The 71,107-nt window shown below is 49.7% G+C and overlaps 2 protein-coding genes and 1 long non-coding RNA gene across 4 annotated transcripts in view; all 3 read right to left on the minus strand.

The window, feature by feature from the left end:
- Positions 1-25,007: 25,007 nt before the first annotated feature.
- Positions 25,008-26,014, minus strand: LOC116968930. The gene is made up of 3 exons (XR_004410555.1): positions 25,638-26,014; positions 25,125-25,134; positions 25,008-25,047 (listed from the first exon to the last, which is right to left on the minus strand). It is a non-coding gene; the product is annotated as an uncharacterized LOC116968930 (long non-coding RNA).
- A 5,228-nt stretch (positions 26,015-31,242) lies between these two features.
- Positions 31,243-47,788, minus strand: LOC116968929 (induced myeloid leukemia cell differentiation protein Mcl-1 homolog). Its single transcript, XM_033015924.1, has 3 exons — positions 47,326-47,788; positions 37,256-37,503; positions 31,243-33,456 (listed from the first exon to the last, which is right to left on the minus strand). The coding sequence occupies exons 1-3, from the start codon at positions 47,720-47,722 to the stop codon at positions 33,340-33,342; spliced, it is 762 nt and encodes a 253-aa protein (XP_032871815.1). The 5' UTR covers positions 47,723-47,788; the 3' UTR covers positions 31,243-33,339.
- An 18,749-nt stretch (positions 47,789-66,537) lies between these two features.
- The window catches only part of ensa (endosulfine alpha), a 7,614-nt gene continuing 3,044 nt past the window's right edge, over positions 66,538-71,107 (minus strand). Inside the window, exons 2-4 of one of the 2 annotated variants that reach the window (XM_033015889.1) lie at positions 68,744-68,869; positions 67,124-67,306; positions 66,538-66,909 (exon numbers count right to left, since the gene is read on the minus strand). In XM_033015889.1, coding sequence (XP_032871780.1) covers positions 67,139-67,306; positions 68,744-68,869 — 294 coding nt within the window. In that variant the 3' untranslated portion in view covers positions 66,538-66,909; positions 67,124-67,138. Of the gene's footprint in view, positions 66,910-67,123; positions 67,310-68,743; positions 68,870-71,107 lie in introns of both variants that reach the window. The other variant, XM_033015888.1, reaches the window with a different exon arrangement.

Raw genomic sequence — 71,107 nt, forward strand, 5'->3', positions numbered from 1 at the left:
TCTGAGGAAAGACATTCTTGCCATAGAGGGAGTACAGAGAAGGTTCACCAGACTGATTCCTGGGATGGCAGGACTTTCATATGAAGAAAGACTGGATAGACTCGGCTTGTACACGCTAGAATTTAGAAGATTGAGGGGGGATCTTATAGAAACTTACAACATTCTTAAGGGGTTGGACAGGCTAGATGCAGGAAGATTGTTCCCGATGTTGGGGAAGTCCAGAACAAGGGGTCACAGTTTAAGGATAAGGGGGAAATCTTTTAGGACCGAGATGAGGAAAACATTTTTCACACAGAGAGTGGTGAATCTCTGGAATTCTCTGCCACAGAAGGTAGTTGAGGCCACAGTTCGTTGGCTATATTTAAGAGGGAGATAGATGTGGCCCTTGTGGCAAAAGGGATCAGTGGGTATGGAGAGAAGTTGGATGATCAGCCATGATTATATTGAATGGCAGTGCAGGCTCGAAGGGCTGAATGGCCTACTCCTGCACCTATTTTCTATGTTTCTATGTGAGATTATCCACTTTGGCGGCAAAACAAGGGGGCAGATTATTATCTCAATGGGGTTAGGTTAGGTAAGGGGGAGGTGCAGCGAGACCTGGGTGTCCTTGTACACCGGTCACTGAAAGTTGCCTTGCAGGTACAGCAGGCAGTGAAGAAAGCTAATGGAATGTTGGCCTTCATAACAAGAGGATTTCAGTATAGAGGTTCTTCTGCAGTTGTACAGGGCTCTGGTGAGACCACATCTGGAGTATTGTGTACAGTTTGTCTCCTAATTTGAGGTCGGACATCCTTGTGATTGAGGCAGTGCAGCGTAGGTTCACGAGATTGATCCCTGGGATGGCGGGACTGTCATATGAAAAGACTAGGCTTGTATTCACTGGAGTTTAGAAGGATGAGTTGAGTTCTCCAGTGATGCTGCCCCCCCCCCCCCCCCTGAGTTACTCCAGCACTTTGTGTCTTTGGTTTGAGGAACTGCAGGTGCATGGCTTTCGGGAAAAAATTGAATTGAATTGAATTTCCTTTATTGTCATTCAGACCTTTCAGTCTGAACGAAATTTCGTGCCTGCAGTCATACATACAATAATACAATAATAGACAACAGAACAGACAGTAAACACAAATTAACATCCACCACAGTGAGTCCACCAGGCACCTCCTCACTGTGATGGAGGCAAAAATCTTAGGGCTGCTGTCTCTTCCCTCCTCTTCTCCCTCTGCGCTGAGGCGATTCCCCACCGGGCGATGGTAAATCAGTCCCGCGGCTCACCGAGCTCCGCGAATGGGCCGGTTCAAACACCGCGGCCCGGGGTGGTCGAAGCTGCCGCCCTCCAGTCCAGCGGACGCAGCTGTTGACGAGGTCGTCCACTGGCCCGCGGCCGAACCCCGGACTCAGGCCGCCGCCGCCAGAACGCCGTCTCAGCCACCGGAGCACCGTTCCAGCCCCGAGCCGGGTCGCCCTCACGTGAGCGTCTCAGCCCCGTGCCAGGCCGCCCTCACGGGAGCGCCGTTACCCTCGAGAAGGGCCACCCCGACTGGAGCGCCGTTACCCTCGAGCTGGGCCGCCCCAACGGGAGCGCCGTTCCACGCGCGAGCTGGGCCGCCCCAACGGGAGCGCTGTTCCACGCTCGAGCTGGGCCGCCCCGACGGGAGCGCCGTTACCCTCGAGCTGGGCCGCCCCAACGGGAGCGCCGTTCCACGCGCGAGCTGGGCCACCCCGACTGGAGCGCCGTTACCCTCGAGCTGGGCCGCCCCAACGGGAGCGCCGTTCCACGCGCGAGCTGGGCCGCCCCAACGGGAGCGCTGTTCCACGCTCGAGCTGGGCCGCCCCGACGGGAGCGCCGTTCCACCCTCGAGCTGGGCCACCCCAACGGGAGCGCCGTTCCACCCCGACGAGCTGGGCCGCCCCAACGGGAGCGCCGTTCCACCCCGACGAGCTGGGCCACCTCGACGGTTATAGAAACATATAAAATTATAAAAGGACTGGACAAGCTAGATGCAGGAAAAATGGTCCCAATGTTGGGCGAGTCCAGAACCAGGGGCCACACACAGTCTTAGAATAAAGGGGAGGTCATTTAAGACTGAGGTGAGAAAAAACCTTTTACACCCAGAGAGTTGTGAATTTGTGGGATTCCCTGCCACAGAGGGCAGTGGAGGCCAAGTCACTGGATGGATTTAAGAGAGAGTTAGATAGAGCTCTAGGGGCTAGTGGAGTCAAGGGATATGGGGAGAAGGCAGGCACGGGTTATTGATTGGGGATGATCAGCCATGATCACAATGAATGGCGGTGCTGGCTCGAAGGGCCGAATGGCCTCCTCCTGCACCTATTGTCTATGTTTCTATGTAGTTCCAGAGACAAAGTCACATGTCCTCAATGGGGCGGAGCAGCTGCCTCACAGCGCCAGAGTCCCAGGTTCAATCCCGATTACGAGTGCTGTCTGTGCGGAGTTTGCACGTTCGACCCCGTGACCCCCGAAAGGTGGGTCAGCCGTAACCGAATGGCGGAGTGGACTCGATGGGCCAAATGGCCTCATTCTCCCACGATGACGAATGAACCTTTGCCTCTCACGTACGTTTTACGAGCGGCCTGGGAGGAACTCTGAACTGAACGGAGAAGATTTCAGGTGATGCGTGGAATGCGTACAAATACCTCGCCTGGAATGCTTTAGGAATGATCAGCATTCACCTTGTGTCCGTATCGAGACTCGATCAACTGGTCTGTGTGAAGTGAGGGTGGAATGTGCCAGGTGGCAAAAAATAACACTGGCGATAGTCACGCACGACAAAATGGCGTCCAACATGGCCGTGTTTCTGTCTTCGTGCCGTTGATCTTCATCCTATCGTCGCCCTTCCTGGACAGCTCCGACTTATCCAGGGTACAAACCTTGCCTCACCTTGGCCCCTTCACCCCTCTCTGTAGCCCCCTCCCCCTCTCACCATCGTAGCAGCGAGATGAGAGCGTGGCCAGGGTGGTGTGGGTCTCTGACGATGCTGGCTGCCTATAAGACTCCTGTAGATCCCTTCGATGGTGGGGAGGTCGATAGACAATAGACAATAGGTGCAGGAGTAGAGGCCAATCGTCCTTTCGAGCCAGCACCGCCATTCAATGTGATCATCCCCAATCAGTACCCCGTTCCTGCCTTCTCCCCATATCCCCTGACTCCTCAATCTTTAAGAGCCCTATCTAGCTCTCTCTTGAAAGTATCCAGAGAACCCGCCTGAGGCAGAGAATTCCACTGACTCACCACTCTCTGTGAGAAAAAGTGTTTCCTCGTCTCCGTTCTAAATGGCTTACTCCTTATTCTTAAACTGTGTGTGTGGCCCCTGGTTCTGGACTCCCCCAACATCGGGAACATGTTTCCTGCCTCTAGCGTGTCCAAACCCTTAACAATCTTATATGTTTCAATGAGATCGCCTCTCATCCTTCTAAACTCCAGAGTGTACAAGCCCAGCTGCTCCATTCTCTCAGCATATGACAGTCCCGGGAATTAACCTTGTAAACCTACGCTGCACTCCCTCAATAGCAAGACTGTCCTTCCTCTAATTAGGGGACCAAAACTGCACACAATACTCCAGGTGTGGTCTCACTAGGGCTCTGTACAACTGCAGAAGGACCTCCTATATTTAATTCCTTTTGTTATAAAGGCCAACATGCCATTTGTTTCTTCACTGCCGCATGTTTACTTTCATAGACTGATGTACAAGGACCCCCAGATCCCACTGTACTTCCCCTTTTCCCAACTTGACGCCATTTAGATAGTAATCTGCCTTCCTGTTTTTGCTACCAAAGTGGATAACCTCACATTTATCCGCATTAATCAGGGGTTGACCACTTTCTTGTTTAGTTTAGTTTATTGTCACGTGTACCGAGGTACAGTGAAAAGCTTTTTGTTGTGTGCTATCCAGTCAGCGGAAAGACAATACATGATTACAATCGAGCCGTCCACAGTGTACAGATATATGATAAGGGAATAACGTTTAGTGCAAGGTAAAGCCAGCAAAGTCCGATCAAGGATAGTCCGAGGGTCACCAATGAGGTAGATAGTAGTTCAGGACCGCTCTCTGGTTGTGGGAGGATGGTTCAGTTGCCTGATAACAGCCGGGAAGAAACTGTCCCTGAATCTGGAGGTGTGTGTGTGCGTTCGTTTTCACACTTCGGTGCCTTTTGCCCGATGGGAGAGGGGAGAAGAGGGAGTGACCGGGGGGTGAGACTGGTCATAGAAACATAGAAAATAGTTGCAGGAGTAAGCCATTCGGCCCTTCGAGCCTGCACCGCCATTCAATATGATCATGGCTGATCATCCAACTCAGTATCCTGTACCTGCCTTCTCTCCATACCCCCTGATCCCTTTAGCTACATCTAACTCCTTCTTAAATATAGCCAATGAACTGGCCTCAACTACCTTCTGTGGCAGAGAGTTCCAGAGATTCACCACTGTCTGTATGAGAAATGTTTTTCTCATCTCGGTCCTAAAGGATTTCCCCTTTATCCTTAAACTGTGACCCCTTGTCCTGGACTTCCCCAACATCGGAAACAATTTTCCTGCATCTAGCCTGTCCAATCCCTTAAGAATTTTGTAAGTTTCTATAAGATCCCCCCTCAATCTTCTAAATTCTAGCGCGTACAAGCCAAGTCTATCCAGTCTATCTTCATATGAAAGTCCTGACATCCCAGGAATCAGTCTGGCGAACCTTCTCTGTACTCCCTCTATGGCAAGAATGTCTTTCCTCAGATCTGGAGACCAAAACTGTACGCAATACTCCAGGTATGGTCTCACCAAGACCCTGTACAACTGCATCCTTGATTATGCTGCTGGCCTTGCCAAGGCAGTGTGTAGTGTAGATGGAGTCGATGGAAGGGAGGTTGGTTTGTGCGATGTTCTGGGCTGCGTCTGCAATTCGCTGCGATTTCTGAATGGGGCTGCTCTCAAACCGAGCTGCGATGCATGCCGATAAAATGCTTGGTCGAAGTTGGTGAGAGTCGCAGGGGAACATGCCGAACTTCCTTGCTAAGGAACCTGCTAAGGAAGTTGAAGGCCCCAAAACCCTCATTGAAACCGTCGCATCAGATTGGAATTTAGACGACAAGGGCGTGGATTATACAAATATTTACCTCCCGCAGAGCAATGAGCAGTCGCAGGAAATCAATGTTTGGCTGCCGTTGCTAGGGCCGTTGCTAGGTGAGGCCTAACTCAGGCTTTTAGTACATTCCGTCCCCGTTGACTAACTGCGAAAAGAATCTTGTTTTTTTTTTCTCTCTCTGACGAATCCTAGCAACAGAAAGAAATTTGGCAAGTCGAAACATGTTGCCCTGGGAAGGGCAAGTTGGAGATTATTCAATCATTTATGGCTTTGCCAAAGGTGTTGAAGGCCTTCGTTTGAGGGAGCACAGAGAAGGTTCACCAGACTGATTCCTGGAATGTCAGGACTTTCATATGAAGAAAAACTGGATAGACTCGGCTTGTACTCGCTAGAATTTAGAAGATTGAGGGGGGATCTTATAGAAACTTACAAAATTGTTAAGGGGTTGGACAGGCTAGATGCAGGAAGATTATTCCTGATGTTGGGGAAGTCCAGAACTAGGGGTCACAGTTTAAGGATAAGAGGGAAGTCTTTTAGGATCGAGATGAGAAAATCATTTTTTACACAGAGAGTGGTGAATCTGTGGAATTCTCTGCCACAGAAGGTAGTTGAGGCCACAGTTCATTGGCTATATTTAAGAGGGAGTTAGATGTGGCCCTTGTGGCTAAAGGGATTAGGGGGTATGGAGAGAAGGCAGGTACAGGATACTGAGTTGGATGATCAGCCATGATCATATCGAATGGCGGTGCAGGCTCGAAGGGCCGAATGGCCTACTCCTGCACCTATTTTCTATGTTTCTATCTGTAAACTTCTCCGGCCCCTGCGCCCCTCCCCCGTCTCTGTAACCCCCCCTCTTTCCATGCTGTGGGACACCCTTCTGGAAATAAGGTTAGGTGTCGAACCTTCCCAAATTGCAGTAGGATTTTCTATGTAAACACGTCACGGTGCAGTTCTGACCTCCCGCCAGCGGTGGGGCCGCACATGCGGTGCAGCAATCCCCAACCTTCTCTCTCGCGCTGAGACACAACGAACCAAAGATCCTATAGCGAGCAAGATAGATGCAACTAAATTTAAAGTAGCTCTTTCTTCCCAATAACCCTTTTTGGCTTAAGCCCTCCCTTCACCACCTCCAGTTTAAATTCCATTTGGAATATTTTGGAGGACCAAGAAACCAAGACCACTCGACGAAAAAGACGTAGTACGGTCATGGGCAGATTCGTGGGTAATTTTCGGCCCCATTTCCGTAACCGGCTTCCGTCTCCGCACCAAAGATCCCGTAGGATACTAGTGCGGAGACGGAAGCCGGTTACGGAAACATCCTCGTAATAATCAAAGTTCTTTGGTAAAAATCTTCTCATTTTCAGAATTTTAATTTATTAACACAAACTGTTCCCCCGCAACGTTGATTACACTGCGAAGGTACACAAAATTGCTGGAGAAACTCAGCGGGTGCAGCAGCATCTATGGAGCGAAGGAAATAGGCGACGTTTCGGGCCGAAACCCTTCTTCAGACTGATGGGGGGTGGGTGGGAGAAGGAAGGAAAAGGGGAGGAGGAGGAGGAGCCCGAGGGCGGGCGGATGGGAGGGTGGGAGGAGACAGCTCGAGGGTTAAGGAAGGGGAGGAGACAGCAAGGGCTAGCAAAATTGGGAGAATTCAATGTTAATGCCATCCGGACGCAAGGTCCCCAGACGGAATATAAGGTGCTGTTCCTCCAATTTCCACTGTTGCTCACTCTGGCAATGGAGGAGACCCAGGACAGAGAGGTCGGATTGGGAATGGGAGGGGGAGTTGAAGTGCTGAGCCACCGGGAGTTCAGGTAGGTTATTGCGGACTGAGCGGAGGTGTTCGGCGAAACGATCGCCCAACCTCCGCTTAGTCTCACCGATGTAAATCAGCTGACATCTAGAGCAGCGGATGCAGTAGATGAGGTTGGAGGAGATACAGGTGAACCTTTGTCGCACCTGGAACGACTGCTTGGGTCCTTGAATGGAGTCGAGGGGGGAGGTGAAGGGACAGGTGTTGCATTTCTTGCGGTTGCAACGGAAAGTGCCCGGGGAGGGGGTGGTGCGGGAGGGAAGGGAAGGATTGACGAGGGAGTTGCGGAGGGAGCGGTCTTTGCGGAAGGCAGACATGGGGGGAGATGGGAAGATGTAGCGAGTGGTGGGGTCACGTTGGAGGTGGCGGAATGGCGGAGGATTATGTGTTGTATTTGCCGGCTGGTGGGGTGAAAGGTGAGGACCAGAGGGACTCTGCCCTTGTTGCGAGTGCGGGGATGGGGAGAGAGAGCAGTGTTACGAGGTATGGATGAGACCCTGGTGTGAGCTTCATCTATGGTGGCGTAGGGGAATCCTCGTTCCCTGAAGAACGAGGACATTTCCGATGCCCTAGTATGGAATGTCTCATCCTGGGAACAGATGCGGCATAGGCGGAGGAATTGGGAGTAGGGGATGGAGTCTTTACAGGGGGCAGGGTGGGAAGACGTGTAGTCCAGATAGCCATGTGAGTCAGTGGGTTTGTAATGTATGTCGGTCAGGAGTCTGTCCCCTGCGATGGAGATGGTGAGGTCAAGGAATGGTAGGGAAGTGTCGGAAATGGTCCAGGTGTATTGGAGTGCCGGATGGAAGTTGGTGGTGAAGTGGATGAAGTCAGTCAGTTGTGTGTAGGTGCAGGAGGTGGCCCCAAAGCAGCCGTCAATGTAACGGAGATAGAGGTCGGGGATGGGGCCCTGGTACGTCTCGAACAAGGATTGTTCAACGTACCCGACAAAGAGGCAGGCGTAGCTGGGGCCCATGCGTGTGCCCATAGCTACGCCTTGTGTTTGGAGGAAATGGGAGGAGTCAAATGTAAAGTTGTTGAGGGTGAGGACCAACTCCGCTAAGCGGAGGAGAGTGTCAGTGGCTGGGTATAGGTTGCTCCTCTGGTCGAGGAAGAACCGGAGGGCTCCGAGGCCATCCTGGTGGGGGATGGAGGTGTAGAGTGACCGGACATCCATGGTGAAGATGAGGGGGTGAGGGCCCAGAGAGTGGAATGCGTGGAGGCGGCGGAGAGTGTCTGACGTGTCTAGAACATAGGTGGGAAGGGATTTGACCAAGGGGGATAGGATGGAATCAAGGTATGTGAAGATGAGTTCGGTGGGGCACGAACACGCAGAGACAATGGGTCTGCCGGGAGAGCCGGGTTTGTGGATTTTGGGGAGAAGGTAAAAACGGGCCGTGCGGGGCTGGGGAACGATGAGGTTGGAAGCTTGGTCGGGCAGGGCGTGGGAATTGATGAAGTCGGTGATGGTGCTAGAAATGGTGGCCTGGTGCTCGTCAGTGGGGTCATGGTCCAAGGGTAAGTAGGAGGAGGTGTCCGAGAGTTGGCGCGTGGCCTCAGCTTTGTAGAGATCGACGCGCCAGACTACCACGGCACCTCCCTTGTCGGCTGGTTTGATGACCCAATCTGGGTTTTTGCGGAGTGATTCAATGGCAGTGCGTTCAGAGGGGGAAAGATTAGAGTGAGACAGGGGAGTGGAGAAGTTGAGGCGGTTGACGTCGCGGCGGCAGTTCTGGATAAAGAGTTCCAGAGCCGGGACTTTACGAGAGGGGTTCCACGAGGAGGGGGTGCGTTGGAGACGGGAAAAAGGGTCATCATTGGGGGGCGAGGACTCCTTCCCATGGAAGTGCGCTGTGAGGCGGAGACGACGGTAGAAGCGCTCCAAGTCATGGTGGGCGCGGAACTCATTGAGATGGGGACGGAGGGGGACAAAGGTAAGACCTCTGCTGAGGACAGACCGTTGGGTGTGGGAGAGGGGGAGGTCGGGGGGGATGGTGAACACCCGGCAGGGGTGGGAGTTGGGGCCAGAGGAAGGCAGGTGGGTGGAATGGGGACGGGGCGATGTGTGGAGTCAGGTTACTGAAATGGCCGACATTCCGCTCCGTTACGTACTACACGTCAGCCCATTTAGCAGGAGTGGTCTATCTTGCTCCGCAATAGGATCTTTGCCAGGAACGGCAGATGCTGGTTTAAGGGGAAAATAAGTCACAAAGTGCTGGAGTAACTCAGGCGGCATCTCTTCCAGATGTTGCCGAGAATGGAGTCCACAAAAACAGGGACAGGGTTTAGATGTTTAGCTGAGGGGCGGGGACAGGTCGGCAAGGTGGCGCAGCGGGTAGAGTTGCTGCCTCACGGCGCCAGAGACCCGGGTTCGATCCTGACCACGGGTGCTGTCTGTACGGAGTTTGTGTAAGTTCTCCCCGTGACCTGCGTGGGTTTTCTCCGGGTGCTCCGGTTTCCTCCCACACTCCAACGATGTACAGGTTTGTAGGTTAATTGGCTTTGGTAAAATAGGTTAGTGTGCGGGGTGATCGCTGGTCGGCACAGACTCAGTGGGCTGAAGGGCCTGTTTCCACGCTGTATCTCTAAACTCTAGTTTAGTTACGTGCCACATGTACTGAGGTACCGTGAAAAGCTTTTTGTCACATGCTATTCAGCAGAAAGACTGTACATGACTACAATCGGGCCGTCCACATTGTCCCAGGGTCTCCAATCAGGTCGATAGTAGCTCAGGACCGCTCTCTGGTTGTTGGTAGGATAACAACTGGGAAGAAACTGTCCCTGATTCCTCCGCCTGTTCCACTGTTGAGGTCTTGGTTGGATTGCTCTTTGTCAGAGACCTCCCCCTCGACCTTACCGCCATGGGTGGCCCTACCAGGAGCATAGATAGCTCCAGACGGCATCGCTCTCAGGATCTCAGGTCCACACAAGCTTCTCCACCACGACAAGGTGACAATCCACGGAGAAGATCTGCTCTGCTCCAAGTTCGAAGCCTCATATCTTAACGTGACAATTATGTAAGATCTTAATCTTCTTAATTACTATTATGAGTGATGTAAGAAAGATGTCTGGCTTTTTTTTAAGTTGTCTCTTTACACTAATTAAAATGTTATTTGTATTTTAAGGCTGTTCCCTCCTCAACGCCCCTCCCTCCCTTGTCCACGCAGTGTGAGAGGTTGCAGAGAAGGTTCACCAGACTGATTCCTGGGATGGCAGGACTTTCATATGAAGAAAGACTGGATAGACTCGACTTGTACACGCTAGAATTTAGAAGATTGAGGGGGGGGATCTTATAGAAACTTACCAAATTCTTAAGGGGTTGGACAGGCTAGATGCAGGAAGATTGTTCACGATGTTGGGGAAGTCCAGAACAAGGGGTCACAGTTTAAGGGTAGAAACATAGAAAATAGGTGCACGAGTAGGCCATTCGGCCCTTCGAGCCTGCACCGCCATTCAATACGATCACGGCTGATCATCCAAGAGGGAAGTCTTTTAGGACCGAGATGAGAAAAACATTTTTTACACAGAGAGTGGTGAATCTGTGGAATTCTCTGCCACAGATGGTAGTTGAGGCCAGTTCATTGGCTATATTTAAGAAGGAGTTAGATGTGGCCCTTGTGGCTAAAGGGATCAGGGGGTATGGAGAGAATACAGGCATGGGATACTGAGTTGGATGATCAGCCATGATCATATTGAATGGCGGTGCAGGCTCGAAGGGTCGAATGGCCTCTACTCCTGCACCTATTTTCTATGTTTCTATGTTTTTATGAAAGGAAGGCCGCTCCTCAAGTATTAGCGACATTTTAGCTCCACGACCTGATATATGGGCACCCGGTACACAGAGGGGGGGAGGGGATCTCCCTGTCGGTCTGCTCCTGGGCCCGGGACAAGATGGCCGTACGCAGGCGCTCGATGGCCTCACCAGGGTCGGCTGCCCACCCCCTTTTCCGGGCCTTCGTCCGTGCCTGGAGAGGGAACACACACACGGTGTCCACGGGGACTCTGGACGCCTTCCGTGGACGCTGGTCGCCACGGGAGGTCCAGACGTGTTGTTGATAAAAGTTGGCGATATATGGTCCCCTCGTTTGGTCCCCTAATTAGAGGAAGGACAGTCTTGCTATTGAGGGAGTGCAGCGTAGGTTCACAAGGTTAATCCCCGGGATGGCGGGACTGTCATATGCTGAGAGAATGGAGCGGCTGGGCTTGTACACTCTGGAGTTTAGAAGGATGAGAGGATATCTTATTGAAACATATAAGATTGTTAATGGTTTGGAGGCAGGAAACATGTTCCCGATGTTGGGGTAGTCCAGAACCAGGGACCACACACAGTTTAAGAATAAGGAGTAAGCCATTTAGAACGGAGACGAGGAAACACTTTTTCTCACAGAGAGTTGTGAGTCTGTGGAATTCTCTGCCTCAGAGGGTGGTGGAGGCCGGTTCTCTGGATGCTTTCAAGAGAGAGCTAGATAGGGCTCTTAAAGATAACGGAGTCAGGGGATGTGGGGAGAAGGCAGGTACTGATTGTGGATGATCAGCCATGATCACATTGAATGATCACATCCAGAACAAGGGGTCACAGGGGTCACAGTTTAAGGATAAGGGGGAAATCTTTTAGGACTGAGATGAGGAAAACATTTTTCACACAGAGTAGTGAATCTGTGGAATTCTCTGCCACAGAAGGTAGTTGAGGCCAGTTCATTGGCTATATTTAAGAGGGAGTTAGATGTGGCCCTTGTGGCTAAAGGGATCAGGGGGTATGGAGAGAAGGCAGGTACAGGATACTGAGTTGGATGATCAGCCATGATCATATTGAATGGCGGTGCTGGCTCGAAGGGCCGAATGGCCTACTCCTGCACCTATTGTCTATTGTCTATTGAAGGGCGGTGCTGGCTCGAAGGGCCGAATGGCCTACTCCTGCACCTATTGTCTATTGTTTGTAAACGGCCAATATAGACAGCCTTTGATAATCAGTTAATAATCTGTAATGTTTATTTTAATTTTCTGAATAAAAGTATTTGCATAATTTAAAAAAAACAACACGATACGCCCTCTCACCGCACCCCCCCCCCCCCCCCCACCCCCACAGGTGGCGCCCCCTCCTCTGCACCCCCCTTCCCCCCTCCCCCCCCCCCCAACAGCATTCCTATGGAAGTAAGGATCGGATATAGTCAGGATTTGCGGGAAGAATGCATGGATTGTCGCTAATACAGGCAGACGTTTGGACGGGAGCCAAGAGGCCCCACATGACTTCTGGGAATCGCTCTCTGTTCTGTGGAAACGAAATGCATACGTCAGTCGCATTTCTTGCCGCCTGTTGCTACACATTTGCATCGCCAATCAGCGCCGCGTCTCCGAAAGCCTCGGCTCAAGGTTTCTTTTTTGAAAAAAAACAACAAAATATTTTTCAGATCAGTTATTGAACAAAAATGGTTTTTACAATACAAGCCCACCTCCACCGTACAAAATCACCCAGATATTAGAGACAATAGACAATAGGTGCAGGAGTAGGCCATTCGGCCCTTCGAGCCAGCACCAGCACTGCTATTCAATGTGATCATCCCCAATCAGTACCCCGTTCCTGCCTTCTCCCCCATATCCCCTGACTCTGCTATCTTTAAGAGCCCTATCTAGCTCTCTCTTGAAAGCATCCAGAGAACCGGCCTCCACCGCCCTCTGAGGCAGAGAATTCCACAGACTCACAACTCTCCGTGTGAAAAAGTGTTTCCTCGTCTCCGCTCTAAATGGCTTACCCCTTATTCTTAAACTGTGTGTGTGGCCCCTGGTTCTGGACTCCCCCAACATCGGGAACATGTTTCCTGCCTCTAGCGTGTCCAAACCCTTAATTTGTTTCAATAAGATACTCTCTCGTCCTTCTAAACTCCAGAGTATACAAGCCCAGCCGCTCCATTCTCTCAGCATATGACAGTCCCGCCATCCCGGGAATTAACCTTGTAAACCTACGCTGCACTCCCTCAATAGCAAGAATGTCCTAGTGTGTCCAAGCCCGATATCCCCAGACTCCACTATTTTTAAGATTATTTAAAATATTCTTAAATACTGAATATTAAATTACTATTTCCCCATCCTTATCTTGTCATAAGAGTGATACAGTGTGGAAACAGGCCTTTCGGCCCTACTTGCCAACACCGGCCAACATGCCCCAGCTACACTGGTCCCACCTGCCTGCGCTTGGTCCATATCCCTCCAAACCTGCCCTATCCATGTAGGATTATTAAGGATTCATTCCACCCGCCAGCGGTCCCCATTCCATCCCCCATGGTGCCCGCGGACAGCGGGTAGTCATTCGCTAGCGACAACCGGGTGCGGACGTAACCCCGGAAAAGGGGGGGGCAGCCGGCTCGGGCCTAGCCCTCTTCCGCCTGGCGACGTGACTGGCGGAGGGCCGGCTTGGCCAGGCCCAGGAGCAACCCAACCAGGACATCTTCGGCCCTCTAACCTCTCCCCTACGCACAGGGGTGTCCAAAGATGAGGGCGGTGGGGGGGGAATGGGCGGGGGATGTGGCACTTGGAAGCTTGCGAGCCCATGGTGATTGGCGCACTGTGAGTGGCATTGTCATTAGAAAGGCCTAGAAAAAGGCTGTGTGTGTGTGAGAACAGTTTTTTTTTTAATTGAATCGTCACTAACTTGTGAAATACAGGATGAAACCTTTAAGTGAACCTGATTACTGCGTGGAGGGGAAAAATGTGTGTCAGAATATGTAAAAATCTAATGTAGGCCCCCTCGGTCATGACTGACCATGGGTGAAGGCAGGAACGGGGTACTGATTGGGGATGATCAGCCATGATCACATTGAATGGCGGTGCTGGCTCGAAGGGCCGAATGGCCTCTACTCCTGCACCTATTGTCTAAATTGTCCCTGGTGTGAGTGTGTGTGTGTGTAGAATGGTGTGTGTGTGTAGAATGGTGTGTGTGTGTGTGTGTGTGTAGGATGGTGTGAGTGTGTGTGTGCGTGTGTGTAGAATGGTGTGTGTGTGTGTAGGATGGTGTGAGTGTGTGTGTAGGATGGTGTGAGTGTGCGTGCGGCTTGCGTTCTGTGTGTGTTTGATGTCGCCTGGTTTTTGTGTGTGTGTGTCGCCTGTTGTGTGTGTGTCGGCTGGTGTGACTTGTGGTGTCGGCTGGGATGTGTGAGTGTGTGTAGGATGGTGTGAGTGTGTGTGTAGAATGGTGTGTGTGTGTGTAGGATGGTGTGAGTGTGTGTGCGTGCGTGTGTAGGATGGTGTGTGTGTGTGCGTGAGTGTGTGTGCGTGCGTGTGTAGGATGGTGTGAGTGTGTGTGTGCACGTGTAGGATGGTGTGTGTGTAGGATGGTGTGTGTGTGTGCGTGCGTGCGTGTGTGTGTGTGTGCGTGTAGGATGGTGTGAGTGTGTGTGTGTGTGTGTGCGTGTAGGATAGTGTTAGTGTGCGGAGACCGCAGGTCGGCAGGCCTGTGTGTGTCTCGAAATACTATGAAAGGGTTAAATTGTGGCATTAGGAGCCAACTCTCTCCTCCCCATCCCCCCCCTCTCCCCCCTCCTCTCTGCTCCTACACAATGTTCCCGGTTAGAACAGGAAGTCTATTTACGGAAAGCAAACAGCACAGCAGCTAGGAATGCAGGAATGTTTTCATCAGTATCTGTTTCCATTTCCAGTCTTCCCCCCCTCCCCCAGCCGGAGAATATGGCCACAGGACATGAAGTACCGGAGTGACTCAGTGGGTCGATCAGGCGCCCGGCTCTGGAGAACACAGAGAGGGGTGACGTAACCCCCCCCCGAGTTACTCCAGCACTCTGTGTCCTTTTGCGTACCACCAGCCAGCACCTGCAGTTCTTTGTCTCTGCACATCGCCGTTCCTCACTGCTGGGGGGGGGGGGGAGAGGTCGTGGAGCGGAGAACGGGACAACACAGGAACAGGCCATTCGGCCCACAATGTCCGTGGGTGAACATTAAGTTTTTTTTTTTAATTTACCAAAAAATTGACCATTTACAAAAAATACAAACAAACCCGCCATCGTAATATTAAATAAACAAATATTCTTATAGATATTATAAATGATAAATTATGAAAAAAATACTCTTATAAATATTACAGACAATAGAGAATAGGTGCAGGAGTAGGCCATTCGGCCCTTCGAGCCAGCACCGCCATTCAATGTGATCATACATAGAGGTACCTACTAGAGGAGGGGCAGTGCTGGACCTCCTGTTAGGAAATGAGACGGGACAGGTGGCGGAGGTATGCGTTGGGGAGCACTTCGGGTCCAGTGATCACAATACCATTAGTTTCAATATAATTATGGAGAAGGTCAGAACTGGACCTAGGGTTGAGATTTTTGATTGGAGAAAGGCTAACTTTGATGAGATGCGAGATGATTTAAAATGAGTGGACTGGGACATTTTGTTTTATGGGAAAGATGTAGAAGAGAAATGGTGGACATTTAAAGGGGAAATTTTAAGAGTACAGAATCTTTATGTTCCTGTTCGGTTGAAAGGAAACAGTAAAAATTGGAAAGAGCCCTGGTTTTCAAGGGAAATTGGACATCTTGTTCGGAAAAAGAGGGAGATCTACATTATAGGCAGCATGAAGTAAATGAGGTGCTTGTGGAGTATAAGGAATGTAAAAGAATCTTAAGAAAGAAATTAGAAAAGCTAAAAGAAGATATGAGGTTGCTTTGGCAAGTAAGGTGAAAGTAAATCCAAAGGGTTTCTACAGCTATATTAATAGCAAAAGGATAACGAGGGATAAAATTGGTCCATTGGAGAAACAGATTGGGCAGCTATCTGCAGAGCCAAAAGAGATGGGGGAGATATTGAACAATTTATTTTCTTCGGTATTCACCAAGGAGAAGGATATTGAATTATGTGAGGTAAGGGAAACAAGTAGAGTAGTTATGGATACTATGAGTTTCAAAGTAAAAGAAGTACTGACACTTTTGAAAAATATAAAAGTGGATAAGTCTCCAGGTCCTGACAGGATATTCCCTAGGACATTGAGGGAAGTTAGTGTAGAAATAGCCGGGGCTATGACAGAAATATTTCAAATGTCATTAGAAACGGGAATAGTCCCCGAGGATTGGCGTACTGCGCATGTTGTTCCATTGTTTAAAAAGGGTTCTAAGAGTAAACCTAGCAATTATAGACCTGTTAGTTTGACTTCAGTGGTGGGCAAATTAATGGAAAAGATACTTAGAGATAATGTATATAAGCATCTGGATAAACAGGGTCTGATTAGGAACAGTCAACATGGATTTGTGCCTGGAAGGTCATGTTTGACTAATCTTCTTGAATTTTTTGAAGAGGTTACTAGGGAAATTGACGAGGGTAAAGCAGTGGATGTTGTCTATATGGACTTTAGTAAGGCCTTTGACAAGGTTCCTCATGGAAGGTTGGTTAAGAAGGTTAAACTGTTGGGTATAAATGCAGGAATAGCAAGATGGATTCAGCAGTGGCTGAATGGGAGAAGCCAGAGGGTAATGGTGGATGGCTGTTTGTCGGGTTGGAGGCAGGTGACTAGTGGGGTGCCTCAGGGATCTGTGTTGGGTCCTTTGTTGTTTGTCATGTACATCAATGATCTGGATGAAGGGGTGGTAAATTGGATTAGTAAGTATGCAGATGATACCAAGATAGGGGGTGTTGTGGATAATGAAGAGGATTTCCAAAGTCTACAGAGTGATTTAGGCCATTTGGAAAAATGGGCTGAAAGATGGCAGATGGAGTTTAATGCTGATAAATGTGAGGTGTTACACCTTGGCAGGACAAATCAAAATAGGACGTACATGATAAATGGTAGGGAATTGAAGAATACAGTTGAACAGAGGGATCTGGGAATAACCGTGCATAGTTCCTTGAAGGTGGAATCTCATATAGATAGGGTGGTAAAGAAAGCTTTTGGTATGCTAGCCTTTATAAATCAGAGCATTGAGTATAGAAGCTGGGATGTAATGTTAAAATTGTACAAGGCATTGGTGAGACCAAATCTGGAGTATGGTGTACAATTTTGGTCGCCCAATTATAGGAAGGATGTCAACAAAATAGAGAGTACAGAGGAGATTTACTAGAATGTTGCCTGGGTTTCAACAACTAAGTTACAGAGATAGGTTGAATAAGTTAGGTCTTTATTCTCTGGAGCGCAGAAGGTTAAGGGGGGACTTGATAGAGGTCTTTAAAATGATGAGAGGGATAGACAGAGTTGATGTGATCAAGCTTTTCCCTTTGAGAATAGGGAAGATTCAAACAAGAGGACATGACTTCAGAATTAAGGGACAGAAGTTTAGGGGTAACATGAGGGGGAACTTCTTTACTCAGAGAGTGGTAGCGGTGTGGAATGAGCTTCCAGTGGAAGTGGTGGCGGCAGGTTCGTTGGCATCATTTAAGAATAAATTGGATAGGCATATGGATGAGAAGGGAATGGAGGGTTATGGTATGAGTGCAGGCAGGTGGGACTAAGGGAAAAAAATTGTTCGGCGCGGACTTGTAGGGCCGAGATGGCCTGTTTCCGTGCTGTAATTGTTATATGGTTATATGGTTATGGCTCTGATCATCCCCAATCAGTACCCCGTTCCTGCCTTCTCCCCATATCCCGACTCTGCTATTTTTAAGAGCCCTATCTAGCTCTCTCTTGAAATTATCCAGAGAACCGGCCTCCACCGCCCCCTGAGGCAGAGAATTCCACAGACTCACAACTCTCTGTGAGAAAAAGTGTTTCCTCGTCTCCATTCTAAATATTTATATTTTATCATTTCCCCCGTCCTTATTGAGGGCACCCTCCACGCACCGCGGACCACCCGGGCGCGGACGTAACCTCGGAAATGGGGCAGGCAGCTGTGCTCGGGCAGAGCCCTCTTCCGCCTGGCGTCGCGACTCGAGGATGGTCGGCTTGGCCAGGCCCAGGAACAAACCCAGCCAGGACATCTTCGGCCCTCTCGTTCAGCCATGTATCGTCCCGATGTTGGGAGAGTCCAGAACCAGGGGCCACACACACACACACACAGTTTAAGAATAAGGGGTAAGCCATTTAGAACGGAGACGAGGAAACACTTTTTCTCACAGAGTGGTGGTGAGTCTGTGGAATTCTCTGCCTCAGAGGCCGGTTCTCTGGATGCTTTCGAGAGAGAGCTAGATAGGGCTCTTAAAGATAGCGGAGTCAGGGGACATGGGGAGAAGGCAGGAACGGGGTACTGATTGGGGATGATCAGCCATGATCACATTGAATGGCGGTGCTGGTTCAAAGGGCCGAATGGCCTACTCCTGCACCTATTGTCTATCTTTCATCTTCTTGTGCGTAGGGGAGAGGGTAGGGGCCGAAGATGGCCAGACTGGGTTGCTCCTGGGCCTGGCCAAGCTGGCCATCTGCGAGTCACGTGCCATTTATTTAGTCTTATGATGGCGGGTTTGTTTGCATTTTTTGTAAATAGTTAAGTTAATTATTATTTTTTTAAAGTTGATCTAATCTCCTCTGCCTGGATGTGACCCAGATCCCTCCATATCCATGTACTTATCTAAACCCACACCATCCTGGCCACACTCATCTCTCCGCTGCCTCCAGGTAGAAGGTACAGGAGCCTGAAATCTGCAACAACCAGGTTCAGGAATAGCTACTCTCCCACAGCCATCAGGCTATTAAACTCAACTCATACAAAATCTGAACTTTAATTAGCCTACTGCACTATTACATGCTTATTTATGTGTGTGTATATATTCTGTCACATCTGTGGAGTCTTTTAAGTTCCTGGGAACCATCATCTCCAAGGACCTTAAGTGGAGGGCTACAATCGACTCCACAGTCAAAAAGACACAACAGAGGATGTACTTCCTACAGCAGCTGAGGAAGCACAATCTGCCACAGGCAATGATGGTCCAATTCTACACGGCCATCGTAGAGTCTGTTCTCATCTTCTCCATCATGGTCTGGTTTGGCTCGGCTACCAAGCACGACACCTGGAGGCTGCAGCGAATCGTCCGATCAGCTGAGAAGGTTATTGGCTGCAACCTTCCATCCATTGATAAACTGTACACTGCAAGGACCAGGAAGCGAGCGGGCAAGATCATCTCTGACCCCTCTCACCCTGGCCACAAACTCTTTGAATCACTTCCCTCTGGAAGGCGACTCCGGACTGTCAAAGCTGCCACAGCCAGACATAAAAACAGCTTTTATCCACGAGTAGTTGTTCTACTCAACAGCCAAAAATCTGTAGCCTCCCTTTGATCTGGATAGGCTTGGCTTGTACTCGCTAGAATTTAGAAGATTGAGGGGGGATCTTATAGAAGCGTACAAAATTCTTAATGGGTTGGACAGGCTCGATGCAGGAAGATTGTTCCCGATGTTGGGGAAGTCCAGAACAAGGGGTCACACAGTTTAAGGATAAGGGGGAAGTCTTTTAGGACCGAGATGAGAAAAACATTTTGCACACAGAGAGTGATGAATCTGTGGAATTCTCTGCCACAGAAGGTAGTTGAGGCCGCAGTTCATTGGCTATATTTAAGAGGGAGTTAGATGTGGCCCTTGTGGCTAAAGGGATCAGGGGGTATGGAGAGAAGGCAGGTACAGGATACTGAGTTGGATGATCAGCCTTGATCATATTGCATGGTGGTGCAGGCTCAAAGGGCCGAATGGCCTCTACTCCTGCACCTATTTTCTATGTTTCTATGTTCTGGTATTATGTTGGTTCACATGCTTGGTCAAGGGTGTTTTATCATTAATGTTGTATTATTAATGTTTAGTGTTTTCTGAGTCATTCATAACTGTCACTGTGTCATGTTGTTACTTGTGGGTGGAGCACCAAGGCAAATTCCTTGTATGTGAATACTTGGCCATTAAACCTACTTGCTTACTTCAATGGTATATGTTCTGTATTTATTTATGCCTGCAATATTCTGTTGTGCTGAAGCAAAGCAAGAATTTCATTGTCCTATCTGGGACACGTGACAATAAACTCCCTTGAATCTTGAGGTCACTGTTGCATCCGTTTCCCTCCGCGCATGCGAGTGGGACTAGTGGGTCATCAAAGACCCACACCATCCTGGCCACACACTTCAGGTAGAAGGTACAAGAGCCTGAAGACTGCAACAACCAGCTTCAGGAATAGCTACTTCCCCACAGCCATCAGGCTATTAAACCTGGCTCGGCCAAACTCTGAACATTAATAACCCATTATTTGTTATTTGCACTTTATCAGTTCATTTATTCATGTGTTTTGTAGTAAATGCCGACTATGTTCTGTGTGCTGAAGCAAAGCAAGAATTTCATTGTCCTATCAGGGACACATGACAATAAACTAGACTTGAACTTGAACGTGTAGCTGGGACATTGTTGGCCGGTGCGGGCAAATTGGGCCGAGGGGCCTGTTTCCACGCTATACGACTCCACGAGTCTAAGAGCACGCCCCGATGTTGATTTAGAAAACACTGAAAAAGAAACTTTGCATATTTCCGCCAGAAATGCTTAGAACCCTTTGCACTGCAACGCTGCAGCGATATCAGCCACTTCCTGCTGCTCTGTCTTATCTAGATTAACAACATCAACAGTAAGATTATGTGTCGGAAGGAACTGCAGATGCTGGATTATACCGAAGATAGATACAAAGTGCAGGAGTCTGTCACTCAGTGGGTCAGGCAGCATCTCTGGAGGAAAAGGCTCGCTGATGCCTCCGATCCGATCCAGTCCGGACCCAAAATGTCACCCGTCCTTTCTCTCCAGAGATGCTGCCTGACCCGCTGAGTTACTCCAGCACTTTGTGTCCATCCACAGGGCCATATTGATGGTTAAGAAAGAAGAAAAGCAAAAAGATTTGAGTATAGGAGCAGGGAGGTTCTACTGCAGTTGTACAGGGTCTTGGTGAGACCACACCTGGAGTATTGCGTACAGTTTTGGTCTCCTAATCTGAGGAAGGACATTGTTGCCATAGAGGGAGTACAGAGAAGGTTCACCAGACTGATTCTTGGGATGTCAGGACTTTCATATGAAGAAAGACTGGATAGACTCGGCTTGTACTCACTAGAATTTAGAAGATTGAGGGGGGGGGGGGGGGGGGGGGGGATCTTATAGAAACTTACAACATTCTTAAGGGGCTGGACAGGCTAGATGTAGGAAGTTGTCCCCGATGTTGGGGAAATCCAGAACAAGGGGTCACAGTTTAAGAGTAAGGGGGAAATCTTTTAGGACCGAGATGAGGAAAACATTTTTCACACAGAGAGTGGTGAATCTCTGGGATTCTCTGCCACAGAAGGTAGTTGAGGACAGTTCATTGGCTATATTTAAGAGGGAGTTAGATGTGGCCCTTATGGCTAAAGGGATCAGGGGGTATGGAGAGAAGGCAGGTACAGGATACTGAGTTGGATGATGAGCCATGCTCATATTGAATGGCGGTGCAGGCTCGAAGGGCCGAATGGCCTACTCCTGCACCTATTTTCTCTGTTTCTAACTTCAGATGCTGGAAAAATCGAAGGTAGACAAAAATGCTGGAGAAACTCAGCGGGACAGGCAGCATCTAATGGGCAAAGGAATAGGCGACGTTTCGGGTTGAGACCCTTCTTCAGACTGATGGTTAAGTTCATAAGTGATAGGAGCAGAAGTAGGCCATTCGGCCCATCGGGTCAAAACCGCCATTCACTCATTGCTAATCTATCTCTCCCTCTCAACCCCATTCTCCTGCCTTCTCCTCATAACCCGACACCCGTACTATAATCAAGAATCTATCTATCTCTGCCTTAAAAATATCCACTGACTTGTGGCCTCCACAGCCGTCTGTGGCAATGAATCCCACAGATTCACCACCCTCCAACTAAAGAAATTCCTCCTCATCTCCTTCCTGAAGCTACATTCTTTCATTCTGAGGCTGTGCCCTCTAGTCCTAGACTCTCCCACTAGTGGAAACATCCTCTCCACATCCACTCTATCCAAGCCTTTCACTAATTTGAGGAAGGACATTCTTGCTATTGAGGGAGTGCAGCGTAGCTTTACAAGGATAATTCCCGGGATGGCGGGACTGTCATATGCTGAGAGAATGGAGCGGCTGGGCTTGTACACTCTGGAGTTTAGAAGGATGAGAGGGCATCTTATTGAAACATATAAGATTGTTTAGGGTTTGGACACGCTAGAGGCAGGAAACATGTTGGGGGAGTCCAGAACCGGGGGCCACACACAGTTTAAGAATAAGGGGCAAGCCATTTAGAACGGAGACAAGGAAACACTTTTTCCACACAGAGAGTTGTGAGTCTGTGGAATTATCTGCCTCAGAGGGCGGTGGAGGCCAGTTCTCAGGATGCTTTCAAGAGAGAGCTAGATAGGGCTCTTAAAGATAGCGGAGTCAGGGGATATGGGGAGAAGGCAGGAACGGGGTACTGATTGGGGATGATCACATTGAATGGCTGTGCTGGCTCGAAGGGCCGAATGGCCTACTCCTGCACATATTGTCTATTATTCGGTAAGTTTCAATAAGGTTCCCCCCTTCCCCTCGTCCTTCTAAACTCCAGCACGTTGTGGCTAACGAAGGATTACATAGTGATGGGGGAACAGTTCTTACAAACACTTTAATTTCCTTCGCTCCATAGATGCTGCCTCACCCGCTGAGTTTCTCCAGCATTTTTGTCTAACTTTTTCCCCCTCCTATTCCCTGCCCTGGGCCTCCTCCACTGTCAGAGTGAGGCCCAGCGCAAATTTCGAGGAGCAGCACCTCATATTTCGCTTGGGGCAGCTAACACCCCAGCGGTATGAACATTGACTTCTCTAACATCCAGTAACCCTCGCTTTCCCTCTCTCCATCCCCCCACCTCCCCCACCCTAATCTTAGTACCAGCTTCAAAGTCATCTTGTTGAGTCTCATGTGTAAGAAAGAACTGCAGATGCTGGAAAGATCGCAGGGGGACAAAAAAATGCAGGAGCGGGTGAGGCAGCATCTATGGGGAGCGATGGAATGGGTGACGTTTTGGGTTGAGATCCTTCTTCAGACTGATGTGGGGGTGGGGGCGGGAAGAAGAAAGGAAGAGGAGGAGACAGTGGGGGAGGCTTGTGGGGGAGCTGGGGAGGACAGGCTTGTGGGGGAGCTGGGGAGGGGAAGGAGGGAGAAAGCAGGGACTACCTGAAATTGGAGAAGTCAATGTTCATACCGCTGGGGTGTAAACTGCCCAAGCGAAATACGAGGTGCTGCTCCTCTAATTTGCGGTGGGACTCACTCTGGCCATGGAGGAGGCCCAGGACAGAAAGGTCGGATTGGGAATGGGAGGGGGAGTTGAAGTGCTGAGCCACCTGGAGATCGAGTCTCATTGTCTGTAGCATTCTCACCTAGCCCGTTTCCTTAACATTGTTGCTTTATTTGCATATCTTTCATGCATTTGCTCTCTCTCTCTCTCTCTACACCTTTGTATAAGTCTCTCGTTTCCCTTCCCCCTGACTCTCGGTCTGAAGAAGGGTCTCTACCTGAAACGTCACCCATTCCTTCCCCTCCAGGGATGCTGCCTGTCCCGCTGAGTGACTCCAGCTTTTTGTGTCCATCTGTAGTTTAAAACGAGCAGTCTGCAGCTCCTTCCTGCACAGCTTTTGCCTAGAGTTCTCTTTGCCCTTTCCTTGGTTGCCGTAGGCGATTTGGTGACGCTCCCTTAGATATTGGTACAACTGGTCTCCTAATCCCTGTCACGTAGACATAGTCGAACATTCACTGCACGTACAAAGCATCAGCCAGTACATCTACTGGCAACACGTCCCACTTAGTCTAGCAAAATCTCTTCCCGAAGCGTTTAGTCGTAGTGTCGCACTACACAAAAGCTCGCCCATGTATATCATAGTGTGTAGGAAGGAGCTGCAGATGCTGGATAGACACAAAATGCCAGAGTCACTCAGCAGGACATGCAGCTTCTCTGGATAGAAGGAATGGGTGACCAAGTCTGACTGTCCTGACAAAAGGCCGTACATAGAAACATAGAAATTAGGTGCAGGAGTAGGACATTCGGCCCTTCGAGCCTGCTGATCATGGCTGATCATCCAACTCAGTATCCTGTACCTGCCTTCTCTCCATACCCCCTGATCCCTTTAGCCACAAGGGCCACATCTAACTCCCTCTTAAATATAGCCAATGAACTGTGGCCTCAACTACATTCTGTGGCAGAGAATTCCACAGATTCACCACTCTCTGTGTGAAAAATGTTTTCCTCATCTCGGTCCTAAAAAATTTCCCCCTTATCCTTAAACTGTGACCCCTTGTTCTGGACTTCCCCAACATCGGGAACAATCTTCCTGCATCTAGCCTGTCCAACCCCTTAAGAATTTTGTAAGTTTCTATATGATCCCCCCTCAATCTTCTAAATTCTAGCGAGTACAAACCGAGTCTATCCAGTCTTTCTTCATATGAAAGTCCTGACATCCCAGGAATCAGTCTGGTTCCATGCAGCTTCTCTGCAGAGAAGGAATGGGTGACCAAGTCCGACTGTCCTCCTGATTAAATGTAACCTTTGTACGCCTCAGATGTCAGCTTCCCTTCAGCTAACAATGATCTATTAAGAGTCATAGAGTGATACAGTGTGGAAACAGGCCCTTCGGCCCAACTTGCCCACAATGTCCCAGCTATCCTAGTCCCACCTGCCTGCGCTTGGTCCATATCCCGCCAAACCAGTCCTAGAAACATAGAAAATAGATGCAGGAGGCGGCCATTCAGCCCTTCGATCGAGCACCGCCATTCATTGTGATCATGGCTGATCGTCCCCAATCAATAACCCGTGCCTGCCTTCTCCCCATATAGAAACATAGAAAATAGGTGCAGGAGGAGGCCCTTCGAGCCAGCACCACCATTCATTGTGATCATGGCTGATCATCCCCAATCAATAACCCGTGCCTGCCTTCTCCCCCTATCCCTTGATTACACTAGCCCCTAGAGCTCTATCTAACTCTCTCTTAAATCCATCCAGTGACTTGGCCTCCACTGCCCACTGTGGCAGGGAATTCCACAAATTCACAACTCTCTGGGTGAAAACGTTTTTTCTCAGTCTTAAATGGACTCCCCTTTATTCTAAGACTGTGTGGCCCCTGGTTTTGGACTCGCCCAACATTGGGAACATTTTTCCTGCATCTAGCTTGTCCAGTCCTTTTATAATTTTATATGTTTCTATAAGATCCCTCCCCTCATCCTTCTAAACTCCAGTGAATACTAGCCTAGTCTTTTCAATCTTTCCTTTCCTGTCCTATCCTAGTCTACATTTTCCTTCGCCTTTGGCCCCTTTGATCTCTTGTTTTCACACCTTACCCTTCCACATCTGTGTAAAACATAGAAAACAGATGCAGGAGTAGAGGCCATTCAGCCCTACGAGCCTGCACCGCCATTCAATATGATCATGGCTGATCATCCAACTCGGTATCCTGTACCTGCCTTCTCTCCATACCCCCTGATCCCTTTAGCCACAAGGGCCACATCTAACTCCCTCTTAAATATAGCCAATGAACTGGCCTCAACTACCTTCTGTGGCAGAGAATTCCAGAGATTCACCACTCTGTGTGAAAAATGGTTTTCTCATCTCGGTCCTAAAAGAATTCCCCCTTTTCCTTAAACTGTGACCCCTTGTTCTGGACTTCCTCTCCTGACTCAGTCTGAAGGGTCTCGACCCGAATCGTCACCCATTCCTTCTATCCAGAGGTGCTGCCTGTCCCGTTGAGTTACTCCAGCATTGTGTGTCTATCTGCTAGCATTTGTATCGAGAGGACTAGAATATATATAAACAGGGGTGTAATGCTGAGTCTAGTCTTTTCAATCTTTCCTCACTTGACAGTCCCGCCATCAGTCTCGTGAACCAACGCTGCACTGCCTCGATCACAATTGTTCAGAAGGCAGGGGAGATAGATCAGCCATGATTGAATGGCCTAATTCCTGCTATCACTTATGATCTTATGCTCTTACGAAGTGTAACAGCGCATACTGACACACACCCACGTCAGCCATGTGGTCAGTGGCGTGGTTAGAGATAAGCAAGAAACTTCACACTTGACACAGACCTAGTTTCCAAGAAGCTCGAAACAGAAATATCGACTTCTTGGTAATCCACCACCGCAGTGTTGAGAAATAGATATCCAGGCCCTTCTGTGTGAGAAAGAACTGCAGATGCTGGATAACATCGAAGGTAGACACAAAGTGCTGGAGTAACGCAGCGGGTGAGGCAGCATCTATGGAGAGAAGGACATCGGCTTGTACTCGCTAGAATCTAGGTGATTGAGGGGGGATCTTATAGAAACGTACAAAATTCTTAAGGGGTTGGACAGGCTAGATGCAGGAAGATTGGTGCAAACTCCGTACAGACAGCACCCATAGTCAGGATCGAACCTGGGTCTCTGGCGCTGTGAGGCAGCAACTCTACCCGTGCCCACCCCAACTACATTGAACCAGCTTTAATCGGTCTTTATTGGACTTCAATGTTATATCTTCCACCGAATGTAGTTCCCTTTATCCATCACCTCTTCAGTGTGGTCGTCTCGATTGTTTGAAGATCGACACAAAATGCTTCAGTAACTCAGCGGGTCAGAGAAGGAATATGTGTCCCACTGAGTTACTCCACCATTTTGTGTCTATCTTCAGTGTAAACCAGCATCTGCAGTCTGCAGCATCTGTGGTATTCTCTGCCTCAGAGGGCAGTTCTCTGGATGCTTTCAAGAGAGAGCTAGATGGGGCTCTTAAAAATAGCAGAGTCAGGGGATATGGGGAGAAGGCAGGAACGGGGTCCTGATTGAGGATGATGAGCCATGATCACATTGAATGGCGGTGCTGGCTCGAGGGGCCGAATGGCCTACTCCTGCACCTATTGTCTATTGAAGTTTTCTTTGACTGGCCAGCATACCGACAAAATCTTTGCACTGAAGATAGACGCAATGTGCTGGAGTAACTCAGCGGGTCAGGCAGCATCCCTGGAGAGAAAGAATTGGCAGTGTTTCAGGTCAAGAGCCTTTAGTTTAGTGATACTGCACGGGGAACAGGCCCTTCGGCCCACCAGCAATATACCCACATTAACACCACCCTACATGGCAGGACTTTCATATGAAGAAAGACTGGATAGACTCGGCTTGTACTCGCTGGAATTTAGAAGATTGAGGGGGGATCTTATAGAAACGTACAAACTTCTTAAGGGGTTGGACAGGCTAGATGCAAGAAGATTGTTCCCGATGTTGGGTAAGTCCAGAACAAGGGGTCACAGTTTAAGGATAAGGGGGAAGTCTTTTAGGACCGCGATGAGAATTATTTTTTTCCCCCCACAGAGTGGCGAATCTGTGGAATTCTCTGCCACAGAAAGTAGTTGAGGCCACACAGTTCATTGGCTACATTTAAGAGGGAGTTAGATGTGGCCCTTGTGGCTAAAGGGATCAGGGGGTATGGAGAGAAGGCAGGTACAGGATACCGAGTTGGAATGATTAGCCATGCTCATATTGAACGGCGGTGCAGGCTCGAAGGGCCGAATGGCCTACTCCTGCACCTATTTTCTATGTTTCTACACGCACTAGGGACAATTTTTTAAATAGCAAACCAATTAACCTACAAACCTGTACGTCTTTGGTGTGGGAGGAAACCGAAGATCTCAGAGAAAACCCACGCAGATCACGGGGAGAACGTACAAACTCCATACAGACAGCACCCGTGGTCGGGATCGAACCCAGGTCTCTGGCGCTGTGAGGCAGCAGCTCTACCCGCTGGGCCACCGTGCCCGCCCTACTTCAGACATTTCAGTGAAGCTTTTCACTGTACCTCAGTAGATAATAAATCAGCACTAATAAACACATGACAGTCACTGTGTGATTATTGGATAATTAAATGCTCGAAAGTAATCTTCCAATCCAACACGGGACGTTTTCTACCAGGTTACGGATTGTTTTCGTGTTCGGTGACTAACACAGTCCTCTGCTTCTGAAGAACCCTCCTAATATTACCACTGTGATAGATTTAGCCACGTATATGCAAAGTTTCCGTTGCAAATTAGGGGTTACGATCACAGCACTGTTTCCTGACCAGCACAAGCCAATGCAAAATAGCATTCTGGTCATGGGATCATATGTCAAGGAAACAGGCCCTTCTGGCCCATCAGGCGAGGTGATGTTGAGGCAACACATTGATATGGAAGGAACTGCAAATGCTGGAAAAATTGAAGGCAGATAAAAATGCTGGAGAAACTCAGCGGGTGAGGCAGCATCTATGGAGCGAGGGAATAGGTGACGTTTCGGGTCAATAGACAATAGGTGCAGGAGTAGGCCATTTGGCCCTTCGAGCCAGCACCGCCATTCATTGTGATCACGGCTGATCATCCCCAATCCGTACCCCGTTACTGCCTTCTCCCCCGACTCTGCTTTCTTTAAGAGCCCTATCTAGCTCTCTCTTAAAAGCATCCAGAGAACCGGCCTCCACCGCCCTCTGAGGGAGAGAATTCCACAGACTCACCACTCTCTGTGAGAAAAAGTGTTTCCTCGTCTCCGTTCTAAATGGCTGACCCCTTATTCTTAAACTGTGATCGAGACCCTTCTTCAGACTGATGTGTTAAATAGATGGTCACGAGGAGGGGGGGGGGGGGGAAAGAGTCCGTTGGAGACAGGAGAAGGGGGTCATCACTAGGTGGGGTGAGGACTCCTTCCCATGGAAAAACACTTGGAGGTGGAGGAAGGAGAGCTCCACATCGTGGCTGACGCAGAACTCATTGAGGTGGGGACGGAGAGGAACAAAGGTGGGGCCTCTGCTGAGGACAGACCGTTCAGTATCAGGGAGGGGGAGGTAACATCAGTCTGAGGAAGGGTCTCGACCCGAAACGTCACCGATTCCCTCGCTCCATAGATGCTGCCTCACCCGCTGAGCTTCTCCAGCATTTTTTTTTTTTTTTTTAACTACCTTCGACTTCTCCACCATCTGCAGATCCTTCTTAAACATTGACATTGCGTTCAGTTTTGGTCATCCTTTTGAGTTGCGATATAGCGCGGAAACCGGCTCTTCGATCCACCGTGTCCGCGCTGACTGTCGATGGCCAGCACTATCCTACGCACTAGGGCCAATTTAGAGAAGCCGGATTAACCTACAAGACCTGCACGTCTTTGGAGTGTGGGAGGAAACTGGGAACACCTTGAGGAAAAGGCTAGATGCAGGAAGATTGTTCCCGATGTTGGGGAAGTCCAGAACAAGGGGTCACAGTTTAAGGATAAGGGGGAAGTCTTTTAGGACTGAGATGAGATTTCCCCCCCCCCCCCCCCCCCCCCACAGAGAGTGGTGAATCAGTGGAATTCTCTGCCACAGAAAGTGGTTGAGGCCAAGGTAGACAAAAGTGCTGGAGAAACTCAGCGGGTGCAGCCGCATCTATGGAGCGAAGGGAATAGGCAACGTTTCGGCCCGAAACTTTGCCTATCTCCTTCGCTCCAAAGATGCTGCTGCACCCGCTGAGTTTCTCCAGCACTTTTGTCTACCTTCGATTTTCCAGCATCTGCAGTTCCTTCTTATACAAGTAGTTGAGGCCAGTTCATTGGCTATATTTAAGAGGGCGTTAGATGTGGCCCTTGTGGCTAAAGGGATTAGGGGGTATGGAGAGAAGGCATGTACAGGATACTGAGTTGGATGATCAGCCATGATCATATTGAATGGCGGTGCAAGCTCGAAGGGCCGAATGGCCTACTCCTACACCTATTTTTCTATGAAAAGGTGACAGGGAGAATGTATAAACTCCGCATAGAGAGCGCCTGGAGTTAGTCTGAAGAAGGGTCTCACCCATTCCTTCTATCCAGAGATGCCAAGATACTTTTAGCTGTCAACTTGTAGTTTGGATCGAACCCGGGTCCTTGGTGCCATGAGGTTGGGAGCACTGTGCTGCCCCAACTATCTTCAGTGCTCTTTATCCTTTGTGCAGTGTGGGCGACTTGATTGCAATAATGCATGGTCTTTCCTTTGAAGATGCAACACAAAATGGTGGAGTAACTCAGCGGGCCAGGCAGCATCTGTGGAGAAAAGGTGTAGGTGGCCCGCTGAGCTACTCCAGCATTCTGTGTCTACCCCTTGGTGTAAACTAGCCCTCTTCTGTCTTTCGAGTTCAATTAAAGACAGGCCCTTTGGCCCGACAAGCCCATGCTGTCCAGCCACACTATCTACTTACCACAACTTGCCCAGTCGTCCTCTGAAGCTTCGATGGGTGGATGTTGCGAGAGTGAGTCACCATCCTCTCCGCTTGTATTTTCCAGAGAGCTTTTGGGGAGGGGAAAACGATTTCCTCATCATCTCTCCAGATCTCCCACCTCTTACCTTAAATCCTCTGGATGTAGACAATCCCGATGTAAAAGGCTGCAGAACGGTGGGGGTGGAGAGTCAGCCCTTCCCCACCATCGAAAGCATCGGCATCAGGCGCTGCCTCGAGAAGACGGCACCCGTCACCCAGGATCCCCACCATCCGGGTGCTGCCCTCGTCTCACTGCCACCGCTGGCCGGGTGGGAGGAACAGAAGCCTCAAGTCTCACACCTCCAGGTTCAGGTACAGCTAGTAGAGTTGCTGCCAGCACCTCTTTGGAGTGTGGGAGGAAATCAAAGCACCCGGAGAAAACCCAAACGGCCATGGGGGGGGGGGGGGGCAGGGGGAACAAACTCCGTACAGACAGCACCTGTAGTCAGGATAGAACCCGGGTCTCTGGCGGTGTGAGCTGGCACCTCTACTGCTTTGCTGAAAGGACGAACATTCTCCATGGAGGTGAGGGGGATCTCATCGAGGGGCATAAAATCACAAGGGGAATAGATAGGGTAGATAGAGTATTTTATCCAGCAATAGGCTCAAGTTGAGAGGGGAAAGGGGGAGTAGACACAAAATGCTGGAGAAACTCAGCGAGTGAGGCAGCACTTATGGAGAGAAGAAATAGGCGACGTTTCGGGCCCTATTCCTTCTCTCCATAGATGCTGCCTCACCCGCCGAGTTTCTCCAGCATTTTGTGTCTGCCCTCTATTTTTCCAGCATCTGCAGTTCTTTCTCAAACACAGTAACGGTGGGGCAACTTTTACCCACACAGGGCAGTGGGTATATGGTAGGAGCTGCCAGAGGGGGCTCCTGAGACGGGTACAATGACAGAATGTAGCCAAACATGGGCAAATGGGACATCTTGGTCAACATGGGCTGAAGGGCCCGTAGAGAATGGTGGATGTACGGAACTGGCTTAGATGGGACATCTTGGTCGACGCTGGGCAAGTTGGGCTGAAGGTCCTGTTGTCGTGCTGCATGACCGAACACGAGGGGGAAATATTTCCCACAGACGAGGGGGAAATATTTCCCACAGACGGACTTGGCCCCCTCGCTCGGCGCGGGCAAGTTGAGGCCCGTCTCCGCGCATCGTCGACCGAGCCTTGACAAACGTCGCAAATAAACCAGAATTGAGAACGCTTCTTTCAAAAAATACATTTAATTTATAATAAGCTGCCGACAATAACAATCTGTTAAATGGCAGTGGCCACTGACCTAGAGGCTGCACTGTGATGGGGAGTAGACGCCGAGCTTTCTCTGGGGCGTGCTAGAGGCCGGGGGTGGTGGTGTGTGTGCGCGCCGGGTATACTGACTCCCGGTACCACCCACTCCCAGCCACACTGGACCGAAGCACGCAATACTCAGAGGCAACGGCCCGGAATAGATAAAAACGCACACCGTATCTCCCACTCTACCCCCCTCTCTATCTCTCTGCGCCTGAGCACCAAACTAAAACAAGCTGCTGTTGCTGTTGACACCACTGCGCTGGGACCCCCGGGAATGGGGGTCCTGGGAACAGCGGTAAATTGCACCGTAAAGGGCAGGGCTTCGAGGAGCCGCTGCCTGTCGAGACGGCCCTCGCACCAAGTCATGCGCCGTGGAGATGGGAGGCTGGGCCGTGTCACCCCCTCTGTGCCGAGATACACCCACGCGGTGGGCGTTCCTGCCACGCTCTCATCAGTGGACGTCAAAAACCAGTGGGATCATTCACTCATTTGCTCTCTTCTTCCTACCCCCCCCCCCTCCATCCTCTCCCAAAGAGAGCAGTGACCCCCCCCCCCCCCTCCTTTCCAAGTAGAAAACTCAACTCTTGCCATGACAGGGGCTTGAGAGAGGGGGCGAAAGGAAGAGCCTAAAATGTCAGAGGCAGGACTCGGGCGCCTCTGTAGGTGGAGAGGGTGCAGTGATGGGATCGTGGAACGATTAAAATCAGGAATGTGATCCAAAAAAAAATTAATAACATCAAAGGAGGGGGAGGGGAAGGGGGTGCTGCCAATATTAGGCGGTTATAGGATTTGCACGAAGTAATTATAAATGAAGAGCAGGAGGTATCACTGCGGTTAAAAAAAAAAGGGGGGGCCGTGAAGTGATGACGCTCGGGCCACGACCAGGGGAGGCCGGGATCGTCCTCCTGCGTGCGGGCCCTCCCTCTCCAAGGGGTGAGGGACGGACGGGAGGGGGGGGGGAAGAACGCTGGCTTCTGCTACACCACAGCCGATCTCCTTTGCATCCCCCCCTCCCCCCACACCCAATCTCCCATCCGGATTTCACACATCACATCCACTAATCAACCAAAAATGTGTATGTGCGTGTATATATATATATATATATTTATATTTATACATACGGAGAATTTATTAAATTCATTAGTCAGATAATGCTGCCGTTCAGAGGACTGCAGGTGGCCCAGATGGCGGGGGGGCAAATGTACTGCGAGGATCAACACCCCCCCCCCCATCTGCTGATCACCCAAGGCCGGTAATCCCGCTCTCTCGCTCCTTTTAATCTTCCGGCTTCCCCCCCCCCCCCCCCCCTCCCGTCTCCTCCTGTCCTCTTTTGGATGAAAAGGTTGGGAGGGAGAGAGGGAGAGGGGGAGAGAGAGTGAGAGAGAGAGAGAGAGAGAGACAGAGAGGAAGAAAGAAGGAAAAAATACACAGAGACGCGCCGATACAGAGCTGAAGTGGATGTCTTTCCGCTTTTCGTCGATAAACCAGTGGGCTTGCCGGCAAGATGCCGGTCAGATGCAGTAATGCTTCGCCGCGGGAGTCCCAAAAGTGTCCCAACACTGCTCGGATAAAAGTCTTTTGAGTCTTTTCTTTTTAAAACGAAGGTAAAAGCCTTGCAGGTTCCACAAACAGTGTGCACCAAAATGGAAGAGGCAAGGGCTCTCTTCACCCCCCCCTCACCGACTCCCAGCAGGTTCAATCTCGGCAATCATCGGCAAACTGAGCACAGCTTCCGACCTTCCATGTTCTGCGTGTGATGGTGTAGTAGGAGGAGGAGGGGGGGGGGGGGGGTGGAGAGAAGATGGAGTAATCCTCACGCGAGTGCGTTCCCTCCCTCTTCTGCACCGCTCGACCACTTCCGCCCCCCCGTTCCACGCATCCTCACGCTCCCCTCCCCGCCTCGGGGAGGGAACCGGGAGGGTGGCGGCGCGAGGGGGGTGCAGAACCCCGAGCGGTGGCTCCCAGGGGAGGGGACGGGGAGTTGGTGGTGGAGATGGCGACCAGATGGGATTCACCTGAGGAGATGCATGATGCTTGCTCCGGCGAGACCGACTCCTGCGATCCACATCAGCGCTTTTTTCGTGCACTCTTCGCTGTTGTTCTCCTGGAAGAACTTAGTGAAGCCGTCCTACAGGGAGGGGGTAAACAAGGCAGACCTTGAGACAGGAGAAAATCGTTCTCCACCCTTCTAAGACCGAATGGTGGCACAGACAGAGAACAGTACAGGCCCGTTTCAAGTCGGGGCCCTTCTTCAGTCCACAGACTGACCCATACTTTTTCTCCAGAGATGCTTCCTGACCCGCTGAGTTACTCCAGTACTTTGTATTCTTCTTTGGTATATAGCAGCATCTGCAGTTCCTTTGTGCCCATGATGCCATTACACAGATATCCTCCCTGCTCGAGGACCAGGGGACAAAGGATTAAGGTGAAGGGGAAAAGATTTAATAGGAATCTGAGATAGACAAAAATGCTGGAGAAACTCAGCGGGTGAGGCAGCATCTATGGAGCGAAGGAAATAGGCGACGTTTCGGGCCCGAAACGTCGCCTATTTCCTTCGCTCCACAGATGCTGCCTCACCCGCTGAGTTTCTCCAGCATTTTTGTCTACCTTCGATTTTCCAGCATCTGCAGTTCCTTAAACATGGGAATCTGAGAGGTAACTTTTTCACGCAAAGGGCAGTGAGTGTATGGAACAAGCTGCTGGAGGAGGTAGCTGAGGCTGGGACTATCCCAACGTTTAAGAAACAATTAGACAGGTACATGGATAGGACTAGTGTAGTTGGCCGGTGTGGGCAAGTTGGGCCGAATGGGCCTGTTTCCGCACTGTAGCACTCATGATGCAACACTGAACTCCAGTTGTGCCCTTGATGATAAACAGCAAACAGCAAACTGTGCCCAGCCCACGTTGTCCCACCCCCTTACGGAAAACAGCCTTGAAAGTAATTGTTACTGGAATCCGTGGACGGTGAAGGGGGGTTATGCAGTTTCTGATATAACACACGTTTCATTAACACCAAAACCTAATCTACTGTATTTTCAAAATGCGCTCTAATTTACGTATGTTTAAAATTCCGTTTAATTCATCTTTTTTTTTAAATTTATGGACTGCTTTTCAAGAACATATCACCCCTGCATAAAATGCAAGGTGTCTATAGAGGCTGTTCAGCCAGGGGGGGGGAAGAAGGTCAGAGGTGCTGCCCTAACTGGGGCCCGAGTTAGTTGGCACAAGGTGCTATACAAATTCAGGGAGTTCCTGTTCGCTGTGAGGGAGCAGCAGTCTTTATCGAAAGCTGCCAGCTGGCAATAAATAACTCCAGATCGCAAAGTGCTGGACTAACTCTGCGGGTCAGGAAGCATCGCTGGAGAACATGGATGGGGGAAGTCTGAGAAAACGTCCCGACCAGAAACGTCGCCAATCCATGTTCTCCGGAGATGCTGCCTGAGACGCTGAGTTACTCCAGCACTTTATACCTACGCAATCAGAATCTTTTTTTATCCCTTGGATCAAAGGCTAGAGTCAATAGCTTTAAGGCAAGAGTACTGGAGATGTGTCTTGCACTAAACTTTATTTGTGTTATTCCCTTTAACATGTATCTGTACACTGTGGATGGCTCAATTGTAATCATGTATTGTCTCTTAGCCAGTCCCTCTTCACTGTATTTCTGTACATGTGACAATAACTAAACTCAAACAGGGCTGTGGAGTCTTTCCAGGTGCGACAGAGGTTCGCCTGAACCTCCTCCAACCTCATCTACTGCTCTACATTGGTGAGACCAAGCGTACGCTTGGTGATCGCTTCGCCGAACACCTCCGCTCGGTTCGCAATAACCAACCTGATCTCCCGGTGGCTCAGCACTTCAACTCCCCCTCCCATTCCGAATCCGACCTTTCTGTCCTCTGCCTCCTCCATGGCCAGAGTGAGGACCACTGTAAATTGGAGGAGCAGCACCTCATATTTCGCTCGGGCATCTTACACCCCAGCGGTATGAACAATGACTTCTCTAATTTCAGGTAGTTCTTACTTTCTCCTCTCCTTCTCAGCTCTCCCTCAGCCTTCTGGCTCCACCTCTTCCTTTCTTCTTCCCTCCCCCACCCTGACATCAGTCTGAAGAAGGGTTTCGGCCCGAAACGTTGCCCATTTCCTTCGCTCCACAGATGCTACCTCACCCGCTGAGTTTCTCCAGCACTTTTGTCTACTACTAAACTCAAACTCTTGTTTCTTCAGCCGAGGGAAAGGGGAGAGGAAACAAGAGGGAAATGCACGGACTCTGGCTCCAAGACATTTGCCCTCTGGATTCCTTGCGTAACAGGCTTTAAACAGTTGCACAACTCAAATGAATCAGCTCTTTCAATCACTAGCCCCACACAGAGTACATTCCGAGCCGCTGATGTGGCACCAGTTTCCTTCCACTGGGCAGGAAGTTGGTACACTGGTCGGTTCCTGTGTCCCCCATCCCCCCAACCCCAGCGCACGGGTTTCCTGGAATGACAGACACAGGAAGCCAATACTACAACCTTGCTTCACCAAATGGGTCAACAGGCCAGAAGATCACTTAGTCATTTACAGTTATTGCGGGAAAAAAACCAGACGCAAGGCTGGATCTCCCTGGGAAAAGTTCAAACTCATTGCGTACACGTGGACACAATGAACCTTCATCAGATAATTGAATATAGAAGTTGGGAAGTCATGTCACAGCTGCGCAAGACATTGGCGAGGCCAGATTTAGAGTATGGCGTTCAGTTTGGGTCACCGCGTTGTAGGCGAGATGTCGTCAAAGGGTGCGGAGAAGATTTATGCACCAGGACTCAAGCAACGGGGAGAGGTTGAGCAGGCTAGGACTTTATTCCTTGGAGTGCAGGAGGATGAGGGGTGATCTTATAGAGGTGCACAAAATCAGGAGGGGGAATAAATCGGGTAAATGCATAAATCGGGTAATTTGCCTAGAATAAGGGAATCAAAAACCAGAGGACATAGGTTTAAGGTGAGGTTAGGAACTTGAGCGGCAACATTTTTTTTACACAAAGGGCGGTTGTGTAGGCAAAGAGCTGCATGCGCAAACATGTAGTTGGACAGGTATGTGGATTGGAACAGTTTAGAGGGTTGTGGGCCAAGTGCAGGCAGGACTAGTGTAGTTTGGACTCTTGTGGTCAGCCAGTTCCATAGTCCATAGCTCCCTGTGAGTGGCAACACAGGTGGACAGAGTGGTAAAGACAAATGTGCAGGAAGGAACTGCTGGTTTAAACCGAACAACGAGATGGGACAGGTTTAAGGCGAGGGGAGGAAATATTTAATAGGAACCAACTTTTTCCACACAATGGGTGTTGGGCACAGTGGCGCAGCGGTAGAGTTGCGCCACATCTTACAATCGTCAGACCAAGTGGCTGCTTGGGTAGTGTTGGGAGTGGAATGCAGTGATCTGGTCACGCCACGTTAATTCCCGGGATGGTGGGACTGTCATATGCTGAGAGAATGGATCAGCTGGGCTTGTACACTCTGGAGTTTAGAAGGATGAGGGGGTATCTCATTGAAACATATAAGATTGTTAAGGGCTTGGACACGCTAGAGGCAGGAAACATGTTCCCAATATTGGGGGAGTCCAGAACCAGGGGCCACAGTTTAGGAATAAGAAGTAAGCCATTTAGAACAGAGACGAGGAAACACTTCACAGAGACTGGCGAGTCTGTGGAATTCTCTGCCTCAGAGGGCAGTGGAGGCAGGTTCTCTGGATGCTTTCAAGAGAGAGCTCAATATGGCTCTTAAAAATAGCGGAGTCATGGGATATGGGGAGAAGGCAGGAACGGGGTACTGATTGGGGATGATCAGCCATGCTGGCTCGAAGGGCCAAATGGCCTACTCCTGCACCTATTGTCTATTGTTATGCAGGCATTGAGCTGGCAGTCAAGTGGTGGGAGTGGGGTCATCCTTACCCAGCCACCGTGTGTCTCCAGCCACTCCCTCGTCTCCTTGGTAAGGTACTGCGTGATCTGCGTGGCCACCTCCTCCACGCAGTCCTCCGATCTCTGCTTCTTCAGGTGGGTAGCCAGCACCGCTCCGAAGGCGACCAGGCTGACCACGCGGCCCCAGTTCACCTCGCCGTCGCTGAACACCTCTGCTGCCACGCCAGAGATGGACGCCAGGTTACAGCCGTTGGAGTTGTTCAGACGGTTTATCATCCCTGGGGAACAGAAAGACAGAGTGAGAACTCGGTCACTAACGCAGCCCTGGCTCAGTCAACATGAAAGCTACAAAAGGCCAAGCCCTTTCCTGGGAACCGTTGTCCAACACACATACCTCGCTAACCACAGCTTATGTATCAAGTATTCAGCTCGTATTTAAAATAGGTTAAAACAGACATAAAGTGCTGGAGTCATTCAGCTGGTCCCAGCTCCCCCATTTTAGTCATCCTAGTTAGATACAGCAGGAAAACAGGCCCTTCGGCTCGAGTCCACACCGACCAGCAACGCCTGCATTCTCTCTACCCCCCCACCCCCACCCTAGTAGTTACCTAAAATAGGTTAAAACAGACAGACACAAAGTGCTGGAGTAATTCAGCTGGTCAGGCAGCATCTCTGGGGAACATGGATAAGTGACATTTCACGGTCAAAATAGGTCAGTTTAGGAAGGAACTGCAGATGCTGGTTTACATCGGGTAGACAAAATGCTGGTGTAACACAGCGGGACATCACTGGAGAGAAGGAATGGGTGACGTTTCAGGTCGAGACCCTTCTTCAGGCTCAAGGCTAGTTTAGTTTAGCTGGGAGATACAGCGTAGAAACAGGCTTTTCAGCCCATCCAGTCCACGCCGACCAGTGATATGTAACTCCTGCATTCCCTCTCTTCAACCCCCTTCCCCATTTTTGTCATCCTAGTTAGATACAGCAGGAAAAGAGGCCCTTTGGCTCAAGTCCACACCGACCAACAATGCCTGCATTCTCTCTACCCCCTTCCCCCACCCTAGTAGTCCTGTTAGTTGCATTGTTCGCATGCCTGTATCCATTCTTGATTAGTACAGGTGTCAGAGGTTATGGGGAGAAGGCAGGAGAATGAGGTTAAGGAGAGATAGATCTGCCATGATTAAATGGCAGAGTAGGCTTGATGGGCCGAATGGCCTAAGTCTACTCCTATTCCTTCCCTATTCTCTCTTCCCCAGCCAACAATGGGCTCCACCCTTCCTTGGTCATCGGTAGCGGGTCACAATTTGACCCGGCCTTTTCTAATCTCCAGTTTCCTCCCAACTCCCTTGACTTTCAGCCTGAAGAAGTGTTCAGGTTCCAACACAAATCGTCACCGATGCTTTCTCTCCAGAGATGCTGCCTGACCCGCTGAGTTATTCCAGCACTGCGTGTCTCATCACCCAGACACTTGTTCCTATCCCGCACGTCTTTGCAGAGTGTGAGGAAACGGGAGCAGCCGGAGAAGACCCACTGTGCATGGGTAGTGTGTGCTAACTCCACACAGACAGCACCTGTAGTCAGGATAGAATCTGGGTCCCTGGCGCTGTAAAGCAGCAACTCTACCGCTGCACCACCGTGATGCCCCAAAAGATAGATCAACATTTTCAGATTAAAAACGCATTTCACGGAACACATGCTATGTCAAATATTTATAAAGTCTACATGCAGCGAGCATATAATGTCCAATTTTGGAGATGATGCAAAGGAGATTTGCTGGAATGGTTCCAAAGACAAGGATTGTCAGCTGTAAACACAGATGTACAAAACTCAAAGTGCAGGAGGAACTCAGCGGATCCCCACAGTATATGGGGAGTGGATTAACAAGTGATTTTTCCGGTTGAGATTCTCTTTATGCTGTCGGTGCGCATCTGGTTAGCAAACAGATTTTATACCATGCCTATCTCTTCCCCCTTCAGATGCTGCCTGACCTGCCGAGTTCCTCCAGCTGTATGTTTTGTTTAAAATGTCGGCATCTGCAGTTCCTTGCGTCTCCATAGTGACTTATAGGGGAAGTCAGAGAGGTTGTGCTCAAAATGAGGAATTTTATAGTGCAGGTAAAGAGGAACTGCTAGCCATCAGAGACAATAGCTCAAGTAAATGGTAAAAGAAGCACAACAGAGGATTATGTTTAAGAAGGAACTGCAGATGCTGGCAAATAGATGGTAGACAAAAATGCTGGAGAAACTCAGCGGGTGAGGCAGCATCTATGGAGCAAAGGAAATAGGCAAAGTTTCGGATCGAGGCCCTTCTTCAGAAGGGCCTCGACCCGAAACGTTGCCCATTTCCTTCGCTCCATAGATGCTGCCTCACCCGCTGAGTTTCTCCAGCACTTCTGTCTACAACAGAGGATTATGTTTTTTACACTGCAAGCTATGACATGAAGAGACAAGAGGCGGCAGATGCCGGAATCTCAAGAACTCAGCGAGTCAGGCAGCATCCGTGGGGGGAATGGACGGGCGATATTTTGGGATGGGATCTTTCTTCAGCCTCTGTAGAACGGATTGGGTCCCCGTTCAAGAACCAGAGGCCATTCTGATGGGGGAACGGAGGTGTAAAGGGACTGGGCATTGATGGTAAAGATGGGGGGGGGGCAAGGAATTGGAAGTTAGGAGAATTGTACGGTTCACTGTTTGAGGATCAAGTCAAGACAAGGAACTTGGGGAAGTCTGGCAGGTTCATAAGGGATTTTTCACAGAGAGGTGTGCCAAAAACTGTGAAGAGGAAGAATTATTTTCTGTGAGATGGTACAGGTACGAAGTGCCAAAGGGCATAACAATAATAATTAATAAACAACTCGAGAGGCCAAGAAAGAGGTAGGAAGTGAAGTATGATGTTTGTGTTGCCAACTCCCCAATTCTAAACTTGCACAACCACAGATAAAGAGCAATAAAACCACCAAATGTTATATGGTCTCCCACGCCTGTCAATGGAAGATCAAAGGGCAGGTACTGAAAGCTGTTGCCAACTGCCTGCAGAGCCCAAAGCCGACTCGTTGGCAGAGTGCACAGTTGGTGAGTGCACTAGGTGTGTATAGATTAGATTAGATAGCAGCTGTAAACAAGCCTGGTTAGGATGTATTTACAAGGCAGAAAGATTTCCGCCCATGAGCCTGTAAACTGTACAAGCTGTGATCCACCCAACCCATCTATCCCAGTCACCCTGTCCCCCCCCCCCCCCCTTATCCTTTGTACACTCATGTCTCTCTCGGAGTCCCTCATTTGTCTCCCTCTGGCTTTACAAAACCACAGGATTTGGAAGGAAGGCATTTGTTCAGGAGTGTGTTCATTGGTTTAAAATTGGCTCTTCATTGGTTTTTCCTCATCTCCATCACCCTCGTCTCCAATTCACCTCCAGCCTATGTCACTTACTCCACCACCTGCCAATCAACTGCCCTCCCTCTCTCACCTCCATCCACCCATCACTTGCCACTTTTCATAACCAGACACCTGCAGTTCCTTGCTGCTATCACTTGCCACAGGTTTTGTCCGTTACCCTCCACGGATGCTGCCTGACCCACTGGGTCCTCGAACACGGTGGCCTGCACGAAGGGGCGGCAAACGCCAAATTATTCATTCGAGCCAAGGAAGAGCTGGATGAAGAAGCTGAGAAGAGGGGGAAATCGTACCAGGGCCAAGTGCTTGGAAAGTGTAGGGTGCCCAACCCAAGAGAAATAGTTTTGACTTTCAAAAGCACCTCAAGACTTTGCACGTAACAAGACCTGGTGCTTTGGAACAAAGGACACCCTGGGGAGGTTTAATCAAGGTGAATAGGAAACATCCTTCAGGTAAACCAGGGTGGTGGAGGAGATATAGTTGCGAGTTAGGATTAAGGGGAAATTAAATACTTTGGCAGAGATCAGGGGATTTCTTGCCTGAAAGAGCGTGGGAGGCAGAGGCTCATTTAAAGACATCCCTGATGTTGGTGGGGGAGAGAAGCTCTGAGGCAAAGGGCTACAAGGCTGAGAGACAGGAGGCAGGGTTTGGGCTGAGTTTTATGAATCAGAGAGAGGGCACAGGATAGGGAGGGTGGGAATGACTGGGGAAGTGCCCTGAACCAGGCATCTGATCACCAGCTAAAAACAGACATTCCAGCTACTTTGCGCAGCGGCAGAAATGACACCGCGCCCTGCTCTTCAGAAACCACCCAGTCTATGGGGAGGGGGGGGGAGATAGAGAGCCCAAAGCCTGCTAAACAGGACTGACCAAACTAAGTGGTATTTCCAGAACGCTGGGAGACTATTTATATTCAACCACAGAGAGTTTATTTATACCAAGCCCAGAATTAATCTCACCCGTTAAACAAATGGAAATGCAAAGAGCAGGCATTTAATTTTTCATTTCCTTCCCCGTTCTCTGGTTACATACGGACGCACACAAGTCAGAGGGGGTCGGGTGAGGGAGGCAGGACTAGTTTGAACCATCTGTTTCCTTAGAGCTGCCAAGCCACGTATTGGGGTTAAGAAGCAGCCAGCTCATGCAGATTCACCTGGGTGGCAGGTGGCTCAGCAGGGGAGAGGTATTTTCGGTTTAGGGAGGGGCGATGATGTGACAGGGCACTCGTGGGAGTTACTGGAAAACTCTAGGCTGTTCTTGCAGGTGTCAGCAACATTACAAGTCCCTTACAAGGCAGATCCACCACCCAGCTCATTCAGGGGCTGGTGGTGTTTTTGAGTGGAACGCCCCAGGGGGCATTCTATTTGTGTTAGATTAAAGCACCAATCTAATTGTGTAGGAAAGAACTGCAGATGCTAGTACATACCGAAGATAGACGCAAAGTGCTGGAGTAAGTCAGCATCCAGTTCTCAAATCTAGCTGTTACTGTTTCAAGGAATAAGGAACTGCAGATGGCGGTTTATAATTTTTAAAAAAAGACAAAATGCTGGGAGTAACGCAGCAGGTCAGGCAGCATCTCTGGAGAACATGTATGGGTGTCGTTTTGAGCCAGGACCCTTCTTCAAACTGATTGTGGCGGTGGGGGGTAAAGAAAGATGGAAGACAGGAGGAACAGGACAAAGTCTGCTGAGTGATAGGTAGATACAGGCGAGGGCAGTTTTGATAGGGAGGTGGTCAGAAATGATTCAGTCTGAAGAAGGGTCCCGACCAGAAATGTCACCTATCCATGTCCGCCAGAGATGCTGCCCGACCCACTGCAGCACCTTGTGTCACTACTGCTTGTGGTCCCTAACAGTCTAAACACTACCCCACCTACTGAGACTTTCTAAAAGCAGTCCAAAAATATTTTGCACCTTATCTTCCATCCCACACCGACACCCCCGCCTGCCCCCTTCAACAAATCCTCCAAAGCAGCAGCCACCTCCGAATACCTCAAGCTTAAAACTGAAACCCAATCTGAAACTCTACACCCCAACATAAATACAAGATAAAGTATTTGCATTAGGAGCTCATGGCTTGCCCCACCCTGCATTCAGTCATTCAGCATTGCCGACTTCAATTACACCATTCTCTCTCTCTCTCTCTCTCTCTTTCACCACCCTCCCAAACCAAACATAAACAAACCTAGTTCACAACTCAGTGATCCCCCCAGGGTTGCAAGAGATGACAAGAGAAAAAGAAAGAGAAAGACAGGAGATCTCAGAGTGCTGTAAAGACTGTAGTTAGTGTGGGGTGTGTGGGCAGGAAGTTAGTCAACTCCTGGTGAGGACAGAAATTAAAAACAGATGCAAATTCAGAAAACAGTTTTAGCAGCCCCAAAATGGAATAATTGCTCAGCTGGAAGCTGTGTCTCGGGGAGGGGGGGGAGGAGGAGAGAAACGGGGGGCCGGGACTTTACCCTCTACCCAAACCAAGCAGCTGCTTCGATTTACTTATTGAAGGGGAGTGGGGAGACCATATGTGAGAGGCTATGGGTCTTCTGCGGGCTGTTATAATGAGAACAGGGAGGTTTGATGCCAATTCATCTTTGTACAGCTGCTCCTCTCCCACCGCCCCAAATCTCACAGCACCACCTGACCCCCTCCCCCCAATTCTGACACCCTGGATTTGCCCACAGTAACCATGGCAGCAACATTCCCCTGGAAGCAAAAAGATCAATACTTCACCAAATATATTGCAGGCACCAGACTAAAATATGTCAGGAACAAAAATTAACAATGCTCGTATAGAGATACAGCATCAAAACAGGCCCTTCAGCCCATCGGATGCACACTGGCCATCAATCACCCGTTCACACCAGTTCCGTGTTTATCCTACTTTCACATCCATTCCCTACACCCCGGGAGCAATTTTAGAGGGCCGATTAACCTTAGAGACCCCCCACGTCTTAGGGATATGGGAGGGAACCCCTACCCGATGACAAAGAAAACGTGCTAAATCCACATGGATAGCACAGCATGCTAGGTCACAATCGAACCTGGGTCTCTGGCGCTGTGAGGCAGCAGCTCGACCAGCCCCACCCATTGCCCAGTGCTAATTTCAGGGCTATCCCCTGTATTATTCTGGCAGAGTTTTCGGGGGAAAGACCCACTCCAGTGACAAATTTAAACAAGACAGCTCACTGTTAGAGGTGTTGTCCTTCCATTAAACAAAGCCAGCTGCCCTTGGCTGACTAGAAATAATTCACTGAGAGCAGAGAGAGGAAGTCTGCCCCAACCATTACAGCGATTAACATTTAGACCTAGTTGCCAAATGTTTTTATTAATCTAATTTCCCCAGGAATACAATCTGAAGACACATTTTATTGATGGAATGGAAGAAGCAGCATGGACTGGTCGAAACAAAAAACAGTGGAAAGCCAGTTCAATATCTAGAAAAGGCCTGTGTTCATCTATTCCTTCCAGCTGCCCTTCCTCTCTTCCAGCTTTCTTTCCCCCCCTTGCAATCAGTCCTGACTCAAAACATCCATGTAGAAATAAAGAACTGCAGATGCTGGTTTAATCAAAGATAGAGCACTGGAGTAACTCAGTAGGTCAGGCAACATCTATTGAGAAAAAGGATGGGTGGTGTTCCAGATCTGGTCCCTTCTTCAGACTCACTTCAGTTCACTGTCCCATGTACCGAAGTACAGTGAAGAGCTTTTTGTTGCGTGCTATCCAGTCAGCTAATTGTGGGGGTGGGAAAGAAAGGTGGATGAGAGGGGTCAAGCCTGAAGGGTCCCGACCTGAAACGTCACCCGTCCTTTTTCTCCAGAGATGTTGCCTGACCCACTGAGTTACTCCAACACTGTCTTATTTTTTTGTAAACCATCATCTGCAGTTCAGAGCTGTTAAGAGCTGTTTCAGTTTCCAAAACACAATAGGCATTTGCAGCCTTCATGGAGGAAGTTGCCACAAGAGACATCGCTTGCTTGTTACCACTGGAGAGACAGCTTAAAGTGCATGTAACATTTTTCTCCCAGAATGGAAAAAAAAACTCCAGTCAGTGCTTAGTGAATCCAGTGATTTTCTACGGCTTTTGAGAACAAAAAGCTCAGAAGAAACATCTGCAAATGGAAAATTATTACATTAATGTACTCAAGTGACACACAATTCCAAATTAATCCTTCCCCCTTCCCTCCCTTCTTGGCTGAAACAATCCCTCTGGACTGTGCAAACAAGCAGCAGTCAGCACCCACACCCAAACCACCAAAGGTTGCAAAGGTTGCATTTTATTCACAGATGAAACATTACAAAAGAATGTGGGAAATCAGAACTTTATTTTTTTTGCAGAAGTCAGCATCTGGAATAAAAGTTTCAAAGGCTGACTGACCTCGCCTCTCGACAGCTCTGTTCAAACGTGTCACCAAAATATGCCAACTCCTCGCCGATCAGCGATTATCATTATAGACACAAAATGCTGGAGCAACTCAGCGGGACAGGCAGCATCTCTGGATAGAAGAGAATGGGTGACGTTTCCGGTCGTCTTGACCCAAAATGCCACCCATTCCTTCTATCCAGAGATGCTGACTGTCCCGCTGAGTTTCTCCAGCATTTTGTGTCTATTTTGTGTGTAAACCAGCATCTGCACCACATACATAGTGATTAGCATTTATTCAACTTCACATCAAACAACAAAACATGCTCAATTGCCATGCATAATAAGACCTTAGCTGCAGAAATGGAGTTAGCAAGGCCAAGCATTCATTTATACAGTAAGGGAAATGCACAGAGGAAAATTAAACAAAACAAATTCACCACTTGAAAGTACACACAGCTGAAAAGGAATGAGAGGCAGTATCGGGAGAACCAAGACTGTGGAAAACACCAGCCCAGTGGGAAAGAGAATTGCCAAAGGTAAACAAAGCACGAGTCATGCAGGGAAAAGCCAGTAGCCAAAAGGAAAGATCCCAAGCAACTGAGGGGAAACACTAGCCAAGATGATGAAGTGAGTAGCCAGGGGTAAGACCTCAAACAATGAGGGAAATCACTAGCCCAGGAAGGGAAGACCAGAGGGAAAGCACAGGCCAAGAAGATGAAGTTATTTGACAAAAGACCACCAGACAATAGGGCTGGGGGGGGGGGGGGGGGAAGAATGAGCTCACAAGGGAGACCCAGTAGCCAAGAAATAGCCAGAGGTAAAACACAAGCCCAGCAGATAGAATCTGTGGCCAAAAAGATCTCATTGGGAAAGCACTAGCCAAGATGGGGAAGTAGGTTGCCAAAAGAAAAACATCAAACACTAGAAGGGTAAACACTAGCAAAGTAGAGAGACCCAGTAGCCAAAGGAAAGATATCAAGAGAGGGAAAACATTAGTCAAGATTGTCATATGCCCTGAAACAGAACAATTAAATTCTTACTTGCAGCAGCACAACTTATATGTAACCCCAAAACTCATAATAAACAAACAAAAAATACTGTATGTTTAAAAAACAGACAAATAGACAAGATATGCAAAGTCAAAAAATAGTGCCCTCAAGTCTATATAGTACAGAGCATATTTGGAGAATGATTATTATCACCACTAGTCATGGGGAAGTCAGTAGCCCAGGAGGAAGAGCCAGTAGCCAAATAGTAAGGTGCAAGAGTGAAAACATTAGTCAAAAAAATGGGGGAGTCAGTAGCCAAAAGAAAAACACAGAGGGGAAAACACTAGCTGAAGAGGGAGACACAGCAGTCAAATGTAAGATGCCAGAGTGAAATCATTAGCCAAGAAGGGGAAGATAGTGGCCAATGGAAAAGGACCAAAAACAATAAGAGGGGAAACACCAAGGAGAGGAAGTCAACAGCTAAAAGAAGAAACCGGAATGACAGAGGGGAAGCCCTAGCACTGGGGGGGGGGATGGCAAAATAAAGAGACTGGGGAGGCAAAAGAACTCCCCAGGGGTGAGGGGGGTGAGGGCGGGGGGAAGGAGAAGCATAATCAAAAGATTAAACCGATATAATAGAGGAGGATGCTCTAGCCCAGGAGGGGAGGAGGGGGAGGATACAATAGAGAGGAAAACACTAGCCAAGAAGGGGGAGTCAGTAGCCAAAAGAATACATCGATATAATAGAGGGGGAAGCTCTAGCTCAGGATGAGGGGGGGGATTCAATAGGAAGAAAAACACTAGCCAAGAAGGGGAAGTCAGTAGCCAAAATAATAAACTGAAGTAATAGAGGCAGTGCTAGCTCATGAGGGGGGAGATACAATAGAGGAAAACACTGGCCAAGAAGGGAAGTCAGTAACTAAAAGAATAAATTGATTATAATAGAGGGGGAAGCTCTAGCTCATGAGGAGGGGGGGGGGGGGAGATACAATAGGTAGAAAAACACTAGCCAAGAAGGGGAAGTCAGTAGCCAAAATAATAAACTGATATATTATAGAGGGGGAAGCGCTAGCTCTTGATGGGAAGGGGGGGGGGGGGGGGGGGGGGAGAGATACAATAGGTAGAAAAACACTAGCCAAGAAGGGGAAGTCAGTAGCCAAAGGAATAAACTGAAGTAATAGAGGAAGTGCTAGCTCATGATTAGGGGGGGGGGGGGGGAGATACAATAGACAGGAAACACTAGCCAAGAAGGGGAAATCAGAAGCCAAAAGAATAAATTGATTATAATAGAGGGGGAAGCTCTAGCTCAGGAGAGGGGGGGGAGGAGAGGGGGGGGAGGAGAGAGGGGGGGGGGGGCACCCACCATTGAAGGCCGTGTAGTGTTTCTCGATGAGTCGGTCGCCGACCCTCTGCATCGTCTCGACCGCCCTCCGCTCGTCCCCGTCCTTGTGCGGCGCCCAGGCCAGCCACCCTCGCCCCGTCACCTCGCCCGCTCCTCCGCTGTAGTAACGGATGTATCCTTCCACCAGCGACAGGGTGAGCCGGTACAGGTCGTCGGGGAACGACGGCGCCTCCTCCATCTCCGTCTCGTCGGGCGTCTGAGGTAACGAGTTGTCCCGCACCGCCCAAGATGATGTTGATGAGGTGGACGAGGCCGCCGCTCCCCCTCCCTGGGCAGTTCCCATGCTGAATAGTTGGTTCTGCAGCTGCAGCATGGTGCTGGTCGAGCTACGATTCAGCGCCATTAAAGACATGTCCATGTCGTCGACTGGTTCAAAATGGCTGCCGCGGAAAAAACCGTCTCCCCTATACTTCTCCCCCGCCCTGCGACGTGCCCCGCCCCTCGGATGGGCCGGCCAATCGGGGCGGGGGATGTGGGCGGGCCTGCGGTAGCCACCCGCCCATAGGCCAACGTTCACGTCCATCAGACAGGGGCGGGACATCACCCCGCCAATCGTACCTGTACTGCCCACCCGCTCATAGGTCAAACCCCAAGTCACTCAGATGAAGGCAAGCCTCTCCGTCAATCACCGCAGAGGGAGCGGGACGAAACGATCCCGCCCACCTTTTTTACGTCAACGAGGGGGGCGGAGGTATGGGGGGGGCAGAGATAATGACCGGGACCCTCTCATAGGTTAGAACGCAAGTCAATCAAAGGGGGCGGGCCAATCGGGGTGGAGTCAGTGAGCGGGTTTATGGTCGCCCACCCGCACATTGGTCGAATTGAGCGTCAATCAGATGAGCGCTGCCTGCCTCTCCTCCAATCAAGGCAGAGGGAATGGGCGGGACATGTGGACAAAGGTGAGTCCCTTTGAAGACAGGGACAGGTGAGTTGGAGACCAAGGATTCAAGATCTGAGGAAGGAACAGGACTAGAATCAGGCCATTCGGCCCATCAAGTGTATTCAAGATTTAAGAGAGTCTATTGTCATGTGTCCCAGATCTGTTCTATATCCATGCCTACTATATTCTGTTGTGCTGAAGCAAAGCAATGAAGTGCAAGGAAAAAAAGTGCAGGGTAGATTGGAAGATTCAAGAGAGTTTATTGTCATGTGTCCCAGATAGGACAATGAAATTCTTGTTTTGCTTCAGCACAACAGAATATAGTAGGCATGAATACAGAACAGATTAGTGTGTCCATATGCCATTGTATAAAGTAGAAGAAGGGTTTCGGCCCGAAACGTCGCCTATTTCCTTCGCTCCATAGATGCTGCTGCACCCGCTGAGTTCCTCCAGCAATTTTGTGTACCTGCCATTGTATAAATATATACACACATCAATAAATAAAACAGATAAAGTGCAAATAGACAGATAATGGGCTATTAATGTTCAGAGTTTTGTTTGAGTTGAGCTCAATAGCCTGATGGCTGTGGGGAAGTAGCTATTCCTGAACCTGGACGTTGCAGTCTTCAGGCTCCTGTACCTTCTACCTGAAAATGAGTGTGTGGCCAGGATGGTGTGGGTCCTTAATGATGCTGCCAGCCTTTTTGAGGCAGTGACTGCGATAGATCCCCTCAATGGTAGGGAGGTCAGAGCCGATGATGGACTGGGCAGTGTTTACTACTTTTTGTAGTCTTTTCCGCTCCTGGGCGCTCAAGTTGCCGAACCAAGCCACGATGCAACCGGTCAGCATGCACCTGTAGAAATGGCAGGCTCAGGTATTTTTTCGTTCTGTCTTCACTAAGGAAGACACAAGCAATCTCCCAGGTGCTCTAGGGGACAGAGGACCCAGGGTGATGGAGGAACTGAAGGAAATTCACATTAGTCAGGAAATGGTGTTGGGTAGACTGATGGGACTAAAGGCTGATAAATCCCCATGGCCTGATGGTCTGCATGCCAGGGTATTCAAGGAAATGGCTCTAGAAATTTTGGACGCATCGGCGACCATTTTGCACTGGGCCTCACTCTGACAGTGGAGGAGGCCCAGGACAGAAAGGTCAGTGTGGGAATGGGAGGGGGAGTTGAAGTGTTGGGCAAGTTCAAGTTCGCGTTTGTTGTCACTTAACCAACTAAGGTACAGTGATATTTGAGTTACCATACAGCCATAGTAAGTGAAAAGCCACAAGACACACGGCCACATGAAATAAAATTTAACATAAACATCCACCACGGTGGAATCCGCATTCCTCACTGTGATGGAAGGCAATAAAGTTCAGTCATCTTCTAAGGCCACCTGGGTCAAGACGAGATGGAGAGACCAGTGGAAGTCACCGGATCCATCTAGGCTACACCAGTACATCAATGACCCCATGGACGTCCCTGGCCAGGACCTTCCCCCGAAAGCAGTGGACAACCCTCAACCACTTGAGGACAGGCATCGGACGCTATGGAGTAACGATGAAGAGATGGGGCATCGTGGACAGCGAGCGCCGCCTGCGAGTGTGGGGACCCAACACAGACAGTGGAGCACACATCATCACCAGTTGCCCCAAACACCGGCCACCGAATGGTGAACGAGGTCTGATCGACCTGGACGATGACACGTTGGCCTGGCTCGCCTCAACGGAGCTGCAGGTCTAAAAGATACACGACAGAAGAAGGCGATCTTTCTCCTTCGTAATTAGTGATAATTTTTCAAAACTCTTTAGATTCTGGAGTAGTTCCTGAGGACTGGAGGGTAGCTATTGTAACACCACTTTTTAAAAAGGGAGGGAGAGAGAAAACGGGGAATTACAGACCAGTTAGTCTAACGTCGGTAGTGGGGAAACTGCTAGAATCAGTTATTAAAGATGGGATAGCAGCACATTTGGAAAGTGGTGAAATCATTGGACAAAGTCAGCATGGATTTACGAAAGGTAAATCATGTCTGACGAATCTTATAGAATTTTTCGAGGATGTAACTAGTAGAGTGGATAAGGGAGAACCAGTCGACAAGGTCCCACATAAGAGATTAGTATACAAACTTAAAGCATACGGTATTGGGGATTCAGTATTGATGTGGATAGAGAACTGGCTGGCAGACAGGAAGCAAAGAGTAGGAGTAAACGGGTCCTTTTCACAATGGCAGGCAGTGACTAGTGGGGTACCGCAAGGCTCAGTTCTGGGACCCCAGCTATTTACGATATATATTAATGATTTGGACGAGGGAATTGAATGCAACATCTCCAAGTTTGCGGATGACACGAAGCTGGGGGGCAGTGTTAGCTGTGAGGAGGATGCTAGGAGGCTGCAAGGTGACTTGGATAGGCTGGGTGAGTGGGCAAATGCATGGCAGATGCAGTATAATGTGAATAAATGTGAGGTTATCCACTTTGGTGGCAAAAACAGGAAAGTAGATTATTATCTGAATGGTGGCCGATTAGGAAAGGGGGTGATGCAACGAGACCTGGGTGTCATGGTACACCAGTCATTAAAAGTAGGCACGCAGGTGCAGCAGGCAGTGAAGAAGGCGAATGGTATGTTAGCATTCATAGCAAAAGGATTTGAGTATAGGAGCAGGGAGGTTCTACTGCAGTTGTACAGGATCTTGGTGAGACCACACCTGGAGTATTGCGTACAGTTTTGGTCTCCTAATCTGAGGAAAGACATTCTTGCCATAGAGGGAGTACAGAGAAGCTTCACCAGACTGATTCCTGGGATGTCAGGACTTTCATATGAAGAAAGATTGGATAGACTCGGTTTGTACTCGCTAGAATTTAGAAGATTGAGGGGGATCTTATAGAAATGTACAAAATTCTTAAGGGGTTGGACAGGCTAGATGCAGGAAGATTGTTCCCGATGTTGGGGAAGTCCAGAACAAGGGGTCACAGTTTAAGGATAAAGGGGAAATCCTTTAGGACCGAGATGAGGAAAACTTTTTTCACACAGAGAGTGGTGAATCTGTGGAATTCTCTCCCGCAGAAGGTAGTTGAGGCCAGTTCATTGGCTATATTTAAGAGGGAGTTAGATGTGGCCCTGGTGGCTAAAGGGATCAGGGGGTATGGAGAGAAGGCAGGTACAGGATACTGAGTTGGATGATCAGCCATGATCATATTGAATGGTGGTGCAGGCTCGAAGGGCCGAATGGCCTACTCCTGCACCTATTTTCTATGTTTCTATGTACACCCTCCGCTGCCGACGGTCCGATGTTCAAGCCCTCACGTCGGGATGACGGAAACTCCAGCGTCGGGCCGGATCACAGCATGGAGCTCCCGAGTCGGCCTCTTCTTAGCGGAGGATGCGGCTTCATGGTGTTAAAGTCCACAGGCCCTTTCACTGGCGAAGGATCCACGCCGCCCCCCCACCCCCCAGCGGCTTGAAGCTCCGGGCCGGTCTCCAGGAAAGGCCGCGTCACTCCACGTTGTTAGACTCGGTTTGTACTCGCTAGAATTTAGAAGATTGAGGGGGGATCTTATAGAAACTTACAAGACTCTTAAGGGTACACAAAATTGCTGGGGAAACTCAGCGGGTGCAGCAGCATCTATGGAGCGAAGGAAATAGGCGACGTTTCGGGCCGAAACCCTTCTTCAGACTGATGGGGGGTGGGGGGGGGGAAAGAAAGAAGGAAAAGGGGAGGAGGAGGAGGAGCCCAAGGGCGGGCGGATGGGAGGGTGGGAGGAGACAGCTAGAGGGTTAAGGAAGGGGAGGAGACAGCAAGGGCTAGCCAAATTGGGAGAATTCAATGTTAATGCCCTTAAGTTAACCCCTTAAGACTCTTAAGGGGTTGGACAGGCTAGATGCAGGAAGATTATTCCCGATGTTGGGGAAGTCCAGAACTAGGGGTCACAGTTTAAGGATAAGAGGGAAGTCTTTTAGGACCGAGATGAGAAAATCATTTTTTACACAGAGAGTGGTGAATCTGTGGAATTCTCTGCCACAGAAGGTAGTTGAGGCCACAGTTCATTGGTTATATTTAAGAGGGAGTTAGATGTGGCCCTTGTGGCTAAAGGGATCAGGGGGTATGGAGAGAAGGCAGGGATGGGATACTGAGTTGGATGATCAGCCATGATCATATTGAATGGCGGTGCAGGCTCGAAGGGCCGAATGGCCAACTCCTGCACCTATTTTCTATGTTAGGGGGGGGTGGGAAGCGACGTGGAAAAAATCATATCTCCATCGACGTGCGGAAGGGGGGGAATCCCCCGATTCCCCCCCTCCCGCACCCCAATGCAAAACAAACTAAATCATATTTTTAAAACATACTTAAAATGATAAAAAACAGAGAGGGGGCGGACAGACTGTTGGCGAGGCAGTCACTGGATGGAAGGCTAAACTAAATTAAACTAATATAAGCTAAACTATTCAATCTTATTTATCCTCCACTGGCAACAGTCCGTGGGGTCGTATATTGCCACTCGCTCGCCTGCCATTTACACAATTCAGCAAACAATAAGTAATAACAAATAAATGTGTTGTCATCTGACTCATTCCTTTAGCATTCAGAACTATAGGATTGATTCATTGGTCTTTGGAGCCAGACTCGTTGGCAGCCCTTGTGATGAGTCCCAAGCTTCTGATGAATCATTATCACAGGGTGATACAGCGTGGAAACAGGCCCTTCGGCCCACGCTGGCCAACATGTGGAGTTCTCTGCCTCAGAGGGGGGTGGAGGCAGGTTCTCTGGATGCTTTCAAGAGAGAGATAGATAGGGCTCTTAAAGATAGCGGAGTCAGGGGAGAAGGCAGGAGCGGGGTACTGATTGGGGATGATCAGCCATGATCACATTGAATGGCTCGAAGGGCCGAATGGCGTACTCCTGCATCTATTGTCTATTGTCTATTGAGATGAGCATGTCAGCTGGCTATAAGATTCATGCTGTGATGTTAAAAAACCATTTAACACAACAGGAATCCGAGACTGTGGGCTAACCAAGGCATTCTGCAGAAGCAGACGATTTTCACCTCTTTTCCGCATGTTTGCTCTTCTCTGGTCCAATTCCTTATAAGAGCAAAGCACAGAACAGCAGGAAAAAAAACAGGAAGCGAAGATAAGACACAAAGCATTTGACGATACTGGGCCTGAACTGGCTGGAGTTTAGAAGAATGAGGGGGGGTGGACCTCATTGAAACGTTACCGAATAGGCCTGGATAGAGTGGATGTGGAGAGGATGTTTCCACTAGTGGGAGAGTCTAGGACCAGAGGGCACAGCCTCAGAATTAAAGGATGTTCTTTTAGGAAGGAGATGAGGAGGAATCTCTTCAGTCAGAGGGTGGTGAATCTGTGGGATTCTTTGCCACAGGCGGCTGTGGAGGCCACAAGTCAGTGGATGTTTTGAAGTCGGAGATAGGTTCTTAATTAGTGCGGGTGTCAGGGGTTACGGGGAGAAGGCAGGGGAATGGGGTTCGGAGGGAGAGATAGATCAGCCATGTTTGAATGGCGGAGTGGACCCGATGGGCCGAATGGCCTGATTCTGTTCCTATTCCTTATGACCTTACGAGAGAGACAGGGAGACGGAGAAAGGCCGGGGGATAGAGAAACATAGAAACATAGAAATTAGGTGCAGGAGTAGGCCATTCGGCCCTTCGAGCCTGCACCGCCATTCAATATGATCATGGCTGATCATCCAACTCAGTATCCCGTACCTGCCTTCTCTCCATACCCTCTGATCCCCTTAGCCACAAGGGCCACATCTAACTCCCTAGAGAGAGGGAGAGAGGGAGGGAGGGAGAGAGAGAGAGGGAGAGAGAGGTGGGGAGAGAGAGAGAGAGATACGGAGAGGGAGAGGGGGGAGAGAGAGAGAGACAGGGAGAGAGAGAGAGAGGGGGAGAGAGAGAGGGAGAGAGGGGGAGGGAGGCGGGGGGAGAGAGAGAGAGGGAGGGGGAGAGAGAGAGAGGCCAATGTGGTTCGGAGGGAGAGATAGATCAGCCATGATTGAATGGCGGAGTAGACTCAATGGGCCGAAAGGTCTATTCCTTCTCCTATCACTTATGACCTTAAAATGCTGGAGTAACTCAGCGGGTCAGGCAGCATCTCCGGAGATAATGGAATGGCTGATCTTTCAGGTCAGGACACTTCTGAAGTTTGAAGAAGGGTCTCGACCCAAAACGTCACCTATCCCTAAACTCAAACTAAAGTTGTGGAAACAAAGAACTGCAGATGCTGGTTTATACCGAAGATAGACACAAAATACTGGAGTCACTCGGTGGGTCAGGCAGCATCCCTGGAAACAAAAAAGATAGGTGGAGTTTTGGGTCAAGACCCTTCTTCAACATGGGAGGACGAACTGGGTTTACCCATTTCGAAAGATATATGGGAGGAATGCCTACAATACATACACTACTGTTCTTTAAATGCCAGGCACTGCCTGATACAATTTAAAGTATTACATAGGTTATACTACTCCAAGATCAAATTGAAGAAGTTCTTCCCAACTGTCTCTCCTCTCTGTGTTAAATGTCACTTCCAAGAAGCCACCCTAACTCATTCTTTTGTATCCTGTATAAATATACAAAACTTCTGGACGGGAATATTCAATATTATTTCTAAAACACTTAAAACTCAATTCAAAACTAATAATATTAGGAATGTCAGAGGGCTGCCCTAATCTAACGATATCTCTAAGACGCCTCCTTGACTATGGTATAATAACTGCGAAAAAAACGTATACTTATATTCTGGAAAAAGACAACAGTCCCTACAGTGAAGATGTGGATCACAGAAATGACCGAGACACTACATTTAGAAAAAATAAGGCTTGTCTTGACTGACAAAGCAGATCAATTTTCCAAAATATGGTCTCCTTTTATTGAATTTCTTCAACAACATAATGGTTGAACACAAATTCAAAAACCGACGCTGGGGTCGGGTGAGCGGGCGTATGGGATATATATGGGACGACAGATGGCACAATGGGCTAAGTGTTCGGCTGGCAACCGGAAGGTAGCCGGTTCGAATCCCGCTTGGAGTGCATACTGTCGTTGTGTCCTTGGGCAAGACACTTCACCCACCTTTGCCTGTGTGTGAATGTGTGTGAGTGATTGGTGGTGGTCGGAGGGGCCGTAGGCGCAGATTGGCAGCCACGCTTCCGTCAGTCTGCCCCAGGGCAGCTGTGGCTACAGAAGTAGCTTACCACCACCGAGTGTGACTGAGGAGTGAATGAATAATGCGATGTAAAGCGCCTTGAGTATTAGAAAGGCGCTATATAAATCCCATCCATTATTATTATTATATCCGCTTCTTTCAGTTCTTCGTTAGTTTTGTTTTTTTTGTTTTTTTTCTATTTCTTGCCTATCTCGAAATTCTTTCTTTTCTTTTTCTTTTCTTCTTTCTTTCCCGTTTTCCTTTTTAGTTATTAGTTTATCAAATGCTAAAATTGAAGCTGTACGAAAATTGTATAATTGTTATGTCGATTTCCTTCTCCTTGCACAACTGCTTCTAATAAAGTAAATATCAAAAAAAAAAGACCCTTCTTCAGATTTGCAGTCTTCAACATTCCGTGTGCATCTTCAGCTGGAAGATGGTGTTGTGTTCAGCAAGGCATGTTTACTGCGGGCTGGTGAGGCCTGCCAAGCAGATTGGTTTGGTTATGGGGAGAATTCTTGAATGAATAACATCTGTGCCTGCGGCTGCAATTCCTCTCAAACCACGAGTCTCCTGTGTCAGACAGATGCCTTTAGGAAGCATGACTTCCTCCTCAATGCAAGCCTGTGGTTTCTCTCTCTCTCCCTCTGTCTCTCTTTCTCTCCCCCCCTCTCTCTCGCCCTCCCTCTGCCCACCTCTCTCTCTCCATTGCTCTCCCTCTAACCCCCCCCCCATCTCTTCCTCTCTCTCTCTCTCCCTCCGCCTCTCCCCCCCCCCCCCTCTACTATCTAAATGGCGTCAAGTTGGGAAAAGGTGAAGTACAACGGAATCTGGGGGTACACAAAAATGCTGGAGAAACTCAGCGGGTGCAGCAGCATCTATGGAGCGAAGGAAATAGGCAACGTTTCGGGCCGAAACCCTTCTTCAGACTGGGGGTCCTTGTACATCAGTCTATGAAAGTAAGCATGCAGGTACAGCAGGCAGTGAAGAAAGCGAATGGCATGTTGGTCTTCATAACGAGAGGAATCGAATATAGGAGCAAAGAGGTCCTCCTGCAGTTGTACAGGGCCCTGGTGAGACCACACCTGGAGTATTGTGTGCAGTTTTGGTCCCCTAATTTGAGGAAGGACATTCTTGCTATTGAGGGAGCCCAGTGTAGGTTTACCAGGTTAATTCCCAGGATGGCGGGTGGAGAATGTTGGCCGAATGGCCAACTCCCGCACCTATTGTCTATGTTTCCGTGTTAAAGGGAAATGATCCATCGATATAAAATGCTACCCTCACACCCCTTCCGGCCCCTTTGTTATTCCCGAAAAATGTTATTCCTAAAGTAGAACTCGCAGACTCTCCTTTGGCTTTTTGGAAGTTTTCCATTTGCGGGGGGTGGTGGAATTTGACCCCGGATGCCTCAGCTGACAGACGCCCGACCGCACAAGGCATGTGATCCACCAGAAATACCAGTCATATGATCCTTGGACTCCTGGGCCAACAATGACCGAATGCATCAGGCTCCTTGTCAGCCCGGGGATAATGTTTTAACCCTTTCACAGCCAAGCCTCCTCCAAGTCCGTCGATACCTCGGCAAGGCCACCAGCAACATAATTAAGCACCAGTCTCGCTCCCTCTTAGAAACATAGAAAATAGGTGCAGGAGTAGAGGCCATTCGGCCCTTCGAGCCTGCACCGCCATTCAATATGATCATGGCTGATCATCCAACTCAGTATCCTGTACCTGCCTTATCTCCATACCCCCCGATCCCTCTAGCCACAAGGGCCACATCTAACTCCCTCTAAAATATAGCCAATGAACTGTGGCCTCAACTACCTTCTGTGGCAGAGAGTTCCAGAGATTCACCACTCTCTGTGTGAAAAATGTTTTTCTCATCTCGGTCCTAAAGGATTTCCCCTTTATCCTTAAACTGTGTGGCCCCTTGTTCAGGACTCCCCCAACATCGGGAACAATCTTCCTGCATCTAGCCTGTCCAACCCCTTAAGAATTTTGTACGTTTCTATAAGATCCCACCTCAATCTCCTAAATTCCAGCGAGTACAAGCCGAGTCTATCCAGTCTTTCTTCATATGAAATTCCTGACATCCCAGGGAATCAGTCTGGTGAACCTTCTCTGTACTCCCTCTCTTGGAGCCATAGAGTGTGGAAACAGGCTCTTCGGCCTAAAAAACAGGACCACCAGGGGCGCTGGATAGATGGCAGCCCTGCCGGCAGTCTGTTCATCTTTTCACTCTTTTTGTTAATTTTTTAGTTTGTTAAGAGTTTTGTTTTAATGTTCTTTGGTTTGTTTTATGTGGGGGGAGGGGGGATCGGGGGGGAAACTTTCTTTCAAGTTTCTTACCTTCCCGGAGATGTGATCAATTTTCGGATCACATTCTCCAGGCTCTGCGGCCTACCATCGATGGAGCTGGAGGCCTCCTCGGACTGACTTTGGGGCGCGGACTTAACATCGGAGCGGATCCTTTGCCTGGGATCGCCTCCACCACGGAACCAACATCAAGAGATCGAAGTCTTCGGGAGAGGCCTAGTCGGGAAGCTCCAACGCCGCGGAAGGCTCGAACAGCCCCGACGCGAGGTTCGATCCCCCTCCCCCGATGCGGGAGCTGATCGCCTCGACGCGGAGGGCCCGAATGCCACCGGCTACAGGAGTCAAGATCATCCCGTCAACTGGGCCTCGAGGCCCACGACTGAGGAAGAACTAAGGGAAAGACTTGAACTTTATTTCGCCTTCCATCACAGTGAGGAATGTGGAGGAGTCACTGTGGTGGATGTTCTTGTTAAAATGTGTTTTTTGTGTGATCTGTTGCTTCTAATTGCATGACTGACCTGGCCGATGAAATTCCTCGAATGTTGCCAAACATACTTGGCAAATATAGTGTGATTCTGATCTACACGTCTCAGCTACGCTAGTCCCACCTGCCCGCATTTGGCCCATATCCCTCCAAACCCAGCCATGATGATATTGAATGGCGGTGCAGGCTCGAAGGGCTGAATGGCCTCTACTCCTGCACCTATTGTCTATGTTTCTATCCATGTGCCTGTGTGTTTAAGAAGGAACTGCAGATGCTAGAAAATCGCCGGTAGACCAAAATGCTGGAGAAACTCAGGAGAGGCAGCATCATTGCGCCATCTGTCACGGGGCGACAGATGGCACAATGGGCTAAGTGTTCGGCTGGCAACCGGAAGGTAGCCGGTTCGAATCCCGCTTGGAGTGCATACTGTCGTTGTGTCCTTGGGCAAGACACTTGACCCACCTTTGCCTGTGTGTGAATGTGTGTGAGTGATTGGTGGTGGTCGGAGGGGCCGTAGGCGCAGATTGGCAGCCACGCTTCCGTCAGTCTGCCCCAGGGCAGCTGTGGCTACAGAAGTAGCTTACCACCACCGAGTGTGACTGAGGAGTGAATGAATAATGCGATGTAAAGCGCCTTGAGTATTAGAAAGGCGCTATATAAATCCCATCCATTATTATTATCTATGGAGAGAAGGAACCTGAAGAAGGGTTTCGGCCTATTTCCTTCGCTCCATAGATGCTGCCTCACCCGCTGAGTTTCTCCAGCATTTTTATCTACCTCCAGATTCGGGGATAATAGACAATAGACAATAGGTGCAGGAGTAGGCCATTCGTACCTTTGGACAGAACCCCCCTCTCCCCGGCCTCATTACTGCTCAGCTTCAGGTTACAGAAATAGTTTGTTCATCCAGTGTTTCACAACGTAACGTTGCTGATTCTGTAAGACTGGGCCGGGGTTAGTTCCCGATGACGAGGCCGTCCGGGCAATCGAAAGTGCAGGATGTTTGTGCACACGGAATCATCAGTCTTCCAGATAACATGATACAGAGAGAGAGAGAGAGAGAGACAGAGAGAAAGAGAGAGAGAATAGAGAAATAGAGAAAGAATATATATATATATATATAGAGAGAGAGATAGAAAGATAGAGAGAGGGATAGAGAGAGAGAGAGGGAATAGAGAGATGGAGAATGAAAGAATATATATATATAGAGAAAATAGAGATAGAGGTAAAAAGAGGGATAGAGAGAGAATAGAGAGAGATAGGGATAGAGAGAGGGATAGAGAGAGAATATGTAGAGAGAGATATAGGTAGAGAATTAGAGAGAATAGAATGAGAATAGAGAGAGATAGAGGGAGATAGAGAGAGAGGGGGAGAATGGAGAGAGAGATAGAGAGAGATAGTGAGAATAGGGAAAGATAGAGAGAGGGAGAGAGAATAGAGATAGAGAGAGAGATAGAGAGGTGAGAGAGAATAGCGAGAGAGAGATAGAGAGAGAATAGAGAGAGATAGAGAAAATAGAGAGAGAAGTGAGATAGAGATAGAGAGATAGAGAGAGAATAGAGAGAGGTGAGTGAGATAGAGAGAGAGAATAGAGAGAGGGGAAAAAATAGAGAGAGAGAGAGAGAGAATAGAGAGAAAATAGAGAGAGAATAGAGATAGTACTAATCAAGAATCTATCCTCCTCTGCCTTAAATATATCCACTGACTTGGCCTCCACAAAGAATTCCACAGATTCACCACCCTCTGACTGAAGACATTTCGCCTCCTCTCCTTCCTAAAAGAACGTCCTTTAATTCTGAGGCTGTGCCCTCTGGTCCTAGACTCTCCCGCTAGTGGAAACATCCTCTCCACATCCACTCTATCCAGGGCCTTTCACTATTCTGTACGTTTCAAGGAGGTTCCCCGACATGCCCACTCATTCCTGGGATCGTTCTTGTAAACCTCCTCTGGACCCTCTCCAGAGCCGGCCCATCCTTCCTTGAATATGGGGCACAAAACGGCTCACGATATTCCAAATGTGGCCTGACCAGAGCCTGATATAGGGGTATGGGCCAAATGGGACTAGTGTAGATGGGGGCATCTTGGAGGAGATGGGCTGAAGGGCCTGTTTCTGGGCTGTGTGAGAGCACTGCTACCCTCTGGTGGCCAGATGGGGGAGGGCACACTCTTCAGGGATCCCATGGGACGGCCTGCGGGAAGACAGGTCTTGAAACACCTACGGCACCCCCCCCCCCCAGCCGAGGCAGAACCCAGTTCCATCACGTCCACTCTCCCAGGATTCAAGTCATCGAGTCGTACAGCGCGGAAACAGGCCCTTCGGCCCGACTCGTCCAAGTCAGCCAAGATGCTAGTCAATAGACAATAAGCTAGTCAAAAGACAATAGGTGCAGGAGTAGGCCAATCGTTCCTTCGAGCCAGCACCGCCATTCAATGTGATCATGGCAGATCATCCCCAATCAGTACCCCGTTCCTGCCTTCTCCCCAACCGCCATCTTTAAGAGCCCTATCTAGCTCTCTCTTGAAAGTATCCAGAGAACCGCCCTCTGAGGCAGAGAATTCCACAGACTCACATCTCTCTGTGAGAAAAAGTGTTTCCTCGTCTCCGTTCTAAATGGTTTACCCCATATTCTTAAACTGTGTGTGTGGCCCCTGGTTCTGGACTCCCCCAACGTCGGGAACACGTTTCCTGCCTCTAGCGTGTCCAAGCCCTTAACAATCTTATATATTTCAAATGATCCCATCTCATCCTTCCGAACTCCAGAGTGTACAAGCCCAGCCGCTCTAATCTCTCAGCATATGACAGTCCATTCTTCAAAGTGACTATACCATCTGCAGTCACAACCTGACTCCAGGAGGGGGCAGCATTGACCAGCTTATCCCGAATAGTGAAAGGCCTGGATAGAGTGGATGTGGGGAGGATGTTTCTACTGGTGGGAGAGTCTAGGACCAGAGGGCACAGCCTCAGAGTTAAAGGATTGAGTCTACTCCACAATTCAATCTTCTTCTTGCGTATGGCGTGCACAGCCTAAAGTTGTGGGATAACAGTCTATTTGATCTTATTTGATTGTGCATGCCTGGTTGATTCATAGCAAAAGGATTTGAGTATAGGAGCAGGGAGGTTCTACTGCAGTTGTACAGGGTCTTGGTGAGACCACACCTGGAGTATTGCGTACAGTTTTGGTCTCCTAATCTGAGGAAGGACATTCTTGCCATAGAGGGAGTACAGAGAAGGTTCACCAGACTGATTCCTGGGATGTCAGGACTTTCATATGAAGAAAGACTGGATAGACTCGGCTTGTACTCGCTAGAATTTAGAAGATTGAGGGGGGATCTTATAGAAACTTACAAAATTCTTAAGGGGTTGGACAGGCTAGATGCAGGAAGATTGTTTCCGATGTTGGGGAAGTCCAGAACAAGGGGTCACAGTTTAAGGATAAGGGGGAAATCTTTTAGGACCGAGATGAGGAAAACATTTTTCACACAGAGTGGTGAATCTGTGGAATTCTCTGCCACAGAATGTAGTTGAGGCCAGTTCGTTGGCTATATTTAAGAGGGAGTTAGATGTGGCCCTTGTGGCTAAAGGGATCAGGGGGTATGGAGAAAAGGCAGGTACAGGATACTGAGTTGGATGATCAGCCACGATCATATTGAATGGCGGTGCAGGCTCGAAGGGCCGAATGGCCTCCTCCTGCACCTATTTTCTATGTTTCTATTGCAAAGTGAATACCATTGGGTTGCCCAATACTCAGACGACCATGAACGATGAGGTTGTTGCGAACACTGCTCGGATCCATCGCAGGTTCCAACCTCCCCGACCACCATGGAAGGGGTCTACAGGAGTCGCTGGCTCACAAAAAGGCAGCCGGCATCGTCAGAGACCCACAGCACCCTGGCCACCCTCTCGTTTCCCCCCCCCCCGCCATCGGGAAGAAGGTACATGAGCCTGAAAACTGTAACGTCCAGGTTCAGGAACAGCTTCTTCCACACAGCCAACAGGATATTAAACACGACAGCCTCCAAATAATGTTGAGGCCTTCCCCCTAGTGTCACTCTACCGTTGGGGTGGGGGGCATTGTGACGTCACTTTCTAGTGGAGGGGGGGGGGGGGGGGGGGTGAATAATAGACATCAGACAATAGGTGCAAAAGTAGGCCATTTGAGCCAGCACCGCCATTCAATGTGATCGTGGCTGATCATCCCCAATCAGTACCCCGTTCCTGCCTTCTCCCCATATCCCCTGACTCCGCTATTTTTAAGAGCCCTATCTAGCTCTCTCTTGAAAGCATCCAGAGAACCGGCCTCCACCGCCCTCTGAGGCAGAGAATTCCACAGACTCACCACTCTCTGTGAGAAAAAAGTGTTTCCTCATCTCCATTCTAAATATGGCTAACCCCATATTCTTAAACTGTGTGTGGCCCCTGGTTCTGGACTCCCCCAACATCGGGAACATGTTTCCTGCCTCTAGCGTGTCCAAACCCTTAACGATCTTATATGTTTCAATAACCGGGGGGGGGGTGAATAACCAGGGGGGAGACATATATATATATATTAAATACACACATATAAAAATGTATACAAGAAAATGTATACAGTCTGAAGAAGGGTTTCGGCTCTAAACGTTGCCTATTTCCTTCGTTCCATAGATGCTGCTGCACCCGCTGAGTTTCTCCAGCTTTTTTGTGTACCTATAAAAATGTATATGTGGGCAGTGGGCAGGTGCTAAAGACCTGCACGGGAAGGTAGACGCTCCCGTCCCCACCAGTCTCGGGCAGATGGGGCTCGTCAGCCTGGGAAGGCAGTCCATCTAGGAGAGGGAAAAACCTCCTCTGCCTGCCTTGTGGTCATATCCAGTCATGGAAAAGCCTCCAGGAGTAAACCTGAAGAAAATCCGGAGTCGGAGCCCCTAAGGCAGTTCGTCGTTGTCTACAACCTCGCTCTGGCAGCTCCTGCGACGGCGCTGGTGCCAAACTGTAACGGCCCTGCTGTTCCTTTGGATCGATCAGCGACGTGGAGAGGGGGGACGTGCTGCATGGGCAACAACCTGTCCTCCATATGACATCGATCGCCCAGGCTTGCATCCGACCACACATCACCTGTAAACTGGGATGCATCACCCATGGTCAGTCATGACCGAAGGGGGCCTACTGCTATATTTATATATACACATACTGTATATATACACATTTACACATAGAAACAAAAAGATCAGTGTGAATGTGTGTAGGAATGCATACATCACATATATAGATGTGCGTGTGTATATACATATATGTTGGCGGTGCTGGCTCGAAGTGCCGAATGGCAGGTACAGCAGGCAGTGAAGAAAGCTAAAGGAATGCTGCCCTTCATAACTAGAGGATTTCAGTATAGGAGTAAAGAGGTTCTTCTGCAGTTGTATAGGGCTCTGGTAAGACCACATCTGGAGTATTGCGTACACTTTTGGACTCCCTAATTTGAGGAAGGACATCCTTGTGATTGAGGCAGTGTAGTGTAGGTTCACGAGATTGATCCCTGGGATGGCGTGACTGTCATATGCGGAAAGATTGAAAAGACTAGGCTTGTATTCGCTGGAGTTTAGAAGGATGAGCGGATGAACCTTATAGAGACATATAAAATTATAAAAAGACTGGACAGGCTAGATGCAGGAAAAATGCTCCCAATGTTGGGCGAATCCAGAACCAGGGGCCACACAGTCTTAGAATAAAGGGGAGGCTATTTAAGACTGAGGTGAGGAAAAACTTTTTCACCCAGAGAGTTGTGAATTTGTGGAATTCCCTGCCACAGAGGGTAGTGGAGGCCAAATCACTGGATGGATTTAAGAGAGAGTTAGATAGAGCTCTATGGGGCTAGTGGAGTCAAGGGGAGAAGGCAGGCACGGATTATTGATTGGGGACGATCAGCCATGATCACAATGAATGGCGGTGCTGGCTCGAAGGGCCGAATGGCCTCCTCCTGCACCTATTTTCTATGTTATTGTGTGCTTTTTTTAATGATGTGTGTTCTGCTGCTGCAAGAATTCAATTGTTCTGTTTTGGGACACACGAGAATAAAACACACTCCTCTTGGAACCTCACGTGCCCGAGCCGGGGCCTCGCGGATCGGAGCCCCTGGGTTGTCGCGGAGGAGGCGATAGTGGAGCGGTCAGCACGGCGGTTGATGGACCACGCGGGAGAGAGGACCCCGCCGGAGGGAGGGACATAGGAGGACCCGGTGGGGGGGGGTGGGGAGGGGCGGAAGGAAACAAAGGTGGACCTGGCTCCGATTCCGTGTAACTATGTCGCTGCCCTTTATGTGGCGACGATTCGCATACCTCGGGTTTGCAAGCGAGGAATTTCACTGTGATTTTTCGCACATGACAATAAAGTCTTCAATCACTCCTCCGAGATGTGATAAGCTTGTCAGATGAGCTGCTATATACAGCTTCCCCCCCCCCACCCTCAAAATCCCCCCCGCCCCTCAAAAAACAGAGACGATCCAATGCTTGTGCGTATCCTTTTTTTTAATATAAATATATGCAGCTTCAAAGGGGAGATTTGAGAGTGGGGGAGGGTGGAGAGAGGAAAGAGGGTGTGTACCCACAGGGCTCAGTCCCCTTCCACCCTCTCCCGGGGTGAGAAGGGAGAGGGGGGCGGGCGAGGTAGAGGGGGAACACAAAACCACCCAAAATAAACCGGAGGAGGCGTGGGGAGGGAGATCGATGGGTGACGGCATTGGGAATGTCCCCCTCACCTTCCATTCCCCCCCCCCCCGAATAAAACCATGGACACCACAGTCACCTCCCACCCCCCCCCCCCCCACGCCTGCCCCCGTCTCCTCCTCTGCCCCGTTCTACACGCACCGGCCAAGTTACATTGATGTTGCAACCTCGCCCATCTGTGTGAAGGGGGGGGGGGGAGGAGCTGAACACAGTATGGTTGGGAGGCAACTGAACCAACACAATCGACGGCCAGCTTAAGGGATGCGTGATTGCCACGGCCACTGAGGCTCAATGTCGTTTTTATGTTGTGTGAAGTTGAGGCCCGCTGGGATTTTCTCCGACGGTCATCTATCGGCTTTTAAAAATCGCGCCTGACACCTCCCCCTCTCCCCCCCCCACCCTTTCCCATTCGATTTCTGCTATGTCAACAGTCACGCTGCTGTTGCAGGCCTCCGCCCACTAGGTGGGGTTGCTGAGACAAACGATCAGCTCTGCCCCCCCCCCCCCGCCCCCCTCCCCACCTGTCCAAGGCTCGTAAAACAGACCCGGCGGGTCTGGTCATTGACGGTCGGGGAGGGGAAGGTGGGGCGATAATACAACTCTCCCACCCCCCCCCCTTTGTAACCCTCGATTTACTTATTTAATACGTTGGCGGCAGAATAAACCCCCCCCCACCACGAATTTACTCCTGATTAAAACACCGGGGTGGAAAATTGGCATAGGTTCGCCGCCCGCAGAAGAGACGATCTCGCCCAGAGCCTTAAGGCAAAGAGCTCTGTGCGAAGGGCGGCCATTTCATAAGGAGGGGGAGAGAGAAATCCGTGCAAATTATCCCCGTAGAGGGGGGGGGGGGGGGAAATCTGATTAGCCTCTCCCGAATGGTGGGAGGAAACATAAGTACAGGTCCACCGCCGATTTTTCGGCAACCAGTGGTCCAGCAACTCATTTAATCCGGATCACAAGAGTGATCACATGACCCCCCCCCCCCCCGAAAACGTGGCCCCCACAAGGTGGCCGATCTCAACCTCATTGGGACTTCTGTGGCCGATCGCCTTTGGAACGACTCCTCCTGCGGCCTGGGCTCTGGAATTCGGCCTTGCCGTAGCCGGCTTCTGAAGCCGACTTTGCCGGCCGGTAACTCCCCCCCCCCCCCTCCTACAGGCCTATGCGGAAGGTTCCGACCCTCTCGGATGCCGCGACCTCTGCCAATCCGGAACATCGGCGGTGGGCCCGTGCCTCCGGGTAACACGACTGACTACGAGGCGAGCAGTCTTGTTTGCACAAACTGCTTCTCGGGACATCCCCTCAGTCACCGGCTGTCGGGAAGGCAAACTGCGCGGACCCCAAACCCTGGAAACCTGACATTTCGGCACGGAAAAACTAATAGAAGTTTCCTTTAAACTTAAAAACGCACAGCACGACTTTGTGTCAGAGAGAGAGGGGGTAGATACAAAATGCCCTTTTAGTTTAGAGATACAGCGCGGAAACAGGCCCTTCGGCCCACCGAGTCCGCGCCGACCAGCGATCCCCGCACATTTACACTATTCTACGCACAGCGGGGACAATTTTTTTTTTACAATTGTTCCAAGTCAACTAACCTAGAAACCTGCACGTCTTTGGAGCGTGGGAGGAAACCGGGGATCCTGGAGAAAACCCACACCGGTCACGGGGAGGACGTGCAAACTCCGTACAGACAGCGCCCGTGGTTCGGGATCGAACCCGGGTCTCTGGTGCTACCGCTGCGCCACCGTGCCGCCCTCCTCGAGCCGATCTATGACCGCCACGGCTACGGTGGGAGGTGGGAACTGCAGACGCTGGTTTAGAGAATAAAAAGACACAAGAGTGCTGGAGTAATCGCGGGGTGTGTTTTTGAAGGGGGGGGGGGAGGATCGTGGAGTGGCTACTGCCACACAACTCTCCCCCCCCCCCCCACCTCGAAGAACATCTCGATCCCTGGGGAATGGTTGGGAAGGCAGGACGATTCATGTCGGAGGTGGCAAGGTGAAGGGGGGGAAGAGAAAGGTGGGGGATAAAGCCGTTTTAATTCTGCTGCTTCGCCAATGGGGGGGGGGGGGGGTAGAGGGAGGGAGCAGGGTGGCGTTAAAAAAAAAATGAATCGGCGGCACTCAGAAGGGAATCTCGTCTGCGCACCCCCTCATCCCCGCCCCCCCCTCAGCGGATGTATCGGTCAGGGTCCACCTCGGTCCGAGACGGCGGTGCAGCACCATGGGGGGGGGGGGGGGTCACCCGGCAAGTTTGCTGGCCACCAGCGAGGACTTCCTCTGCGGCAGGTCCTCTGGGGTGGGTATGTGGTCTCCAGTCACCAGGTTCTTGTCCGCCCCGTTGCTGGGGGGCTGCTTGTTCTTCATCTTTGCCTTGGCCATGTTGTAGTCCCCGGAGTCAAAGTACTTCTGCTGCAAGAGAGGGAGAAGGCACAGTTGGGCTCAGTGCGACAACACTCGAGACAATATTTCAGCGCGGCCTAAACCAGGCCCACCTTCTGCCTTCATTTCATATGAAGAAAGACTGGATAGACTCGGCTTGTAATCGCTAGAATTTAGAAGATTGAGGGGGGATCTTATAGAAACGTACAAAATTCTTAAGGGGTTGGACAGGCTAGATGCAGGAAGATTGTTCCCGATGTTGGGGAAGTCCAGAACAAGGGGTCACAGTTTAAGGATAAGGGGGAAGTCTTTTAGGACTGAGATGAGAAAAAAATCTTTTTTCACACATAGAGTGGTGAATCTGTGGAATTCTCTGCCACAGAAGGTAGTTGAGGCCAGTTCATTGGCTAGATTTAAGAGGGAGTTAGATGTGGCCCTTGTGGCTAAAGGGATCAGGGGGTATGGAGAGAAGGCAGGTACAGGATACTGAGTTGGATGATCAGCCATGATCATATTAAATGGCGGTGCAGGCTCGAAGGGCCGAATGGCCTACTCCTGCACCTATTTTCTATGTTTCTATGAATCTGCGCTGACCAGCCATGAGTTTAGAGTCACGTGTACCGAGGTACAGTGAAAAGCTTTCGCTGCGCGCTATCCAGTCAGCCGAGAGACCACACGTGATTACAATCGAGCCGCCACAGTGTACAGATTACAGGATAACGGGAATAACGTGAATAATCTTTAGCAAAGATCTTATAGTGAGCAAGATAGATCACTCGACGAAAAAGACGTAGTACTGTCATGGGCAGATTCATGGGTAATTTTCGGCCCCATTTCCGTAACCGGCTTCCGTCTCCGCACCAAAGATCCCACAGGATACTAATGCGGAGACGGAAGCCGGTTACGGAAACATCCTCGTAAAAATAAAAGTTATTTGGTCAAAATCTCCATTTTCAGAATTTAAATTTATTGACACAAACTGTTCCCCCGCAACGTTGATTACACTGCGAGTCGGGTCGGGTCGGGTTACTGAAATGGATGAAAAAAAGGCCCACGTTGCGTACTACACGTTATCCCATTGCATTTAGCAGGAGTGGTCCCGCTATAGGATCTTTGATGTTTAGTGTAAGAATCGGCAAGAAGAAAAGAACATTTTCACTGGACATGTTACAATAAACTGAACGAAACGGGGTCGGCACAGTGGCGGCGCGGAGTTGCTGCCTCACGGCGCGGAGTTGCCGCCTCACGGCGCCAAAGACCCGGGTTTGATCCCGACTACGGGTTCGATCCTGACTACACACACACACAGGCAGCAACCGAGATCAGGATCGAACCCGGGTCATTGGCGCTGTGAGGAAGCAACGCCACGCAACGCCGCGCCACTCGTTTCCTACCCCGTTTCCGTGCTGTGCCCTGTGACCGCCGGGTCTTTGAGAGGGTGTTCCGCCGCGTCCGCGCCCTTACCCCTTTCTGCAGCCGCTTCATCAGGAACTCGGAGCCTCCTGGCCTTAACCCCAACACCGGGTACTTGGCCTTTAGCTTCACTTCCTCCGCCTTCTCCGGGCTCATCGCCCCTTTCTCTTGCGTGTCCTGTGGCGGGCAAGGCGAGAAGGGAAGGGCAGCTCAGAAGATCGGTACAAAAAAAGCCAAGGTAACTGGGCTGCACGGCAGCGGTAGAGATGCTGCCCCACAGTGCAAGAGAGCCGGTTCGATCCCGACCACGGGTGCTGTCTGTACGGAGTTTGCACGTTTGCCCCGTGACCCGCGAGATCTTCGGTTTCCTCCCACGCTCCAAAGACGTGCCGGTTGGTAGGTTAGACAAAAATGCTGGAGGAACTCAGCGAGTGCAGCAGCATCTATGGAGCGAAGGAAATTTCCTTCGCTCCATAGATGCTGCCGCTGAGTTTCTCCAGCATTTTTGTCTACCTTCGATTTTCCAGCATCTGCAGTTCCTTCTTAAACATCCTTTCCCAAAGAGTCTCTTTATTACAAAGACATGCAAGCTTGTAGGTTAATGGGCCTCTTGGAACATTGGAGTCCAGGAGGAGTTGACAAACTGTGCAGGAAGGAACTACAGATGCTGGTTTAAAGCTTCTCTACATCATCATCTATGTCTCTCGTTTCCCCCCGAAACGTCCATAGATGCTGCCTGTCTCGCTGAGTTACTTCAGCACTTTGTGTCTATCTTCGGAGTTGACAAATTGACTTGTTCAGCGTTGCTGGCTCGAAGGGCTGAATGGCCTACTCCTACTCCTACTGTCTATTGGTCTTCTCTCACCTCCAGTTTATTTTCACCCCCCTCCCCCAATCTCTATTTTTAGTCTGAAGAAGGGTCCCGACCTGAAACGTCACCTATTGTTTTCCCCCCAGAGATGCTGGCTTGTAGGTTAATGCTGTAACGCTGAGTTACTCTGGCACTTTGTGTCGATTTAAACCAGCACCTGCCGTTCCTTCCTACACACACTGGGCGTCACGGTGGTGCAGCGGTAGAGTTGCTGCCTTACAGCGTTTGCAGCACCAGACACACGGGTTCGAACCGGGCCTTGGGTGCTGTCTGTACGGAGTTTGTACATTCTCCCCGTGACCTGCGTGGGTTTTCTCCGAGATCTTCGGTTTCCTCCCACGCTCCAAAGATGTGCAGGTTTGTAAGGAAATTGGCTTGGTATGAATGTAAATTGTCCCTATTGTGTGTAGGATAGTGTTCGTGTGCGGGGATCGCTGGGTGGTGTCGACCTGGTGGGCCGAAGGGCCTGTTTCCGTGCTGTAACTCTAAACTAAACTGCATTTTAAAATGGACCAATGAGATCACTAAGTGGTCTTCTTCTGCAGTTGTATAGGGCTCTGGTGAGACCACATCTGGAGTATTGTGTACAATTTTGGTCTCCAAATCTGAGGAAGGACATCCTTGTGATTGAGGTAGTGCAGTGTAGGTTCGCGAGATTGATCCCTGGGATGGCGGGACTGTCATATGAGGAAAGATTGAAAAGACTAGGCTTGGATTCACTGGAGTTTAGGATGAGGGGGGATCTTATAGAAATATATGAAATTATAAAATGACTGGACAAGCTAGATGCAGGAAAAATGTTCCCAATGTTGGGCGAGTCCAGAACCAGGGGCCACAGTCTTAGAATAAAGGGGAGGCCATTTAAGACTGAGGTGAGAAAAAACTTTTTCACCCAGAGAGTTGGGAATTTATGGAATTCCCTGCCACGGAGGGCAGTGGAGGCCAAATCACTGGATGGATTGAAGAGAGAGTTAGATAGAGCTCTAGGGGCTAGTGGAATCAAGGGATATGGGGAGAAGGCAGGCACGGGTTATTGATAGGGGACGATAAGCCATGAACGCAATGAATGGCGGTGCTGGCTCGAAGGGCCGAATGGCCTCCTCCAGCACCTATTTTCTATGTTTCTAAGTGCTCATTGTGAATACAAATTAAACGTCATCTTCAACTTTGAGATCAGCTGCCTGGTTTAGATCGCGAAAACAAAACAAGCGGAGATGGGAGGCTGTTAACCAACCACTGCAAATATAGTAATTAACATTAACTACAGCCTGCAAGGAAAAGCACTCCGAAGATAGGCACAACATGCTGGAGTAACTCAGCGGGACAGGCAGCATCTCTGAAGAGAAGGGATATGTTCAATAGATTCAGGATCAGTTCCTGTGGATTGGAGGATAGCTAATGTTATCCCACTTTTCAAGAAAGGAGCGAGAGAGAAAACGGGGAATTACAGACCAGTTAGCCCGACTTCAGTGGTGGGAAAGATGCTGGAGTCAATTATTAAAGAGGTAATAATGGGGCATTTGGATAGCAGTAAAAGGATTAGT

Source organism: Amblyraja radiata, chromosome 47 (assembly GCF_010909765.2).
Source record: "Amblyraja radiata isolate CabotCenter1 chromosome 47, sAmbRad1.1.pri, whole genome shotgun sequence".
NCBI classification, from domain to species: Eukaryota; Metazoa; Chordata; class Chondrichthyes; order Rajiformes; family Rajidae; genus Amblyraja; species Amblyraja radiata.

What these genes read in the sequence shown, in the direction of transcription:
- LOC116968929 (XM_033015924.1), bottom strand. Translation starts at nt 47,722, where the DNA reads ATGGACATGTCTTTAATGGCGCTGAATCGTAGCTCGACCAGCACCATG. An exon ending in ACACTACACGGCCTTCAATG is followed by an intron (nt 37,504 to 47,325) that starts GTGGGTGCCCCC and finishes TCTGTTCCCCAG; the next exon opens with GGATGATAAACCGTCTGAAC. An exon ending in TGGAGACACACGGTGGCTGG is followed by an intron (nt 33,457 to 37,255) that starts GTAAGGATGACC and finishes CCCTCCCTGTAG; the next exon opens with GACGGCTTCACTAAGTTCTT.